This window comes from Coffea arabica, chromosome 2e (assembly GCF_036785885.1).
Source record: "Coffea arabica cultivar ET-39 chromosome 2e, Coffea Arabica ET-39 HiFi, whole genome shotgun sequence".
NCBI lineage: Eukaryota > Viridiplantae > Streptophyta > Magnoliopsida > Gentianales > Rubiaceae > Coffea > Coffea arabica.
Genome location: NC_092313.1, coordinates 67,648,113 through 67,719,854, shown reverse-complemented (window position 1 = coordinate 67,719,854; position 71,742 = coordinate 67,648,113). Strand labels below are relative to the sequence as shown.

The following is a 71,742-nucleotide window of genomic DNA, read 5'->3' as shown; positions in this document are numbered from 1 at the left end:
TCAAACGTGGTATAACCCTAATCCAAACGGGTATGATCAAGGATGGTGGGATAACTCCAGTTATAATTATGGACAAAGGCCAATAGATTTTCAACAGCTAGAGTCTCAAGAACCGTCATCCATGTCAGGTATGTCTCTTGAAGAAATAGTTGAATTAATAGCTACTAACACATATTAAATTCAACAGGAGACATATCAAATTCAACGGGAGACACAAAAGATGAGTAAAGAGATGAAAGAAGGAAGGCGTGAATGGGCATCTAAAATGAGCAAATTGATTTCTCCAGTTTATGAAGAATTGCCCTCACCGACTATTATCGACCATGAGAAAGACGAGAGTGCAATTATTCTGACAAATGATATGGTACTGCAAGAGTCTCAAGAAGAAGAATATAAAGATGCAGTTGAAAAGAAAGTTGAAGCGCAAGAATTGAGACCCCAACATCAAATGGTGCAAATGAATGAATCCAGTGAACAATCTCCAAATGCGGTGACATCTCCTCCATTCCTTGATCAATATTTTCCTGACTCTTATTCTTTAATTCCTGTTAGTGAGATTGATTTTATTATATCATATGATTTTGAATATCATGTCAGGAATAAGTTAAGAGTCATGATGGCAAAATATCTCGAACCAATAAGTGCTCTTGATGGAGGAGTGAGTGAAGATTTAAGGTCATCACTTGTTTGTTTGGCGCCATCTACTGATCCATGGAAGTTCGTAGCTCGTGTGCTCAAGAATTACTCTATTTACGAGGGCTATCAGGATTACATAGAAGATGAAGCACTGAAGTGAGCTATACGATTTTATCCTCCATGAATAAACATGAAAATGTCTAGCCAAAGACATTAAAGAAAGGCGCTGCTTGGGAGGCAACCCAAGGCCTTTATTTTAGTTTTCTTATGTTTTTGAAGTTTTAGTTAAGTGTTAGTAGCATTTAGTAGTTTGTTGTTTGGTGGCAGGAAATTGGCAGTTAGACGTGACCACGCTAAGTGGTCACGTATGAGGAAAAGAGTTGGAAGGCGACGGTCAGAAGACTCTGTAGCAGTTAGGCGTGCTCACGTCGGGTGGTCACGCTAAAGGATCAAAAAAAAAATTTTGACGGATGGTCAAATGACTAGGGGCAGTTAGGCGTGCCCACGCCTAGGCCAGAGGTTCCTTGAGAAAAAAAAGGGGCGAAAAGACGAAATTGCCCTGGTAAAAAAAAAATGAAAAAAAAAATCAAAGGCCCGTAGCCCTATTTGCTCTCTTCTTTTTTTTTTTTCTTTTTCTTTTTCTTTCTTCTTCTTCCTTCTTTTCTCTTTGTCTGCCGCAGCACCTCACCTCACTCACACGCCCACCACCACCATAGCTCCTCCGTCCGCCACTGCCAGGCGATCCCGCAGCAGCACCAGCAGCGGCGGCCCTCCAGCTGAACCAGTCGTGCAGCGCGCGGGCCTCGCGCGCTTTGAACCAGCGACGACCAGGTGCGACCTGCGCAGTCCCAGCAGGAGCAGCCCGCCCCCATCGCGCGCGACTCAGCCCAGCAGTCCGCCGCCACACCCAAAGTAGCTGTGCACTCGCTGCGCGCCTGATCCAGCCTCGCGCGTCCATCGCGCTCGCGAGTCGTTTGACCAGCACCAGGCGGAGCTCAGAACCACCAGCAGGCGCACGACCTCCGCTGCGCGCAGCACCTCCAGCGCGCATTCCAGTCTCTTTCAGTCGCAGCGAAGCCACAGCGCGCCTGTCCAAGCGCGTGAAACGCACGCGCGGTGCCTTCATCCTCTTCCGTTGCTGCCTCCGCTCTTTCACCACCCCCTCTGCTTGCCCAAACACCTCTGGTGATTTCGTTCTTTAATTTTCTGTCAATAAGTAGCTGAGGCCAGATTACTAGTTCTTTACTAGCTGATGCCAGAATTTTACTTGCTTAGCTGAGGCCAGATTTTTTATTTGCTAGCTGAGGACAGAAAATTTGTGCTTGTTTGGGTGCTGTGACATATATGTGGATTGATTGTTGATTATTTGGTTAACGTTGTGCCCAACCAGTGATATTTGAGGAAAGTTTTTACTCTAGTTTTGGGGGGAATTTTGTTATGTTTATCTAATTAATTGATTTTTGGGTTGAATTGGTAGTATTTGGCAAAAATTTTGTCGTTCACAGGTTTAATTAGTTTTTGGGGTGAGTTTATTATCCGTTTCTGCACTTGTTTGTGATTGGGAGCTGTGACTGGGGGTCATTTGCCTTGTTGGTTGTTTGTTGACATATTTTGAACACCATTACTTGGCCTTTGTCTTGTCCACTGATATCCAATGACCAAACCCAAGAACAAAGGCAAGAGCAAACCTTCCACCTCTACCCCACTGCCCACAGTCCCCTCGAGTGGATCTGCCCCCTCGATTTGACCGAGAGGACCCCGGACTGTCCTCTGCGGCACCTCCACCGTCTTCCTCCGCCGATAGCCAGCTTGTAGCCCTTCGGCTCCAGATGCAGCACATGGACACTCGTATGGAGCGGATGGAGCGTCAAATGGGCGGGATGGCCCAGAATTTAACACAGTATCTCCATCACGTGGGTTTTCGCCCGCCTTTCCCTCCCCAGCCGTAGTTCAGTTCTGCCCCCCTCCGTTTTAAGGGAAGTGTCGTTGCCCCAATATCTCTGTTTTGCTCTTTCTTTGCTTACATTGAGGGCAATGCAAGATTTAGGTGTGGGGGGGGTAGTATATTGGCATTTTATTGAAAAAGTGCAAGTGTAGGCATTTTTGTTGGAATTTTTTGTTTGACTTTGTCGAATTTTGTTCAATTTTTGCCTATCTTTGTGCTTATTTGTGATTATTCCTGATAAACGATGGTTAGATGTCTCAAATTTTTCTATTGCTAAGATTTTACACTTTAAGGTGTTGAGTATGACATGGTTGAGTTTAAGGGTATCTCTTTGATGAATATTTGAGATTTTGTGACTTTTGCACTTTTTGGTTAACTTTTCTAAGTATTGTAAATATTTGTCTAGCATTTTTTGTGCAAATTGGTTCAGCTATTAATCTTAGTTCTCCATGTTTAAGAAATGAAGCGGGTTTGTGTGGTATTTAATTTTATTTTTGGTGCTTATTTATGAATAGTATTAGGCTATACTCCGCTAGTATCGTTGCCTAGTAACCGAGAGTTTTCACCACAAGTGTCGACTTTCGCGTCAAAAAGCGACGATAGATATGAGTATGTGGTTTTTAAGCAATGATGGCTGAGTAACCGGGCTCCTTCATTTGGCCAATGTCGGAGTTCGCGTCAAAACGCTTGAATGGCTGAAAACTAAGCATTCCCCCGAGAAAAAAAAAATATCAATCAAGTGGAGATATTAAAAAAAAAAAAAAGTGCTAATAGTGAAAAATATGAATGAATTACTAGCCCGCTGACCCATGAATTTTATTGTTGAGATTTTGCTTAATAGTCGAACCATTTGCTTTTGGATGCGGGTTGAATATTTTATATTTTTAGATTAGTTAGTCATAAATTGAAAGAGTCCTTAATCTTCAAAACTAACTGGAGAGATATTTCTTGAAAAGTGCCACTAATACTTGACATAAGTTTTAATTATATCGTGGCAATAGAAGATTTGAGCTATAGCCATTGTTTGAATTCGATTGCTTGATTTGTTGTTCTCATGCTTGAGGACAAGCATGGTTAGGTGTGGGGGAAATTGATGGGTTATATTTTTGCCATTAATTCTATGATTATTTTCCTCTTTTATTATACCAAATATTATTTTAATTGATTGATTCTACTTATATTTGGTATTTGGTACTAATTGTAGGAAGGTGGAGCAAAAAGAGATAAAAGATGTGATTTTACAAGAGTTTCCCAATTCAAAATGGAGTCTACATGGATTATTGACGGAAGATTAAGAGGAAGTCTATTTGGTTTCAAAAAGCTACAAATTAGGAAATGAGAGGATGGCCGGCCCGCGTAATTAATACTCAAAGGAAACAGCAATTTTTGGTCCTTTGATTTCCTTTGCACGGATTTGAGGGAGTAGTAGAAGCTGAATAGGAAACAAAAGAAAAGAGAAAGCCGGATCCCGCGGGATTGCTACTTGGCCAGGGCTCCTGTTTGACTTCGGGGAGGAAACAATAAGAGACGTGAGGGCACTAGACTTGCTCTCCACTTTTTTCTCCTTTGGCCGACTTTGAAAAGGAGAATTGCTTTGGTTTTTTATTTTTCAGTCTTTTACTTTTCTTCTTTGGACGGAATTTGGGAAACAGCAATTGTAAGCTTCGAATAGGTTGGTTCTCCATTAATGGAGAACTAGCCTCTTATTTCTAGTCAAGGGGCAACTGACGAATTGGTTTAGCAGTTACTGTGAGATCTAAATTATTTTTAATTATTTTCTTCATTTATTGATATTTATATGTTCCCCGCTTTTAATTGTTATAGCTCTTATGTATGATTGATTAGTGCGCAATAATTAATTGTTCATGTAGGCTATTTTGCTAAATAGGGATAACTGAATCCGTAATTGTTCGTTACCTCTATCCCAGTAGCAACTGGCATAATTGGGTTTATGTCAGGGAAACATACGATCTAATTTAAACAAACCCTCTTAGCGTGTTTGTTAGTTAGGATTGGGCCTTTCTAGTTCTTAATGCAATCTAGAAATTAAATCCTACAGTCGTACCTAGGGTTGTTTTTGGGTTAGACAAATAGTTAACGGTCGTACCTTAACTGTCGAGAAAGTAAGGAGAGGTTGGTTGTTTATCGCGTGTATGACAACTATAACCAATCTATTAATAAATGTGGAATTATCTGTGAATCGATGATCAGTGTATGAACCATTTCTGAAGTGTACCCTTGGCTAGAGTTTCCCCAATTATTTCTTTTAATTAATTATTTTCTGCAGTTAATTTATTTAGTTAGCATTTAATCCAAAACCCCCCATACTTTGGACTCTAGAAGAAACGAATTATCCCCAATCCCTATGGATTCGACCCTACTCACTGCTATATACAAAATCTGTATTTTTCTCGAGTAGGTATTTATTATTGCACAGGTTCGGCACCTGTCATTGTTTCATGTAATTTCATAGAAAAAATGAATTTATAGTTAGTTTCATAATCACGAAAGTAGGTATGAATTAACTATAGGTATATTTGGTACATCGACGAAAGCAAGTATCGCATACATTAGAAAATTACACCATAATTAGTCAAGATAATAGCATTCACTTAATTGGTAACTTCATTTGTAAGAGTAGTAAGGAATTCCATACCTCTAGAAGTTTTCTAGTGTTATTTGTATTACTTTTATCTCATGTTTGTAGTGTAGATTTAACTTCTTGCATTTGTGATAGTCTAAATAATAAAAAAATTGAAAAATTACCGGTAATTGACATTCTTTCCGGTGAACTCGACTCTTAATACCATATATTCAATTACGACTCATATACTTGCGAAAAATTATATGTGGAGTATTTAGGAGTTACAAATGTAAAACTTGACTATGGATAAACAAATTGATATATGTATACCCCACGCTCGTCAGACATAAAAGTATATATGTTTGTAAAATTCCGTCTTCTGTTTACCACAAAATTAGAGAGATGAAGCCTATATATATATATATGTGTGTGTGTGTGTGTGTAAAAATTGCTATTTTAATCATATTGTTTCTCACTCCAATGTAGCATACCTAATTAAAGAGAATTAACGGGTTATGGGTCACTTGAGTTTTTACCCATACTGAATCCTATTTGGATTATATTATGTGTTTAAAAATTATCTCTAATTTTAAAATAACTTTAAAAGATAACTAATCTTGTCTTAATGATATCTGCTTTTTATCAAATTATTATAATGATTATATTATATGTTTAAAAATTATCTTTAATTTTAAAATAATTTTAAAAAATAACTATTTTTATCTTAATGATATTTGCTTTCTACCAAATTATTACATAAAAGTATAGTAAAACCTTTTTAAATTGCATTTATTGAAATCTTATATATCCCATAAATTACTTCCTTTCACCACCATATTATTTATTAGTATTCAAATTGTTCATCGTCTCTTTTTAATATAGAATTAATTTAGTGTAAAAAAGAGAATTAGTTGTCACATCAATAGATTTACCAATGTTATTGAAAATTGAATATTTATTGATAAAAAAATGGATTAATGGATCTTTTTCTACTTAATTAAGTATGAATATATAATTCTAGGTTTATGGTCATTATAAAAATTTAAATTATCTAAAAAAGTATTTATAAAAAAGAATATCTACCAAGTTTTGGATATGGGGTACATTATTTGATGCATACTATCATATTATAGTGAAAGTATGTAAACAAATTAATAAATAATTGAACATTTAAAATACATTAATTTTTTAAAATTAATATGAATGAACATGTAGAACTATTGTTAATTTTTATATTTAAATTATTCATATTTGTATAAATTTACAATAAATGAATAAATAAAGATCAAGACACGAGTAAAATTCTAGTATATTTTACTCCTCTATCAGAATTTTATTATTTTGTATCCGTACTGTTTGAACATTTAATTGTTCTTATCGGTATCTTGGTGTTGAAATCGAGTTTGTTTTTTTTTTTAATTCAAATTTTATACTGGAAGTTGAATTATCTTTCTAGTTAGGGCTGGATGTTTTAGGTTAATTAAGTTTTGTATACAAATGCTTCGGTAAACAATAGTTCACACCATATCAATAAGTCTATTAATTAACAATTTCAACGTCCAAACTCTGTTGGCCAATGACACATGCCTACGTCTCTGTCTTTCAGATCTACCTATCTAAAACACCGATTTTGCTTCTTCTGAACAACTAACAGAGCTTCTTCTTATCATCCATTGTTTTTTCTTTTCATCCTTTGATTGTTGGCAAAAAATTTTTGGGATTTACATTCGGCCAAAGTTCAAGAGACATGTGAGCTAAAATCAGGCCTACCACATGTTTGACAAAATGTCCAAGTGAAAAAGAAACTCTTCCTCCGTTATCCGCTCCTGAAGCGTCAACTGCCACAAGTGCTTCTCTATGGCCGGCGCGGCTACGACGCCCGATCCGCCCTTAGGGGTGGCAGGAAAACCTCCTGTGGTGAAGTCTTTTGCTACTGCTTTAACAGGCAACGCAGCTGCTTCGTCATGCAATGACATTATTCCATATTTGGGCCAGCTTTCAACCTTTCGTGGGGAGCCGGCACTTTTGATATCTCGCAAAGAAATTTTAACTCTTTCTGAACCATTTAAGAATTTTCTTGTGGGCAGGTTTGCGTATAGCAGGCCTCCTATGGAGCTTATCAGAAAATTTGTTGTTTCACTTGGATTGAAAGGGGATTGCCCAGTTGGTTTACTAGATAACAATCATGTACTTTTTCGGCCATGTCTGGAAGAGGATTACATGCGTCTTTTTGTCCGAAGATCATGGTTCGTGCAGAATTCTCCCATGACCATCAACAAATGGACTATCGATTTCAAGGCAGATCATGAAGCATCAATTGCTCCTATCTGGGTATCTTTTCCTGAGCTTCCTCTTCCGTTCTTTAATATGAAGTATTTGAATAAGATTGCATCACTCATTGGGAGGCCATTGAAGGTTGATGCTGCAACTTCAGATTTTCGTAGGTCATCCGTAGCTAGAGTGTTAATTGAGTTAGATGTATCGAAGGCGCCTATTCGACGTATTTGGATTGGTGATGACTCTAAGGGTGCATGGTAAAAAATTGATTATGAGTTTTGGCCAGAATTCTGCCATCATTGTGCAAAGATTGGGCATACTCAAGATCAATGTTTTAAAAAAAATCCTACTCTTCATCCTTTGAAGGCTGACAGAACAGTAAACGATCGTGAACCAGTACAGATTTATGCTCCAAAGAAGGTTAAGTAGGGTGTGACAGTCGAGGCTCATGTTCAGACAATTCCGGAGACTGCCATTTTAGGGAATAATTCGCATTTTATTTTGGATACTATTAATCCTGATGATCTCCAACCGAATATTGGGCAAAGCCATAAGGGAGAAGCTGCAAAGTCTGCTATTGTTGTAGATCGGGTTGTGGAGCTGGAGCATAGAGCAGTTGTGGGACTGCAAACTTCGACTTCGAATCCACTTCATGATGGGGAATTCACTGATCCAGAGTCTGAGGATGACCATTCTATTCAACCAGCAAATGGCGTATCCACAGTGGCTGCATCGAAAGAGAAGACGATGGAGATTGGCGACTCCTCACAGCAAAGTACTGGAATTAAGCTTGATGTGGCAAACGGTGCGCTCGCAAAGATAGACCAAATTCATGATCCACGTGATGTTGTGTCAGTTGGAGACGCACCCTTTGTGGGTACAAGTACAAGAACAGAAACGAAATCCTCTATGCCTCAAAAGCCACAGATTAAAGATGTGCCACAATTTAAAGATGTGTTCGAAGAGCTTAAATGGGAGAAAATACATGGTAAGATCCCCTGTGACAGCCCCACCTCCCCTTAAGGCGAATCAAAAGGCTCGGCGGACCGCCTGCCCAACTCTCACCGGGACTCACTACAGTTCTCAAATAAAATACATCACTCATATCCAATAACATAGGGTACAACCTCAAGAATAAACGATATAACATTTTTCAAACTTAGAACGAGATAAGATACATTACAAATCTCAAGTAAGGGTATCATTCCCCGAATAAGACAAAAGTCCTCAGTTCTCAAATAATTACATCAAATACTTATCAAGTGAATCGAATTCAAATTATATATGAGATATCCCTTCAGGCACTAATAACTCAATACAAGCGCTTTCTTTGGCCTCGAGCCCTGTGGGGAAAAATTATTTTTGGGGGTCACTAATTAAGCCTCAGAACTTCCACTTTCAAACCTGTTAAGAAAAACAAATTGGGGTGAGCTAACGCTCAGTGAGGCCAAGGGAAAAACATGCAAGCATGCTAGCAAAGACACAATAAAAAGCAATAACTCGAGTAACAAGTAACTGCGAAACATTAAGCAACTAGGGAATTTAATCACAATAAAGGATACGGGAGCTCTCAGGAGCTAATCCACGCACGATCCAAGCTCAGGTAGTTGACCCTCCGTCAACTTTCACAGTTATCCATGTAGAACTCCACTTACTACCTCCAGCCACCATGACACCCTCTTGGATCCGTAACCAAACAAGCATGTAGGTGGTATCACTTAACAAGTATACCTAGCAAGATCCCTTATTTGGATCAAGCTGTAACACTTCCCAAGGTTCACCAAGTTTCTCGACCAAGCCCTTGCCGGCTCGAGTTACAAGGCTAGCCAATGGGTTGGGGCGTCCCCCCCCATTCACTTTTAGGTCGATGAGACAAAGCTCCAATCGACAAGATTTGGTCATAGCATTGAGACGGGATGAGCGGTACCTCCTACCCTAAAAGGGCATGATACATTCTGCCGCTCAATGCTCACAAAAAATACTTTTATTTGCATTCACATGTAACACGTATCACTTATCAAGCAAGCAATTTCATGAAAGAGAGGACAAGGGCAATAAAGTACGCCCTAGCCTCATTAACTAGCAAGTACAAGAATCATTTCATTTAAACACTTCATATGCACTTGATACTCACCAAGTATCAAAAGTCAAAGTTTGAGAAATTAGCTCTAAGACGCTTCGCCGGGAGTTCCCTCGAAGTCCTCTTGAGATCCTGAAAGTATGCAATAATGCATTGTATCTCAAATTCCAGGCCATACAGTATTCGTGTAAAGAAAAGAAATAGTCAATTTTGACTCCAAAATTCAAGTTTCCAAAGTATATCAGTTCATAAGGAACCGACTTTCAAATGAGGTCTCAAGTGATAGGTGAACTCAAGTTTACCATGAAGATAGGTTTGAAATGCTCTAAGAGTTGTAAAAATGTAACCTAGGCCCTTAAAAGAACATTTAGGTCCAAATTGGAAATTTTCACTTTTCGAGTCATTCGTGGAAAAATTAGTCCGGAAGTTCGGAAAGTCTAAAATAGAAAATTTTACACCGTCATAAACTTCATTCGAAGCATAACAACTTTGTAGAAGGTCACTTTCCAAAAATCAAATCAGAAACAAGTCAATTTCTCCAAGAAAGTTTACTATTCATTGAAGATAGGTCAAAACAATCCAAGTTTTTCCAATAATTTTTGAATTTCGCTAAAAATCATAGAATCAAAACCAGCCTTTGAAATTTGATATGCATGTAAATTTCCAATCCAAGTTTCAAATAAAAAAACGGAACTCGATTCCGATGTTCTTAACTCAAGAAATAAAAAGTTGAAGTTCGCTAAAATTCCTGGACTGTTGGCCTTTCCAGAAATTTTCCAGATTTAATGCACTTCGCTAATTAGGCCGTATCTTACTCGATTCTCAGTGATATTGAAAACGGTTGGTGGTGTTAGAAACTAGGTTCACAAGGATATATTTATGTAGAAGAAATCATTTCCAAAATCCAGACATAAGCGGTTCAAAATCAAGCAACAAAATGGATTTTCTGGACAGTCTCGGATGAACAGTAATAAACAGACAGCCAACTTTCAAAACTCGCCACGAATCGCTCGGGACGAACTAGAAAATGAGCTTGGTACCATTTTAAAGCTCTAGGAGTCTACTTTCAAATGCCATAAATGGCACTCAATTTTGATCAACGAGCAAAACGTTATAGCTACACAAATGTTGCTGGTCAGAAAATTCTGGAGCTTGTTCCAGTTTTGCTTCTTTACTTGTAACTCAAAATTTAACCAACCATTTGGGTTGATTTTTGGTAGACAACCACAATACACATAGCACAACATATCCACACCAATTTGGAAGCTCAATTAGCACCAGAAAATATTCGAAATTACAGGGCAGCAGCAAACAAGAAAGTCGGGCAGCAGGTCAGAAATTTCAGACAATACATTCTCCAAATTTCTAACTTTCTTCCAACTTCATTCCATCAATCATTCTATATACATGTAACATAGCACAATATCAGCAACCACAACATGTTAATTCATCACATCAGCCACCAATAAGCATCCTCAAACCCTCGAGCATGTCATGAAATTGCAAGAACATAATTACTCAACCAATCAACCCAAATTCTACCATAGGTTGCAAACCCATGCTACCTTTGCTCCATTTGAGCTATAATTTTGCAAGATTGAAGTGTGGGTGAGTGAGTTACCTCAAGAACTTAGTTGGACAGCTTTAGGGCAGAAATTTTGACCGAAATTCCTCCAAGAAAACCGATGAACAGCCCCCTCTTCCAAGCTAGGATCAAAGCCCTCTAATGGATGATGAAATTTGAAAGTGGATTGAAGTAATTTTGTAAGGATTTTGGCTAGATTTTTCTTCCCTTTTTTTCTTCCTATTTTTGGCCAAACAGAGAGAGTGAAGAGAGGAGAGAGAGTGAAATCAGAATTTGTAATGAAAGTGGAGAGAATTGGTGACTTAATGATTAAGTCTAAGTGTCAACTCATGCTAGGTCCGTTTAGGGTCTTCGCGTGTCCAATTTTTGCGCTCGTTTGCAACTTTTGTGCACTAAACCTCTGAGGTAATTTCCCTAGTACATTAATAGTACATTACTAGTAGTCTAATATCATGTTCTTAAAATCTCCAATTAATCAAATTAATGTGCCTGTCGGGGCCTTTTCGGCACGCGCGTATATAAAGGTCAAACTTGAGGGTTTTCTCGTTTGAACTTGGAAATTCAACTTATTCGATTCTAAAACTCTAAAATATGATAATCCAAGTATATATATATATAACAATAAAAATCACGATAAGCAATTCATCTTGAATAAATTTGGGCATCAAAATAATATGCGCGTAAAGAACCAATCGGTAAAATTTATTTTCGAGAAATTCATGTACTTTAGTATTTTTTTTTTTGGGTAACTCGAGTACGAAATATTTTTAAAATGACCAATTTAACAATATTTTGAAATAATAAAATTATGGGTCCTCACATCCTCCTCATGTATCGAAAGCCCTTTCATCATTTAAGACCAATATGCAAGGATGACAACAATGAAGAAAAAGAAGATGATTCACAATGCGATAAAAATAGAGATCAAGACCAGAACCTAGTTCAAGAGCATTTTACGTAAGTTATTTCAAAGAAAGCAAGGAAGCAGCTCTCAAAAACAGGTAAAACAATGCAAACACGTCAAGATGTTAAACCAAATTCCCATGCTCACTCAAAATCCCACAATTGTGGGGCACTCTCATGTGGATGATTTCTTTTAATTCATCTGTTATTTGTTTAGAATAGCAGTTTTTTTCCATATGTGCGTATTACCTTAACTGTCTCTTTTATTTTAACAGAGGTCAGGTTTGGCCCCCTTCCAATTCGCTGTACTCTTTCTCGATATAAATAAATTAAAGGATGGCATCCTGACCCCAATTTGGGGCTTTGCCCAAAAAAAAAATAATAATTAAGTTTTGTATACAGAATCGTGTTCTTGGATTAACTATTTCTTGTTAAAAAAATTACGAAAATCATGCTAAAATGGAAAGGGTGCAGGACCGGAATTTTTCATGTGCAACCGAAGGGTACCATTTAAACCTAATGCTTTATGAAGATAGTCTTTTATTTTTTTTTTTTAGGCAAATTACATTTTACCTCCCTGTGATTTAGTATTTTCATACATAACCCCCATATAGTTTTAAAAATTATATATAATCCTTTCATAGTTTGGATTAAAGTATTAAAGCGATGAAAATGATCATCCATAAAGGAACATATAAAAATGTTGAATTTATCTTTGTTTAAAACTCAAATGGCTGAAGTGATCAAAATATATAAACATAATATGTGTGACACTCTAACCCCGTATGATTTTATATTTTACCATACAACCTTCTTATGATTTAATACTTTACAATATAATTCCCTTATGATTTTCAATATATATACATAACCATATGGTTAATAAATACTCCCTCCGTCCCATTTTGATAGTTCTGATTTTTTTCACACAGTTTAAGAAAAAGTAGTTAACTTTGTTGGAACAATCAATTTAGGTAACTATTTTTCTAAAATACCTTTACATTAATTAGAGTACAACTTTATGGAAACTTGAAATTATATTCTTTTGTTGGAGTTTCATTAGAAAAATTGTGGGAATATGGATGGTTTTGAAAATTTTTACTCATGGTTTGTAGCTAATGATGACATAGTTTGTTTCCCTCCTGATATAAATAAGCTTGAAAAATTTAAATGCATTAAATGTGGTAGGTTTATAGTAACAACAACTTACATTGGATAAGGGTATTTTAAGTTTCAGTCCTCTATTTGCCTTAAAGGGATCCTTTCCAGTGTAGCTCAACTAATCTTCACCTTAACTTCATTACTTGAATCATCTTCAACGTCAAACCCTTTGATAAACTAATGTCTTAGTATATGCCCCACACATTATGCTTATAGATTGTCGCAGGTAACGCCTCCAATTCAGGTATACGAACCCTATTCTGGTCACTTGTTTTGTCTACTACCGACCAGAAGCCTGCACCAGTGAACGTAAGTGTTCATGGTAGCCCTTCAGCCGTCGGCTGAGCGGCAAAAACTATCTGGTACAACAAAAAAATCCTTCTCTCAACTCTTTTCACAGCCGGCTACATCTCCAATCCAGATTCGACAGGCTTCAGTTTACAAGGGTGAAGCTGCGGTTGTTTTTTCCAAAGTAGATGCCGACAGACTTGCAGTGCCATTTAGATGGACCTTGGTTGGCAAATTTTCTCACAGACGACCTTCCTTGGAAGATACTCGAAAGTTTTTTGCTTCTTTAAACCTCAAAGACCAAGTTTCCATTTGATTATTGGATTATAGGCATGTTCTTATTAAGTGCTCCGCTGAAGTAGATTTCAACCGAATTTGAACTAGAGAAATTTGGCAATTGGGTAATTATCCAACGCGTGTGTTTCGATGGACCAGGGAATTTCATGTGCAAAGGGAGTCATCTCTAGTACCGGTTTGGGTAACTCTTCCGTCTCTGCCTATTCGTTATTTTGATAAACACTCTTTGTTTTCCATTCTATCTCCAGTAGGAAGACCATTGTTCCTAGATTCGGCAACAGCTGCTGGGACTCGTCCTAGTGTGGCCAGGGTGTGCGTGGAGATAGATGTAGCGAAGCTTGTAGTGCCAGGAGTTTGGATTGCTGTCGAAGGGGAATCTAGTTTCTGGCAACGTATTGTGCCAGAGAACATCCCTCCGTATTGTTCTATTTGTTCGCGATTAGGACATTCTCATGTGGAGTGCAAAAAGAATTTGGATAAGGTTGGGTCTCGGCAACAGCCCATGAAGATGCAGCAAGACTCACAGTTAGCTGGAAATCAGGTTGTTATTCTTCAACCTGTTAGTAACTCAGCTGGTAATGCGAATGAAACAATGGATACTGTGGTTTCTTCTCATGAAAAGCGGATTACTGCTACGCTGGATGGAAGGAAAAATTTCCCAGGTGCAACGGACAAGGTTGCTGGATCTGTTTTGCAAGATGAGGAAGGGGATGTTCAGCAAGATTGCGGTGTTCACACTACTGTAGTGGAAGAAGAAACCCAGCCTAAGTCCTCTAATGTAAATGGATACATGGAGAATGCGGCAATGCTTGGGGGACAAGCGGTAATGGGAAACCAGCTGGAGGAGCACCTTGGTTTTCAAAATGAAAGGACCCAGCCTCTTAAGGAGAAATCTTTGACTCGCGAACAAGAACAGCTGGCCGAAATCAATGCTTTAAACATTGAACAAAATAATCTGACTGACAACAATGATATCGATGGAAATGAATTGCTGGCCGACAACAAAGTTTTGGAGCACCTCTATGTTGAATTACATGGGGTAGAAGACGTAGCTTCCACACAACATGGGGAAAATTTACGTATCTTGACTAATATTGCAAGAAATTTGTCTCCATGAATGGGGGTCCCACAAGAAAAGATGCAGGAATCATCAATGCACGCTCTAAACATTGATCAATCCGAGGAGCTTCATTGTGATTACCGACAAATGCGGAAGAAGGGTGTGCGGGCTCCTTTCCTATCTGACAGACAGTTACGGTCAGATACATCATCCAAAAACTCATTCCAGGTTCTTTCTCATGATTAATGGAATATTTTGGAATATTAGAGGGGTAGCTAAACTTCCTAATCTAAGAAGATTGATTAAATTAATACGGATGCATTATCCTCATTTTGTTGTGATTTGTGAGCCAAAATTAGACGTATCTAAAATTGAGTCCATTCGTTTATGTCTACTTTTTGATTATGTGTTTGTTAATTGCTCAAGTGATATTTGGATATTCTATAGTAGTCCTTTTGTTTGCTCTATCGTTGGTAGTTCGGATCAGCATATTTCTCTAGATATTCAAAGTCCATTGCTTCCTAGTAAAATTGTCATGTCTTTTGTTCATGCAAAGTGTTCAGTGGAGGAGCGCAAAGACTTATGGTGTTCATTATTACATGATAAGCCTAGTTTACTTCCTTGGTGTATTGGGGTGATTTTAATGTAATATTGGCACCATAAAAAATGGGGGGGGGGGGTTGTCTATTTGCTATAGCTGAGGGGGCGGATTTCATGTCTTTCATAGAGGAGGCTGAGGTCTTCGATGTAGGCTTCTCAGGAGCTAGCTTTACATGGTCTAATAATCGGCGGGGTAGAGCTCGAATTTCAAAAAGGTTGGACAGATTTTTAATCAATGGATCTTGTTTGGATCTCTCTAACACAATCTCTGTGCTTCACTTGGCAAGACACCCCTCGGATCATGCACCATTGAAGATTACGTTTGCGACCCGATCAGATAATAAACCTCGGCCATTCCGCTTCTTAAATGTTTGGACTACAAAATCACAATTCTTGGAGGTGATTCGCCAGGCTTGGAATCAAGATGTAGGGGGATCTCCATTGCGCGTTTTGTGCTCCAAATTATTGGCCACGAGGAGGGCTATTCAATCATGGAACAAGCAACACTTTGGGAATGTTATTGATGCTGTTCGTTATGCGGAAATGGCGGTCCATAGAGCAGAGGAGGTTGCGGATCAAGATTATTCAGAAGAGTGTCAGATTGAGCTCAATAAGGCACAGACAGAGTTGCGGCATGCAATGTCAATTGAAGAGCAATTTTGGAGGCAAAAGGCCAGGGTTAAATGGCTTCGTCACGGAGATAGAAATTCAAGGTACTTTCATACGGTAGTAAGGCAGAGACGCGTTCAAGAAATGATACACCGTATAAAAAAATCCAACGGCGTTTGGGTAGAAAAGGATGATGATATATCAACTGAGGCAACAGAATATTTCAATAATCTCTTCACAGGTTCTTTGGAGTCATCTTCTGATATGCTACACCTAATTCCGCCGATGGTTTCGGAAGAGGACAATAAGAGGCTGGAAGCAGTGCCTTCGATCAAGGAAGTGTACGAAGTCGTGAAGTTAATGGATGGAGAAAGTGCTGCTGGTCCAGATGGGTTCACAGGAAAATTTTTTACATTTGCTTGAGAGGTGATCGCCCAAGATGTCTACAATGCGGTACTCAGTTTTTTCTGTGGGGCGGATTTGCCCCGTTTCATCACCTCTACTTCAATTGTTCTAATTCCAAAGAAGCCAAATCCTCAGGAATTTTCTCATTTTAGGCCCATCAGTCTATGTAATTTTTTAATAAATTACTATCCCGGATTTTGGCGGACAGGGTGGCTGTTTTATTGCCCAAAATTATTTCCCCCCAGCAGATAGGTTTTGTGAATGGCCGCAATATAACGGAAAATTTTCTCCTAGCTCAATAGGTGGTATCGAGTATGGGAAAAAAGAATAGAGGTGGGAATGTTTTAATGAAACTAGACATGTCCAAGGCATATGACCGGGTGTCATGGGGTCATATTATTGATGTTCTGAGGAGGTTTGGATTCGGGGAAATATTTATTGACCTAGTATGGCGGTTGCTTTCTAATGTCTGGTTCTCAATCATTATAAATGGCTCCTCCTACGGTTTCTTTAAATCTTCGAGAGGGTTTCGTCAGGGTGACCCATTATCACCTGCATTATTCATTATCAGGGCCGAGATATTGTCTAGAGGATTAAATAATCTTATCATCCAGTCGGGTTTCGTGGGATTCAAAGTTCCATATGGGTGTCCTTCTATAACTCATTTGGCGTTTGCGAATGATGTTCTCATATTTGCAAATGGCTCTTCCTTTTCTCTGAAGGCTATCATGCATAGGGATGGCAATGGGGGCGGGTACCCCGCGGGGGATTAATGGGGAGGGGGTTGGGGCGGGGGAAATATTTTTCCCCCCGCTTAGAAACGGGGCGGGTGGCGGGGGAGTGTACCCCCGCCCCGCCACCCGCTTTATAAAAATAAATATAATATATATATGTATATAATTATATATATAATATATCATTTAATTAGTTACAAACTTATGATAATGATATTATCAGTTATATGTAATATATAATGTATGTTAGTATATGTAATATAATTGATATTATCAATTATACTAATAATTATATATGTGTACTAATACAAATTATTAATTGGTTATACAAAATTTACTAATACATTTATACTAAATCCCTAATTACACTTAATACAATAGTATTTTTTTCTTAAAAAAAATACAAGCACAATAATGAATTAGTGATTGTATTTGTGCCAAAAGTGAAAACTTGACTACTTTAGTTATATTTATTTCATCATGTTGGATTGTATTCAAATATTTTTTGTTTGATTGTTTTTATAAGTTTCAATTGTAAAATTATAATAAATAATAATTTGATGATGTGTTAATATTTTAGTACTTGATTATTTGCTAAAATTTAACCATAATAAAATTATATAACAAATTTTTATTAGCCCAGCGGGGGAAGCGGGGCGGGGCGGGGGACGCGGGGGACGGGGGCGGGGGGAGTTTGTTGACAGTGGGGCGGGGGATGGGGGAGGGGTCCCCCGCCCCGTTGCCATCCCTAATCATGCAGGTATTAGAAGCATATCAAAGGTGTTCGGGGCAGCTGATAAATGTGCAAAAAAGCTGCTACTTGGTACATCCATCGATGCCACTGGCGAGACGAAGGCAAATTGAACATATCACTAGGTTTGCCTGGCACTCATTTCCGATACGTTATTTAGGGTTCCCGCTATACTTTGGAAGATGTAAATCATCATACTATGGAGGAGTTTGTCAGTCTATTCTAGGGAGGATTTTGTCATGGAAATCAAGATTGCTTTCCTTTGGAGGCAAAATAGTTCTAATCAAACATGTATTGGCATCAATGCCAATGCGTCTGATGTCAGCTGCAGTGCTCCCGGGTAAGTTGTTCAAAACTATAGAAAAGACCTGCTCAACCTTCCTGTGGGGTTCCTCACCCGAGGAATCGAAGTACCATTGGATACGATGGTCTCATTTGTGTTATCCGGTTGAAGAGGGAGGAGTCGGATTTCGGAGACTATGGGACATATACAAAGCTTTTTCATTCAAGCTTTGGTGGAATTTCCGAACAGGATCATCGTGGTGGGCAATGTTCTTGAAAGCAAAGTATTGCAAAAGCCTTCATCCTTGTCACGTAGAACTCAAAACAACGGACTTGGCAATCTGGCGGAGGATGGTCAACGTCAGTCGACAAGTGGAGCTCTCAATGTTATGGGACGGGTCGTGTCACTTTTGGTATGACAACTGGTTGGGAAGTGGTGTGTTGTTCCTACAAGCACAAGTTATCCCAAATTTGACTTTCCGCAATTTCATCATCAATGGTCACTGGGATTTGAATCCCTTAGGTCTTACAATACCAAAGGAGAAAATGGCCTCCATTTTGAAGTACATACCACCGGAAGAAGGGAGTGAAGTTGAAGTCATTTGGATGCCCACCACATCTGGTAAATTCTCTCTACAATCGGCTTTCGAAGACATCAGGCAGGCCCGCCACAAGTCGATGGTTTTTGCTTCGATTTGGCATCCTCGAATTCCTTGGAAAGTCTCATTCTTCATGTTGCGACTATTTCTAGGAAGACTACCGCTACCGGATCGGTTATGTAAACTTGGTTTTCATCTATCGTCAAAGTGCTTTTGTTGTTCTTCGGCATCTGTAGAGTCTATCGAGCATTTATTTGCCAATGGACAAATAGCATCGGAAGTTTGGAACTATTTTGGAGGTTTATGTGGATTCAGCTGTTCAGGGTCTTCTTTGCGGTCCCGCATAGTAGGGTGGTGGTTGCGGTTACATGATACTGAGACACGACGGCTTATTGACCGCATTCTACCTAATATAGTTTGCTGGCAGATTTGGAAGGCAAGAAATAAAGCAATGTTTGAAGGTGTTCAGATGCGATCGTCTGTTATTTGTCATCTCATTTTCTCAGAAATTCAGTCCATAGTGGGGATCCACTTCAAACAAGTGTTTCGATTCCAATCTTTTTGTCATTTGTATGATCGATCGAACGTGTCTGTCGGTACGGTGACATACAAATTTGTTCGATGGGAGACAAAGGAGACAAGACGGCTCATACTTAATATAGATGGATGTTCTAAGGGTAATCCAGGAGTGGGTGGAGGTGGAGGAGTTCTTCGGGATCCAACTGGTTTACCACTGATTGCCTTTTCGGCTTATTTTGGAGAAACTACATCTCTCCGTGCAGAAGCTTGGGCCCTCCTTATCGGTCTTCAAAAGTGTAAACATAGGGTATTTGAAAATATAAGTGTGCAATCAAATTCATTGCTCTTAGTTGCGATCATTCAACGTCGTACTCAATGTCCGTGGCAGATTCGAAGGGAGATCAGGCAGATTTGGAAGCTCTTGCAGGAGCCTGTTCATTTTTCACACTGCTATCGAGAGGCTAACACAGTTGCTGATGCGTTGTCTAATGTGGGTGAGAATCACCCTCACCCACATCAACAAGTCAAGGTATATGACAGCTTTACTATGTTCCCAAGGGAAGCTCGTGGGGCAATTCGCCTTGACAAATTAGGGTTACCGTCAATTCGGAAAATAAGATGTATGTAACACGGGTTTATGTTTTGTAATTCTTCTCATCAATAAAATAAAAAGTTGTTCTAAAAAAAATAAGGGTATTTCAGAAAAATTAAAATACAACTACATTTTTCAATTGAAAAGTGGACTACAATTTGGGACAGACGAAAAAGAAAAATAAGACTACCAAAGTGGGACGGAGGGAATAACTTTCAACTTTACATAGGGCTATTTTTAACATTTTATAGCATTTTAATTGGCCATATTTCCGCAGCAGAGGTCTATGAGGGTACCATTAATTTTCGAACCATATAAAAGTGGAATCTCCATTGGCAATCACTGGTACGATATAATCTGGTGTTAAATATGTTTTAGTTTCACCATGTTTTCTCCAAAATCAAGAATAGTCAATAGGACTAGATATTGCCAGGCCAGAGCTTGGTCCCCCAAGTAGACCTGTCAACGGGTCGGGTCCGGGCCGGAATTCATTATTCAGGACCCAGACCCGGCATAACATACCGGACTTGGACTCGACCCGTTTATTTGACGGGTCTTCTACTTTATGTTCCGGATTTGACGGGTCTCGGATCCGTGTCGGGTCTACCCGAAAAAATCTATCAAAATTTACAATTTCTAATAAAAATGAGAAAAAAATATATTTGTAAAATAATTTCTAACTAATACAAAAAAAAACCAAATAAGAAAAGAAATCAAATTGACTTTACTCAAATACATCACCCTAATCAAATTATATTGATAAATATATATATTTTAAAATACTAATCCATTTATATCCGGATCCGGATCTAATACGGGTCGGAATACTATATTCTGTATCCGACTCGTTTTTGTTTGACAAAATGGATTCGGATCCGGGTAACGGAATTAAATCCCTACCTGTACCCGTAATAATTTGACGGATCCGGTCCGGATCCGGGTCTAGACCCGGACCGTTGACAGGCCTACCCCCAGGTTTTAGAAGTTTAATGGGAAGTTGTATCCTCACATAGAAAGTCAGCGCATACCCTTTCGTGCTAATTAAATTTTTTATCATACAAGGAACACATTGCAGAACCATCTTTAATCAACCAATGCATTTTTTGAGTGTGTTTTTTTTTTCACTAATTCTGACGAAGGTTTCAAAATCCCCACTCGTTGAAAATCTTTTAAAAATTATCTAATCCATTTAACTCGAACATGTTGAGTATCTAATCCTTTATCCCAAATGGTATGTGTTATAACAGATGCAGCGGAACAGAAAAACAAACAAGAACAAACAAGAACAACTTGAGGGAAATCAGATTTTATTAGGGTTGAAATCGAAATAGTTTACAGACTAAAATAAGGTGTATATATATACAACCAAACGGACTGGACCCAAAAATAGACATCTCAAGGCATCTCAACGAAGGTCGAAAATCTAATTCAAGGCATCTCAACAGTATGCCATAAGGAATTGCAATTAATATGTTACTGAATGCACTGGTAAGTGATATAGAGAAACAGTTTTGGCATCCATATGCATCCATATACACAATCATGACTCTTTTCTTTTCTTTATGCCCTTGTGACTGCTATCCATCTTAGTTCTAGATGCAAAAGCTATGGGTTTGGGAAACTTCCCTACACTTCAGTGTAAAGAGCAGTATTCCATATATGCTATTTACTAACCGCCATTAATGAGTCCATGGATGCAATTCTTTCTTTAAGAGCTCTCAAACAAGGAAGTAAAATCTATTTAACTTAAATTCTTTACTACACCTCCTTCTTGGGAATGTGCGAAAGGGTTGAAAGAGACTCTAGGTCTCTCTGTTTTTTCCCCGTTTCTTTAGCTTCTTATACCATCCTTCTTGAATGAGAAATGAACATATGAAAACAGATAATAATTTTAGTGAAACATATGATACATGGATGGGAAAATTGCTTCTTCGCTTAATTTATCAACAACATGAAATACTTTACAAGCTTCTGAAAGTTAAAGTTCTTGTAGAACGGCGAAATGCAGCTCGAAAAGTGCAATTCTTGTAACAATTCCGCGTGATCATGTAACAGGGTCACGCATCATTGTAAATTCTAACTAAATTTCGTCAAAACATCCATATATGTTTTGCCTTCTCTCTAGAATTAAGAAAGACTACAATCCCATGTGGGATTTTCTATCTTTAACATATAAGTTTATATTAAGCATGATCAGCTAAAACATTCAAGAGTAAATCAGCTTCAAATTCAGCATGACGACTGCCAAAGTCCCAAACCATTTGTAGACCTTCCCATAGCCAATATTGTAAGCAACCACAAAACTAAACTCTTTGGTGGTCGTTTCAGATAAGACCATTACAGTCCTCGGGGCAAGATTAGTACCCATTGAAGAACCATTTTCAACTTGGTCCAGCCCATCCTGAGTAAATTCAAAAACTTTTTTGATGTTGAAGTATATTGAGCGTTGCCCTACACATTGATGCCAATTTTACAAGTTGGTTGAGATTGTAAGAAGACAAACTTAACTAGTTAAGGCCCAACCTTCCTAGCTACAATTTTTTTTTTTTTTTTGTGGGTAGCGACATTGGTTTAATCATATAATAATAGGATTATTCATTTGATGCATAATACTCAAAACAACTTATTATAATGGCCATTGTTTTCGCATTTTCTAACTCACAACTGAAGTGGTCTGGTGGGATCTCATGCGAGGCTATACCAAAAAGATATCTAGGGGTGGCAATTTTCGACACGACCTGAAAACACGACACCAACCTAACACGAAATTAATGGGTTTGGGTTGAGGTTTCGGGAATTCGGGTCAGAATCGGGTTGGACCCGATTAACCCGAAAAGAAAACAGGTCGATTTCGGGTTAACCCATGATGACCTGATATGACCTGATATGACCCGTTTACGAATTAAAAATAATTTAATAAACATAAAAATAATTTTATCTAACTAAACTAAGTTATTCTTTTTTTCAAAGGCATTAATTACTTAATCCTAAATGAATTTATTTAATTTGTGTGAAGTTGAAATTATTATATTTGGACAAATAATATATTATATTATTTTTTACTTTTATACTGTTTTAATTTATTTTATATTTTGTTTGGGATAAAACACTTTTACGGTGTTTAATTTATTTTAGATTTGGTTTGGAATTATTTATTTAAATTTTTATTACTTGATTATGTAATTAGTTTTGTGAGAAATTGATTTTATTAGAAATTACAGTGATAAATTAATAAATTAAAATTAATTTCGGGTCATTTCGGGTCGACCCGTCAACCCGTCAACCTGAAATTTTCGGGTTCGGGTCAGCATACCTGACCCGTCACGGGTTGACGGGTCGGGTTCGGGTCAACAGATTTTCTGACGGGTTGACCCGAACCCGACCCGCCAACCTGATTTGGACCCGAATTGCCACCCCTAAAGATATCTTCTGTAAATCATATTATATACTAGTTCCACTGTACATTTAGTTAATGCAAAATGATTTTTTTAAGCAATGCATGTTTTCAAATACAGGTTCAAAAAGGCAAAAATGTTCAAATTGGCCTTAAAGTGTATAATAGATTTAAAGTGTATCATAGATTTAACTTTGGCCTTGACAGTGACAAAGAAAAGGTTATAGACAACGACAGTCCTTCTATAGACGAATTTACCACTATCATCGAATGAACAAATTAAATTAACTAGTTAAGTTAACTACCCCTCAAGAAATTCACGTTCCACCCACTGTACTCCTAGTAGTGCCACGACCAACTCAAGCTTCTTGGTCCCACAAGCAAAAGAAAAAAGGAAGAAACATGTTTAAGCGTGCAAAATATATAACTCTAATAAAGATTGTCATGAAAGAGAACTATGCAAATGCAGTTTTTCCTCCGGATGCCTTTCAAATGACAGCTAAGAAAATGAACTTAAAATTGGGCACATACAAATAGATTGCCAGAACAAGCTTTTAGAGACTAGAAAAAAAAAACTTTGGCATCTTAATAATATATTATTGATATATCAGCATACTTAGGATGGATAATATAACTTATTTTGCTTCATGTTTCAAATCTTGGCATCATCCTGCAACAAAAGACATTGGAAAAATTATTTGAGTGGAGCAAACTTGATCAGTTGGATTAAGTAAAAGAACGTACTTTCATGCCAAAATATTCAGAAAATACTCAATTTGACGTTTTATCTTTTGAAGTGCAGCCACAACATCCTTCATATTAGTCCGATCTCGTGGGCATTCAGCACAGCAACTCAAACCCAATTTGAAGATCATTGAAACACATTCCAATTTCTCGCTGAAATGCTCATCTTGTTGCCCAAGTAAGTTTGCGTCTACAACTTGAGTTGTTGCATTAGGTAGAGATTCTTCAATCCAACTCTTCAAGCTGAAATCATCTTTGAACATTTCATCACTAGGCTTCAATCTTGAAAAGGTTTCCATCAAAACTATGCCAAAACTATACACATCAACCCTTGTTGACAACTGCCCTTCAAGTCCATACTCTGTGATATGAAAGGCAATCCATCACGCTGAAAGTGAAAAAAAAAATAGAAAACTTGGAAGATTGACATATTATTCATGAAAAAAACAGATAAAAAAAGCAACTAAAAAGAAGTCAAATATGCCAAACCTGGTGCCAAGTATCCAAGCGTTGCAAGTGTCTTGGTATGCAGAACACTATTTTCTTCATCCAAAAACTTTGCCATACCAAAATCACTCACATGAGCAACCATACTTTCATCGAGTAATATGTTGCTAGGTTTCAGATCGCAGTGAACCACTGGTGTTGTATAACCAAAATGGAGATATTCCAATGCGGAAGCAACATCCATCATTATGCTTATCCTTTGCAGCAGATCCAGGCAATGGTTGTGGGAGTACAACCATTTCTCAAGGCTCCCATTAGACTTATAATCAAACACTAAGGCCTTGAAGTCCAGGTTAGAGCAACTACCAATCACTTTGGTAAGGTTTCTATGGCGAAGGTTGCGTAGAACTTCACACTCTGTATCAAAACTCCCGGAAGTGACTTCTGCTAGTAAAGTGAAAACTTTCACAGCTACAACTGTCCCATCCGTCAAAATACCCTTATATACAGATCCAAAACTCCCTTTGCCAAGCAAATTGCTTTCATCATAACCATTGGTTGCTTGCACAAGTTCATAGTATGAAATCATTTTTGGCAATCCCATGGGCAACAAATCAGTGTTTCTTGAAATCCCATCCTTTCTTCGGCATCTTAAAAGTAAAATTGCAGCAGTTGTAAGAGCAATTATTGTTGCTGCAATACCTGATAGAATGCCTAGCATATGAAATACTTTCTTCTGACTGGATTTGTGAATCCGAGGAGAATGACATGGAGAAACATGAAATCTTTGAGCGCCACACAAGTCATCATTCGACATGAATGATTCATATGTGAAGTTCTTGAAAGGACCACTGGAGGGAATTTCTCCTCTTAAGTGGTTGAAAGAAAGATTAATGTATTTGAGATATAAAAGTGTCTCCAAGGAATTTGGTATTGGACCTGATAGATTATTATTGGATAGATCCAAAAATTCCAAGCTTAACATTTGATTGAGAGAGTCTGGAACAGGTCCCTGAAGTTTATTTTGTGCTAATGATAGCGTTGCTAAATTTTGCAAGCCTCCCAAGGAACTTGGAATATTCCCAATAAACTGATTTCCTGACAAATCAAATAGTGTTACTACCTTCAAATTTCCAGTTTCATAAGGTAGTGAGCCACTCAAGGAATTATATGACAGGTTCAACGTCAAGAGATCAGTGAGGTTCCACAAGCTAGCAGGTATGCTTGAGTTTAATAAGTTCCCAGCAAAGAAAATTCCTCTCAGGGAACTAATATTATTTAAGCATGATGGTATTGACCCGCAAAACTGGTTTTGCCCCAGATCGATTTGGTACAATCTCTTTAACCTGCAAATGCAATCTGGGATTGAACCACTTAATTGATTATCATCCAAATCCAAAACTTGAAGATTTTGCAAATATTTCATTGCGCTGGGAATGGGTCCACTCAGGTGATTTCCATGTAGATTCAAAATGAATAATCTGCTCAAATTCCCAATTGTATCGGGAATGCTTCCCTTGATTCCGCAACCATATCCATAGAAGCCCTCCATAGAAGTTGAGAGATTCCCAACTGATATCGGAAGAAAACCGTGCAGCGGATTTTCAGCAAAACCTAATATTTTCAGGTACTTGCAATTTGTTAAGTAACTAATAAAGCTCAATTCTCTCGATGAAGGTTCAGATGTCAAATGATTTTCAACAAGGCCCAAATGTCTTAGAAGTCTTAGGTTTCCAAGAGAGTTTGGAACTGGACCGCTGAATCTATTTCGAGTCAAGTCTAAAATAGTAAGCTTGGACGCATTTGAGATTGAGGCTGGTATTACTCCATCAAACTCATTCAAAAAGAGAACAAGCACTTCAAGGTTGATTAATCCATAACCTGTGGATGACGGAAGTCTTCCAGAAAGCTTATTGTTCGTTAGGTCCAGTCCTTGCAATGTCGAGATGTTGAATATTTGGGCTGGTATGGATCCAGTTAGGCTATTGTTGGCAAAAGCAAGTTCTTCAAGATGCTTTAGGCGGCCAAGCTCTTGGGGAATACCACCTAGAGAGTTACCACGTTTAGAAATGCTAATGCATGACATGGATTAATTAAGACACTAGCAGACTTCAGGCTGTGCTAAGCACAGGTTATGCCCTCTAAATTTCACGGACAATAAGGTGAAAACCTTTCTTTCGCATAAAATCAATAGAAGGAGCAAAAGTAGAATATATGGCCACTTATGTACATTACTAAATATAAGAGCAAATCTTAATCCTATCACTAAATAATTACTAATTAGCTAACTTAACTATAAATATACTTGGAAGTAAAATTTTAATGGAAGTTGATACGTTGGAGTTTAGCTTAACAATTAAATTTAAAGTTCTTGTTTATTTCAATGTTGTTTAAGAATTGAGATTATGAGTTAGGACTTAGGATTATGAACCTCTTTTTTTGGCATAGGCATATCATGTTTGTTTTTAAATTAAGTTGATTTAATTTTATTACAAAAACATATGGGATATTATTTTATTACAACAATTTTTTTAGAGAAAAATAAAGTATTTTAACTAACTATTGATATTTTAGATTATGGTTATTACCGAATTATCGGTTCTCTAATCCAATTTATCAGTCTAAGGTTTGGACGGTAATCAGATATTATCTTAAAAGGTCAATTTTCAAATTATAAAAATTTTCTTTACCAAATTCTCAAATATCAACCGATGGATACCCATAAACATAAGGGGCACACTTGTTTGATTTGGCATGAACAAAAGGCAAAAAAAAAAAAAATGATATGCAATGGCAAGAATAGTAATGTGTAAGAAATATTAGCAAGTCACTTGTCAAATTATTAGAAAGTCACGTGGCAAGTAAGGGGGCAAAGGAGAAAAGCCCATCTGCTTCTTATATACATGGTAGATTATAAACTCTAGTAAAATGTTTCATCAAAGTTTAAATTAAAGGGAGACGATATCCTAAGGTTTGTTAAATTCCCAATATCTTGGGGGATCATATCTACAAAATTGTCTTCATCTAGTAACTAGCGAAAAATGATTGGCCAGTAAATTTAAGTTTTACCACGTGAGATTTTATATTCAAACACTAATGACAATCTCTATCTATAGTCTATAATATATACTGTTAACCATTTTAACTCTTCTAGAAGGTTTGTAATGTTCTTAGAGCTTGACTTGTGTTTAACAAATAATTAATACTACTGCTAAACCTGTTGACACTTTGTTAGTTTTAAAATTACAAAGATATTAGTCAGTTATTTGTACAAATCTCAAACAAACACTACTTACATTTAATTGCTTATATAGTTATCATTTATTGTACAATTTTAAAAGACTCATATTCAGTGTAATCTCTTTAGTTATCCAAACTTTTAATATTATGCTACTTATTTTAAGTTGGTTAATTATCACTTATCTGTACAATTTTTACAGTTTATTATTCCAACTCCTCAGCGTACAACTCATTCACTAGATCCTCAATTGGTGCAACATGTTCTCAAAACATCTTTCGAGGAGAATCAGAAATTTGGATAATAATTAATTTTTGCATATCTTTCCAAACCTCATAGTCTATTTCATATGGAACTATATTTGATTCTATGGATTTTAGATAGCTTTTATTATGAAAATAATGTTGAATAATTTATTCTAAGATTTTAATTATTTTTTAATAAAAAAATGTAAGTCCTGTGCATAGCACGGGGATTAATGCTAGTTGGAAATTCTATTCAAATTGTGATCCAAGTGATTTTTTTTCTCATGTTAAAATGTTTTAAAGAATTTACTTAAAACCTTCTTCCTTATAACATGGAATTGCTTTTTTTTTCAGATAAAATACTTTCACAACAACCAAGAGATATGTATATATATATATATATATATATATATATATATATGTATATATTTCAGCTCAAATGCAATAGTTAGGAAGGTACCGTGTAAATTGTTCCCACTAAGGTATAGTCCCTTGAGCGCCGTCAAGTTCCCAAATCTTTCCGGTATCATTCCACTAAAGTGGTTGTCAAACAACGACAGTAGTTGAAGCTTTGAACATTCCGTCAACGATGACGGTATAATACCACTTAAGTCGTTGTAGGAAAGGTCAAGGCTTGTGAGCCCTTGAAGACGGGAACATATGCCAACGGGAAGACTGTCAGATAGGCTATTACCTTGTAAACCAATAACTTCCAGCGAGGAAATATTGAACATCCCCATTGGCAGAGAACCGGAAAGCTGATTGTTGTTGATTTCCAATATCTTCAATTTGTTTAGATTCCCAATCTCCATTGGAATTGTCCCTTGCAAAGAATTAAATGACAGTTTATATACTCTTAATGTCTCTAGCTTTGGTGACATGAGATTTTACATTCAAGAACCCAGTAATTAATTAGCCTTAATAACGCATACAAATCGCGAGATCCAGTAATTATTTTACTTTTGCTTAAAAATTCTAAAATATTTATTCATGTCAAAAGACGATTTCAATGAGAGAAAAAAAAAAAAAAAAGAGTTATGCTTGCTAGCATGTGTAAAAGAGCCAGCCATGGGGTAACGCAAGTATTTATCTTAATTACTTTTGTTAATCTGTTTTTAAAATATTTCATCAAAAACTTTCTTTCTCATTACTGACAAGAAAATAAAATTAAAGTTATGCACGTTAACGTGTATTAAACAACATAAAACGAGCTCATGAATTTTTGTAAGATCTGCTTGGGGTACTTACTTCTAGGGATTTTTGCCCTACCAATTTCTGTGTGCCTCCGGATTCCCTTCATAGTTCTTACAAGCCTTTAAATTACTAATCAGTATAATATTTAATTTTTTGAGAATATACATATACTCCCTCCGTCCCACTTTGATAGTCATGTTTCTTTTTTCACATAGTTTAAGAAAAAGTAGTTAACTTTATTGGAAAAGTAAATTTAGATTGTTATTTTTCTAAAATACCCCTACATTAAATATGGTACAACTTTATGGGAACTTGAATTGATGGTAAAAAAAGAATCAACTCTCATTAAATGGAGTAGGTTTATAGTTACAACTACTTACATTGAATAAGGGTATTTTAGAAAAATTAAAATACAACTACATTTTTCAATTGAAAAGTGGACTATAATTTGAGACAGATAAAAAAGGAATACAGGACTATCAAAGTGGGACGGAGGGAGTATATATATATATATATATATATATATATATATATATATATATAAAGATCTATGTAACTCTTTTCTTTGGTGATTTCAACTAAAAATGCAAAAAGAGTTAGGACGGTACCATCTAAATTGTCGTGACTGAGATATAGTTCCTCGAGTGCCGTCAAGTTCCCAACTTCTTCTGGCATCACCCCACTAAAGTTGTTGTATGACAACTGCAGCACACGAAGCTTTGAACATTTGGATAAGGATGCTGGTATCATGCCACTTAATTCGTTGTAGGAAAGGTCGAGCCGTGAGAGTCCTCGAAGACGGGAACATATGCTGGATGGAAGACTACCAGACAGGCTATTACCTTGAAAAGCAATAATTTCCGATGTAGAAATATTGAACATCTCCGGTGGCAAAGAACCTGAAAGCTGATTCCGGCTCATCTCTATATACTTCAATGTATTTAGGTTCCCAATCTCCATTGGTATTGCTCCTTGTAGAGAATTAAACTGCAGATTTAGTGTCTCTAGCTTTGACATGTTGGAGATAGAAGGTGGGATAAAGCCTGTAAAGCTGTTGTTCTCTAGAGAAAAGTGTTGGAGTTGTCGGAAGGAACCAACCCAAGAGGGAATACTTCCGCTAAGCATGTTAATGCCTAAACCAAGGACTCGTAACCTGCGCAAACAAATCAGTTCATGGGGAAGTTCTCCGTAGAAGTTGTTCCTGCTCATTTCGAGGGACATGAGAAAGGACAGGTTCCCCATTTGTGGAGGAATTGTGCCATTAAGGCCCAAGTTGGAGATGTTCAGGGCAGTGACTCTGCGGTGGCGAGAGCCGCAAGTGACTCCTCTCCAATCACAAACTGAGGAAGTAGCCGACCAGTTGCTTGCCAAGATTTCGTGAGGATCCCAAGTGATTTTGGCTTTCAATGAGAGAAGGGCTGATTGATCCGTGGTAATGTTGGGGGTGGTCATGGCTAAGCAAGATAAGAAAGAACCTAGCAAGAAGAGTCCAAGGGGAAAATACAAGTGAGATAATTTCTTCATGATTATACTCTCAGTTTTACTAACGTTTAAGACAACAGACACGGGCTAATAATTTCTATTACAGGTACTTATATATGTATATATATACCAAACACTTGGAACATCTGATGCACGTATGCCAGGACAGAGATAGAGACAATGATAGCATCAATTCTGACCGGATGAAATTTGGTTATGGAATTATCTTCCAGATTAAAACACACTTACTTATGTATGGCAAGTAAGCGCTGGTTCTTTTCTATCTTTTTCCTTCTATTTCATAGTTTTTGCAAAATCTTGTGATTATTTTTTAGAAAAAGAACTAAAAAAAAGGCTACTTTAACTTCAATAATTCTCAAAATGTGGTCAACTTATTTTCCTTTTTTTTTTGTCGAAGGAATTTTTTTCCCAAGAAATTGTTACAAGTCTTTAACATTTTTTTCCCATGAATTTTTTTTTTTTTTTGGTCCAAGACTCTCAGAGTTCAACTAGGACTATAAAAGTTTCGTATCATGCAATTTGCATGTTCGTGTTAGAACGAGCACAAAGTCATACACTACACATTAAGGTTTGTGCATGCTCGTGTCGCAATCTATTCACACGTAGGGATGGCCTACAAATTCCCCCCGCCCCATCCCCGCCCCGTCCCCCGGCCCCCATTCCCCCCGGGCCCGTTCCCGCCCCACCTGATTTCTCCTGCGGAGTTAATAAAAATTTGTTATATAATTTTATTATAGTTAAATTTTAGTAAATAATTAAGTGCTAAAATATCAACACATCACCAAATTATAATTCATTGTAATTTCACAATTGAAACTTATAAAAACAATTAAACAAAAGTTATTTGAATACAATCCAACATGATGAAATAAATACAACTAAAGTAGTCAGTACTTTTGGCACAAATACAATCACTAATTCATTATTGTGCTTGTGCTTTTTGTTGAGAAAAAAAAAATATTATTGTATTAAGTGTAATTAGGAATTTAGTATAAATGTATTCGTAAATTTAGCATAACCAATTAATAATTTGTATTAGTACACATATATAATTATTAGTATAATTGATAATATCAATTATATTACATATACTAACATACATTATATAATACATATAACTAATAATAATATCATTATCATAAGTTTGTAACTAATTAAATGATATATTATATATATAATTATATACATATATACATATATATTTATTTTTTAAAATGGGGACGGGGGCCCCGTTTCTAAGCGTGGTTTTTTCCCCCGCCCCTGCCCCAACCCCCACCCACATTGCCATCCCTATTCACACGGAATCTTCAGTGCCACTACTTCAGTGGCAATTCAGTGTCACTTTTATATTTATGTCAAGTATCTTGTTTATTTAATTTGTCATGTGCTGTTTATTTAAATTTTTTCTACCATCACGTGATAAGTGGGATTGACACTGAATTTGGCACCGAGTAGTGGCATAGAAGATCTCAACTGCAATTTATTGATGATAGTGTCTTATTGTGTTTTAACGTGCTTGACCCTTCAAACTTTTAGGTAAAAATTACTAATGAAATGTCACAAATTTTTGAGAATGTAAAGAACAAGGAAATAAAATGAAGACAATAAGTCATAGTCCAAAATAATAAAATATTATAAATTAGCAATCATTTATGCCAACAACCATAGGGCAAAACTAATTTCCATCTGTCAATACCAAAAAAAAAAGTATCCATCTGTCAACAAATGTGAATTGACGAATGAAGGATTATACCACGACTGGTTAGTAGTTAGTAGAGGTGGCAAATCAACCCACTTAACTAAATTTACTCATACCCGTCCATGAATAGATGGGTATGGGTATCTTAAATTTTTGTATATGGGTATAAATGGGTTACCCAATAATATCCATTTAATAAATGAGTATTATTGGGTAACCCATCAAACCCAATTAACCCATTTAAAATTCTCTTCCCCTAAATCTCTTCTTTTCCCCCATCCATTTTTTTTTTCAAATTTTTCATTTTGTCATGATGTTAACTACTTTTGTTTCATTATTATTATTATTTGTTGGTTTTATTTTATTATTTTGTTTTCTCTTAGTTTGTTAACTTGCTCATTTTTCAGCATTACCAATTTATGATAAATTTGAGCCTCTTTTCTTATCTTTCTAAAATGAAATTTTAAATTTATATATGGAAAAAATGTTAGGGGTTAAAATTTTTTGGATTAAATTTTTATATTAACTTTTATAGTACTTAGTTCAAAATTTTATATTCTTATTATTCAATTATTAAATAATATGTAATTTTGTGAAATAGAGTATAAATGAAAAAAATTTGGTAATTAGGCTTATTGAACATTATAAGTAAATATTTAAAACTAATGATGGGTACAAAGAGCGGTATAAATTGATAACTTAGTTTGCAAAAATGAATTTAAATGAATTTACAAAAAATTAAAATAAATGGGTTATAAATGGGTAATTGGGTTACCCAATTCATTTTTTGACTTACACATTTATACCCATCTAATTAAATGGGTATAAATGGGTTGACTCACTTATACCCATTACCCATTTTACCCAACCCAAACCCGCCCAAGTCACCCATTTTGACACCTCTAGTAGTTAGTACCCTGTCGGCTTTATCTTTTTTGACACAAGTTCGCTTTTATTCTTTTGAGTTTTAACTCTTATGCAGCATTTTCCTAGACATTTTGGCACCAATACTCTCTTTCTCCTTTTGCTTTTTTTTTTTGGTGTCCGGCAGGGAGTAGATTCCGCAGACTATTCCCCACCCTCCACAACAAATTGGGAGGGAATTAAACTACTTTCACTAAATTTCAGTGACATCTAAATTTTGGTGCAAATAATTGGAGGGATCTCGAGCAGTGCTTTTCTCTCAAAAAAGAATTTATTTTGTGTTTGAAAATTTTTGAATGAATTTTTAAAAGGCTTTCACCTTTAACAATTAGCTCCAGTATTCAATTTTAGGTGGGAAATAAACCGCTTTCACGGTAAAATTTAGGAAGAAATCGAATTTGGTATAAAAAAAAATGTAAGACCTTTGCCAATCTGGCTGCAATACTATATTTAGGATAGAAGAAAAACAATTTTCACTAGTAATTTAAGGTGGCAACCGAAAAAGTTCGTAAACGTAAATATAGGAGGGAAATCAATTTCTTTTTTCCCCAAAAATGCTTAGTTTTGTTTGAAAATTTTGGTGTAAACTCTTAAAGTGCCTTTGCCTTTAAACTTTGACTCCAATACTGTAATTATGAGGGAATAAACCATTCACAGTAGATTTAAGAAGGATTCTACAAAACCAAACTTTTTTCCCTCAAGAACTGTTCTGAGGCAATAAAATCCAAGCAATTTGGCTTTAAAAAAAAAAAAAAAAAAAAAACTATAAGGCTTTTGACTCTACACTACTTACCCTAGGAAGGAAGTTTCTAAACTATTTTCATGATACATTTAGGAGAAACTAATACAGATAAATATGCAAGGGAATCCAACTAGCTTTTTCTTTGGCCAAAAATATATTAATTCTGTCTAAAATTTTGGTTGAATTCTTCATTCTTAAAGGACCTCTGACTTAAATTTTGGCTGTGATACTATATTAGAAGAGAAGTAGGGTGTTAGACTTTCTTTAACCATAAATTTAGGAAGGAATCTAAAGAAATTTGGCGTTAATATAAGAAAAACCATTTAGTACTTTCTTTAGTTATATAATAGAAAAATTCCACAAAATTATGAAGAAATAATTAGTGATTCGGGTTATAAGCATATCGTGTTACAAGCTCAGGTCGACGTGTCAACCCTCAACTTTAATAGATTACTAACAAGTCAATGATGTCAACCCATGGATTGAGGAGATACATCCCATGGGTTTCGATAATATGATCCATCTGATACACGTGTCATAATTATGTCGACGGATTTGTCAGTCATAACCATTCAAAAACACGTCACCGTTAACTTAAGCTTCCCAATCAATGTTCTCAATGGAGACCACATACAGACGTTGTAAACCAGAATCCACTTTGGAGTGACATTATGATATTGATGAGAAGAAAATACATTATCAGCTTTTATTAATGTCCATTCAATTGTGTAAACCAGAATTATTTCCTCTAATAGAATTTTAATTGTTCGTATTAAAGGAGAAAATATTGAACCAAGGTTACAAGAGAAATCTAAAAGTTTAAACATGAGAGGGAAGAAAAAATTTTGTCCACGAATGGAATCAAGGAATTATACCTGGAAGGCAAGAATATTGTGGAAATCTGAAAGAAAAGCTATAATCACGGCAATCTGGATCCGATTGAAAACAAAAACGTTGGTTTATTAGGTGAAACAAGAACTCATCATATGGAATTTAAGATCATCTTTAATCGTAATGCTCACCATTTTAGGGTGATTCTAGGCCTTAAATTTGCTAAAATCCTAGGCCTTAAAAATAAGAAAATTAAGCTTAAATCCAGATTTGGGGATGAATATATTTGAATGTTAATAGCATCCTTGTTTGAATTTCAATTAGAATCTAGGAGTTGATGCACTAAGAAAAATAAACAACAAAATTAATATTTTCCTTTGTAAATTGGGCAATAATGATTAATAAACTACTAGAAAACCCCCATATTTCACCAATAGGTCAACCACAAGAAGAGAAGAGAAAGTGTTGAGGAAAAAAAAGGATACAAAACTAGCACTCACAACTTCGACATTCTCAATTTGGATAACATTGAGAAAAAAATTAATTTTTAGGAGAAAAAAGGAACAAAATATGTCATAAAAGTAAGAACGATATTGAATTTGTTGTGATTTGCGCACCACAAAACTAGGATATGGTATAAATCAAGGGAAAATGGCATAAATCATCCCTCATATATTACTTATGTTATAATTCAGTCCCTCAAAATGAAAACAAGCGATTTTAATCCCTTATACATAAAAAGCGATTGATTTTGGTTCTCAAACGCCTTTTCTGGTCAATTATGGCCGGAATTAGCTAAGGGCCCACCACATGCTCCAAATTTTTAAGGGTAAATTTGGCAATTCAGTTGCTACATTAATTGGAAATGTGAAGGACCAATTTTATTTCATCCCTATTCCCCAAATTGGAACAAAAACACTTAAAATTTTTTCTTCTCCCAAACCCTAAACAAAACCCCACCAATTAAAGGAACTCTTCAAGAAATGGGTACCCAATGGCGCCATCTACTATTGTGCCCAAGAGTGATACTGACGAATCAAGTACCTATAAATCCATGGAGCTCAGGAAGAAGAAAAGAATGAAAAGGTTAGCATATATCGTTGCATTTGCTATATTTCAAACAATAATCTTCCTTCTTCTTTTTTTTTGTTTTTGGCTGCCCTGGTGGTGATGCGTGTAAAATCACCTAAAGTAAGATTGGAGGATATCAATGTCATCAACAAGAAGAATAGGAGCATTAGGCACACGGCACAAGTCAGGATAAAGAACAATAATTTTGCGCGTTACAAATTTGATAGCAACATAACTACTTTGACCTCAGGAGGTGTATTGGTGCAAGAATTTGTGATCCCTAATGGACGGGCAAGATTGAAATCCACCAAGACATTCTATGTTATTGTGGATGTTACTAATCCTTCAAACTCCGACACTGAAGGTTTTCATCCTGGGTTGCTGCAACTGACTGCTAAGGTTGAGTTGACTGGAAAAGTCAAATTCACTATGGTTTTGAAGAAGAAGAAATCTGCAGAAATAAACTGCACCATCTCCATTAATTTGTCAACAAATTTTGTCCAGGACCTCATATGCCAGTGAGGGCTTTGCTCAAGAGCATTCATTTTGTAAAATGCATTTTTAGATTGTCTGTTGCCCATGAAAATGGGTTTTTTTAATTTACTTATGAAAATGATTATTGATTCTTCTTTTTTTTTAGTGTTTCTACTATGATATTCACATTTTAGTTTAGTTTTTTTTTCAGTTATTTAAACTTCACAGTTTGTGGTTGCCATGGAGATTTGAAGTTAGAAGCCCCAATTTGGACAATATATATATATATATATATATAATAAAATAGGTTCTTTACATTTCCAGTCAATGCAGCAACTTAATTGCCGAATTTACCCTTGATATTTGAAGGCGATGGTGGACTCGCGGCTAATTCTGGTTAGAATTGATCAGCAGAGGTATCAGAGGACCAAAATCAATCGCTTTTTATGTATGAGGGACTAAAATCAGTCATTTTCATTTTGAGGAACTGAATTTTAACATCAATAATATGTAAGGGACGATTTATACATTTTTCCCTAAAATCAATTATTGGTCCAAGGAATTGATAGGCAGAATTGACACGAGTGAAATCAGTGATTCAGAAAAAATACGCATGCAAATGAAAAATAGAAAGAAAAAATTAATTAATCTCCATATTTTAGGACTCGAAATAAAACATATACAATTATAACAGGTTGCAAATTTAGAAAGAAGAAGAAGAATAGATATATAAAAATCTACGGACTAGGACTCAATACAATTGTGTTTTGTGCTATTTCGTCTCGTCATTGTACATGTTGAAATTTTTTGTATACAAATACATCATAATGTTCTATTGAATATATTTCAAATATTTTATTCATGTACACCTTTTTTACTCTAAATATAATAATATAATGTAATTGTACATCAACTAATGTAAAAATATAACAATAGGACCAAATTGTACCGGACCCCAACGAGGCTGGCCCCACGCCCCAAATGTCCACATTTAATATTGAAGAACGTCATAGTACTATGTGCTAAATGTTTATTTTGATAACTCTGATTGACTAAATTTTTGAGAACCTAAACACTAGGCCTATTATTTGATCGCATTTTTATCTTAGGCATACTCTTGGTATCTATTTCCAATTAGGCCTTGTTTTGGTGTTAAATTTAAAAAGTTGAATTCCCAAGAGTCGTAGATCTCGCGATTTAGAATTCAATCTCACAATGTGTTAGTTTTCGTCCCATTTCTTTGAGGTTAATTATATTCTTCTGGTCTGTAATTTGACAATATGTTAAATTTGTCCTACCAATTTGGGTTAATGTTACAGGAGAATGTCTTGGTATAAGTTGTTCTATCGTTGCTGATATAACGTGCACAAAGGATGAGAAATTAAAACTTTCTCGCAAACTTTTCGCACAAATCTTGAAGTGAAGCGAATTGATTTACACAATAGTTTAATTAAGAAAAAATTTGATGAGTAAAGATCACTTTATAGAAGTAAACGGTACATTTCTTTATTATTAGATTCAAAAAAGACTTCACACCTTATAAGGGAAGGATAAGGGGGAAAGTTTGAGAATCCAACCATGAACCTCTTAGTAATCAGGCTAATGTCCCTTCAAACTAAACTCGATCTTCTTTAAACTTAGAAACATGCTTAGAAAATGGATCAAAAACACAGAAAGCTGGTTGAACTTGTTGGACCAAAAAGTTTTTTTTTTTTAACTGAGACCAAAAAGTTATTTGTTTGAGCAAATAGACTATGAAATGAACGTATCAAAAATGACAGTGCCTGAACCCAACAAGCGACAAATGAAGTATCAAAGAATTAAATTACCAAAATTGGAAGAAAGTGCCTAAAAAAATTGGAAGAAACTATCGAAAAAGAAACCCCCGTTAGATAATCTTTCAAAGATTAAAACCATGGAAACATATGAAAAGATGCATATTACACTTGAAACAAATAGTTGGATTACTTTTTCTTTCACATTTTGATCTTTAAGAAAACATATATGAGTCACAACATTGAGTTACATTATATGTATCTCGTGTCCTCCCATACAGGCATTTTCGAAATGAACAACCAACCGTTCATTACTCCTAGTTTTGTGGCTATATTGAGCACTCGCTCTCAACTCAATTTCGGTCGCACTCAATCTCTCAACTCATTTTCTGTTCATCTGTTTTTTCTCCATGACATTGGTACAAGTCTTCAACGTATATTTTGGACTAATGGGCTAGGACAAACCAAGTTAACCAAGACTTTGGGATGTACAACGACAATACAATACCATTTTTCTACATAATCGGAACATTATCTTCCCATTCAACACAGAACACTATTTTGTATTTTATACTTATCTTCCCAATCAAGCCGAAAGATGTACAAACAAAGTTTGCTGATCTTAGACGTAAAACTATGAAATTGTATTGCTTAAATTCATCATTCAATCGTTTTCCTCAGTTGCAGTCTTCATTGCAGACGGTGCCATAGTCAAGGTTGTTTGGTGACTACAAATACAAAAGGGTACTTTGCCAGGGTTACCATTCACATTTACTGATACAAATTTATCTCTCTTTTTTTTGTTCCCACTCATTCAAATATAGTCCTGTAAGAAACAAAGTAAAAAAGTGAGTAAAAAATCTTTGCTTGCTATCTTTTAACTTCATTTGATGACATGTGGGAGTATTTTGAAGAGATTTTTTTTTTTTTTTTTTTGCCGCAATGACAACATTTTGAAGCTAATCTTCTTATTCTATAGGAAGAGAAGTCTAAAGAAACTATACAATGGACTAACAAGTATACAGATCGGACTAGACTAAAAGAATATTCTGATACCTCCTTTGAATTTTTTTCACCATAGGCCAAAAAGAGATTTAATTCCTTTTTTATGGCTATTGATCCAAAACTCGGTGGTTATGTTGACGTGAAGATATCTTTGAATTTACACAAAATTAACAAAAGAAAACAAGAAAGAAGAAAATTCCTGTCATCACAAGATGACTTCAAATAAAGCAAGAGATACAAACACTTTATATAACTATAAATGAGTTGCTCTATACTCTCTAATTTTGGAAAATAAGTGGATCTTAGATCTTAAATAGAAAGTATGGAGTAAATGATCTTCATATATATCCTATAGACTTTCAAGCCAATGATTTCCAATCATTTGTAATTTCAATTATTTGAGATAATTTGTACAAAAAAGGAAGACCAACTATTAATAGATCTAGCTGCTATATTAAAATGCAATACTTTATCCAAGAGAATTCACAAACTAAATCAATTAAAGAGCATTGTCCAAAATGAGGAACGAAAGTTATAGAAAGTGGACCAACTATAGCCAAATGCAAAATCTAAGATCATTTGACGAGTAAATTTTAAGAGCTTTTGTTAAAGCAAAAGCTTGGGGAGGGGGGCGAAGCGGAAGTCAATGGGGCTTTCTCCCAAAATTATAGGGCAGCGAGAGAAGGACTTCAAAAGTATTTCTCAAAATTTATAGGGGATCAAAGTTCAAAACTACAACCCCTGCCACCCCCTCTCTTGCAATTTCTAATTTACCCTAACTCCACTCTGTATCCTCAATGTTTTTATCAATTCACTTTTTACCTTTCTATTTTTTTGGTGCAACTTCACACGCAATAGTATTATTATACTCTTACTTTGCAAATTATATTTGCGCACGTACGTCTTCATGACCTAACTCAATTTGGTGGCAATATTAATTTGGTAGTTGTCTAGTTTTTAGTTTGACTCTCAAATTCTCCTTTTAAATCTTTTCTCCTTGTAAGGTATAGAGTTTTCCTTGAGCCAAAATACTGATAATAAAAATAAAATCAAATAACACAAAATTGAATGCTAACTAATTCACAATCTAAAGTTACTGACGCATCCCAATCTTTCACACTATTAAGAGAGGTACGAAAACTTAGGATTACGCACATCCCAATTGCTCTCCTTTATCATTAAAAAATGGGGTGAGTCGATCTTACTAGGAAAAAAAAAAAAAAGTAAAGCTACTCTCCTTTGTCAATGAAGAAAAATATTGTACACCCACGTATTAATTTCACCTATTTCTATCAAGAGTGCCAAGAAATGAGGTAACATGGGACGTTTTGCCAACTCAAGGATGCAAATTAAGTCTTTAACGCGCAAAATGAGAATGGATGTTCATTACTTAGAATAAAGTAGTTCTTGATTAGATTGTTCAATCAAAGGAGACAAGAATATGAAGCATGCAAAGTCTGAGATAGTGATAGCATTCACCCATTGGGGGCCGAATGGGGCTGGGAAAGAAGGGGACGGGCAGGGCATGGTATCCTTGCTTAAGAAAACATGAGTGACGGAGATTGAACTTCTAGAACAAAGATATTTGAACTAATTTAACCCAAAAAAAAGAAGAAGATATTGTACAATGTCCATCTATTCTTTATCACATTCATGTCGATAATATATATATGCTAGCTTATTGAAAAGTCCGATTCCAAGTCCAAGTCTGCACAACGATTACACTTCATGTATTCAATAATTGGAGTCCCAAGTCTTCTTTGAAAGTGAAATTGCGGACATTATCTCAGCCACAATGTAGCAGATAATGGAAATTAGCTTGATTTCTACGGCAACTTCCTGGGACAACTCAGAGTGACTTGATTGCGAGGCAATGTGTCGATATGGAACAAAAGGCCAAGACTTGAGAGAAAGTTCTAATTCCACAAACTTAGACCAAAAAAAAAAAAAAAAACACACACACACACACACAACAAAAAGTACTATCTGTGTCGATAAAACTCAATTTCTGTAGCTCAAAGAAAGACCTCAAATTCTATCGAATACCTGTCGACATGTTTATTACGTTGAGCAAAATGTAGTTCTTATATGAATATATGAATTTTGTACTCTTGTTCGCAGTTTATGACTCTTGTCTTTGTTGGATTATATTACTATGTGAATGCGGTTGAGTGTTCAAAGGAACCACACAATTAGTTATTAACTAACAAATAGCTGAATAAGAGCTTTGAAGAAATCAATGGTTAACGTATTCATGGCAACCGTTACACAGCGGATCAGCAATGACGCCCCACCTTATCAACCTGTCTTTAGTATCCAATCGATATTTCTACACATAACTCAGATGATAAAGGCAGCTTATAACAATTTCAAGGCTGGCTTAACCAAAAAAAAAAAGACACAATCTTATTCCTTTCTTCTTCCCATTGGCAGTTTAATTCCATTGAACTTCACTAAAAATTGAAGAGGACTTGGCCTGTAAAATACTTCCAAACTGCCTCACAATATTATGGCTATATTTCTGCAGCAGAGGGAACCATTAACTTTCGAACCATATAAAGGTTTGTGCCTCACAATCTATTGCCAGACCAGAGTTTTTTCCCTCAAGTTTTAGAAGTTTGATGGCAAGTTGTATCCACACAGAGAAACTCAGAGTATACCCTTTCGTGTTAATTAAATTTTTTATGATACGAGGAACACATTGCAGAACCATCTTTAATCAACCAATCATTTTTTGAGGGTGTTTCTTTTTTTCACTAATTCTGACGAAGGTTTCAAAAACCTCACTCATTGAAAATCTTTTAAAAATTATCTAATCCTTTTAACTCGAATATGTTGAGGATCTAATCCTTTTATCCCAATTGGAATGCCATATGGAATTGAAATTAATATGTTACTGAATGCAGTGGTAAGTAATATAGTGAAACTGTTTTGGCATCCATATACACAATCATGACTCTTTTCTTTTCTTTTCTTTATGCCCTTGTGACTGCTATCCATCTTAGTTCTACACAATCATGACTCTTTTCTTTATGCCCATCTTGAGTAAATTCAAAAACTTTTTTGATGTTGTAGTATATTTAGCCTAGCCCTACACATTGATGTCAATTTCACAAGTTGGTTGAGATTGTAAGAAGACAAACTCAACTAGTTAAGGCCCAACCTTCCTAGCTACAATTTTTTTTTTTTTTTTGTGGGTAGCGACATAAGTTTAATCATATTATAGTAGGATTATTCATTTGATGCATAATATTCAAAACAACTTATTATAATGGCCTTTGTTTTCGCATTTTCTAACTCGCAACTGAAGTGGTCTGGAGGGATCTCTTTTTTTTTTTTTCGAAACGATAATTGATTGTATTTCTTGTCAAAAGATGTACAAGTGCAAGCAAAAACTCGATTTAACTTTACAAGCGGCATTTTTACCACTAAAGAAACCAAAGTTCCTCATCTAAGGTGATGCCCAAGGCATAGGTGCTAAGCTTGGAGTTTAGTTGATTCTTATCATTTTTCCTCGTCTGGCGGGATCTCATGCGAGGCCATAACAAAGACATACTTTCTGTAAATCATATTATATACTTAGTTCCACTATACATTTAGTTAATGCAAAACAATTTTTTTTTTAAGTACTGCTTGTTTTCAAATACAGGTTCAAAAAGGCAAAAATGTTCAAATTGGCCTTACCTGACCATAGCTTAGAGTATAAAAGTGTATCATAGATTTAACTTCGGCCTTGACAGTGACAAAGAATATACTAGGCCAAACTGTGAGCTTCTATAATTGAAAGGATTCGAGCTTTCCAGAGTCCTATTAGAAAAGGTTAAATGATTTCTTGCTTTGGTTGGTGTGATTAATGAACCCCTAACAGATTACGCATTTCATAAATAACGATTATGTGATAATGGTTGCAACCCAAAGCGGAATGAATTAACAAACGGGACGCTAACTAGTTATTCAACAGGCGAAATTTGGGAAGGATACTATTTGAAGGACAGAATTGAGAAAAGAACTAAAGATTGTCATGAAACAGAACTATGCAAATGCAGTTTTCCTCTGGATGCCTTTCAAATGACAGCTAAGAAAATGAACTTAAAATTGGGCACATACAAATAGATTGACAGAACAAGATTTTTAGAGACTAGAAAAAAAAAACTTTGGCATCTTAATAATATATTATTGATATATCAGCATACTTAAGGTGGATAATATAACTTATTTTGCTTCATGTTTCAAATCTTGGCATCATCCTGCAACAAAAGACAATGGAAAGATTATTTGAGTGGAGCAAACTTGATCAGTTGGATCAAGTAAAAGAACGTACTTTCATGCCGAGATATTCGGAAAAGACTCAAGTTGACGTTTTATCTTTTGAAGTGCCGCCACAACATCCTTCATATTTGTCCGATCTCGCGGGCAATCAGCACAGCAACTCAAAGCCAATTTGAAGATCACTGAAATACACTCCAATTTCTCATTGAAATGCTCATCTTGTCGCCCAGTAAGTTTGCATCTATAACCTGAGTTGTTGCATTGGGCAGAGATTCTTCAATCCAACTCTTCAGGCTCAAATCATCTTTGAACATTTCATCACTAGGCTTCATTCTTGAAAAGGTTTCCATCAAAACTATACCAAAACTATACACATCAACTCTCGTTGACACCTGCCCTTCAAGTCCATACTCTGTGATATGAAAGGCAATACACACTACAAGAAATATATTTTTCAGTGACAAAAATTTATGTGACAACAAAAATCTTGTCACAGATAACCTAATTCAATGACGACATTAGGTGTCATCACAGATGAGTACAGCACAAGCATAATCAGTGACAACATTGGAAGTTGTCATTCTCAACTCGTCACGAAATAGTTGGCGCGCATCTCATTTGATGCCGCGGGAAATGAATTTATGACAACTCAAGTAAAGTCATCACAAACGCTCTCTCTACAGTGACAACATAACTTGTTGTCATTGAAAGTCTACCCGATTCCAATTTTGTGACAACTTTTTGCATCACTGTATACTACAGTATTTTCATCAACTTTCACTAATTCTACTATGACACCCTAATTTTATTTTTTAGCCCCCAATTCTTTTATATTAGCAAAAGCACCGAAGATATGACACCCTAATTTTATAATTTAGCCCCTATTCATTACGTATTAGCAAAATGCAAATGATATAATAACAAACTATTTTTAGATATTTGTAATTTTTGCTAAGTTGACATAATAGACATGTCTGAGCATAAAAAAATTTTCACGAATTGTTTATTATTCCTTATAACAACCCCCAAAAATCAATAACTGAAATAATTTGAAAAAGTGTAATTGAATATAATTTGTAGTCTAATGTTAGCACTGTGAAAAATTAGTATAACGTGTAATACATCATAAGTAATAATTATTTTCATATGGAATGGGTATATACGAAATTAAAATTATTCAGTAAAATATCTGTCGTGCAATAAGATTGAGAGTTGTAACACATTTAACAGAATATTTGATTACATGTTTCTTTTAATTTATTATAAAAACTAAGTAATAGACAAAGAGTAGGATAAGCATGAGTAAGAAGTGCTATACTGTATATAAGCAATTCTATAGTATTTTCATCAAATTTCACTAATTCTACTATGGCACCCTAATTTTATTATTTAGCCCCCAATTCTTTTATATGAGCAAAAGCACCGAAGATATGACACCCTAATTTTATAATTTAGCCTCTATTCATTACGTATTAGCAAAATGCAAATGATATAATAACAAACTATTTTTAGATATTTGTAATTTTTGCTAAGTTGACATAATAGACATGTCTGAGCATAAAAATGTTTTCACGAATTGTTTATTATTCCTTATAACAACACCCAAAAATCAATAACTGAAATAATTTGAAAAAGTGTAATTGAATATAATTTGTAGTCTAATGTTAGCACTGTGAAAGATTAGTATAACGTGTAATACATCATAAGTAATAATTATTTTCATATGGAATGGGTATATACGAAATTAAAATTATTCAGTAAAATATCTGTCGTGCAATAAGATTGAGAGTTGTAACACATTTAACAGAATATTTGATTACATGTTTCTTTTAATTTATTATAAAAACTAAGTAATAGACAAAGAGTAGGATAAGCATGAGTAAGAAGTGCTATACTGTATATAAGCGATTCTATGCATGTTAAATTTTTGAAACATGTTTTATTGTGTAAGTTTTATTGTAATGTAATTTCTTAAATAATTTGTATATTGAGTTGTCCAAACCCAAAAAGATGTATATAGACACAAACAAGCACACATATATATACATGCACAAAAAAGAAACCAATATCAAATAATTTATTTGATATTTATAGATGAGATTAAGGAAAAAAAAAAAGAGATTAAGTATGAAAAAAGAAACCTGAAAAAAAAAAATTTGGCTAAAAAAAAAAGAAAAAAGATGTATGAAGCTAAAGGCGTGAATCCTGGAATCTCAAAGACGTGCTTAGATGCCAAAAAAAAAAAGAGAGCCAGTCTGAAATCTGAAAGAGGCACCAGGCGGGTGGCTGAAATCTCTACAAAACAACGTCGTTTTGGTTGTTCACACACAAAACAAAAGTCTCGCCGCTTCTCTCTTCCAACACTTAGACAAATTTCATTCTCAGTCTTTCCTTCCTATGGTGAACTAACCCTTCCTTCCCGTAGATTCGAAATGCCGCTCGCCACCGTTAGCCGCTGAAGTCCGCCGCAATCCACCACCATCAGCCGCTGAAGTCCGAGCTATCCAGCACCATAATTTATTCTTCAGCATTTCCTTCACCACTGACGATTGCCCTTTCTCCCCTCTATTGACCCGCAACCGCGTCGAGCTCTTTAGCACCAGCTCAGGTGAAGGAAAATAGAGGAGGGCTTTGGCAGTAGAACAAAACAGAGGGAAAGAACAAAACAAGAAAAAAAGAACAAAATAGAGGAGAAAAAAAGGGCGGCGCACAAGTGAGCAAGAAAAGCTGAGGGGGAAGCCTGAGAAAGGGCGGCTAGGTTTTAGAGGAGAAAAAGAGAAACAGAAGAGCAGAGAAGCAGCTAGGGTTCTTGGAAGGGAGGCCTTGAGCGTGAAAAGAAAAAAAACAGAGTGAAGGAAGAGTGGCAGCTGACGGGAAGATCAGGAGAGAAAGACGCGGCAACGGACAGAGGAGGAAGAACCAGGTCACCACCAGTCCGCGTCCGCTCTGCTGCTGTCTGCCATCGCCAACACCGCGCACAACCTCCTGGGCTGCTGCCGTTCTCTGTAACACTAGATGAAGGCTCTCGGACGAAGTCAGACCTAGTCATCTTCCAATTCCAACTCACCGTCTTCGGCTTCGTCATAATCGCCGTCGCCACCGCTCAAGTAAGAGCACTATAAGTCGCCCCTTTTTCTTTGAATTTCAGTTCCTTCCCAAGTCCTCTAAGCATGTCTGCCATGGCTTCGTTTATTGCAATTGCCCCGTTGATTGTTCAAATTTTAGCATGCGCATGTTATATCATGATTGAATTTGAAATCCCTTGTACTTCTGATGATTTTGGGGCCAACCGTGGCTTCATTTGAGCAAAGAATTGCTGGAATTTTTCATGTTCGTTTACTGTTTGTTGAAATGCCCAAGTGGTCTAACAGCAGGCCGTAACAGGGCATTCGTTCAATGCTCATTGCTGCATTTTATCTTTCCCTATCCCTGTCTCAAGTTTTGGTTGATGAACTTGTAAATCTGATTAGCATATCAGGACTGCCTCTGAATTTCATAGCTTTCTTTCTAATAACTACACATTGTGAGATTTTTTTTTCCCCCGAAGGGTATGACATGCTCTGCCCTACAAAATGGGAGAAAGTATCAACTTTAAGGCCACTTTTGAAGCGAACATATATATAGTTGTAATAATTTCAAGCCGGTTGCTTGCAGTTTAACATGATCACGGTATAGATTTTTGGCAACCCAAACGCCAGATTTCAAGTCGAACCACTCCACAGGCGGTTTGGGCCGGCCACAAAAGGATTATTTTAAAGTTGGGCAGTCGTAGTGAAGGGTGCATACACTTTTCAGCCAACTCATTAGTTCTGCAGCTCAATCAGTCAACCTCCAAAGACTGGCTAACTTCATTTTAAACTGTAGATAGGGTAGGTCAGTTTAAGGGTAAAAAAAAAAAAAAAACTGAATTTAGATACTTATAATACTACTGTACTCTAACATGGCCAGATTGCTGAGTTCATTACCAATTACTTCACAGTCACTACTGAGTTCGAACAGGTGCCAAAACTAGAATGTCGTCCCAGGGCATTCGTTCAATGCTCATTGCTGCATTTTATCTTTCCCTATCCCTGTCTCAAGTTTACGCATTTGAGTCTGGTTGATGAACTTGTAAATCTGATTAGCATATCAGGACTGCCTCTGAGTTTCGTGATGTTTCTGCTTCTTGGTTTTGTCTCATTGCCTGGTTTGATATTCAATCTGATAGGGAATCCGCAATTGAAAATGAAAATTGCAGCTAGTGTTGTCGAAACCTTCAGTTTGCCGAAATCTTCTTCCATTTCTTTTGCATGAAAGTCTCATAAAAAACTTGTATTCTCTTTAGTTTGATATTACAAAAGTATTTTGTACTAAAGGCTGATGTGTCTATATCTAGGACATGGATAAAACTTGGATGAAGATTAGCAATAGGAAGGACAAGGCTTATGAACTCGGAGTCAAAAATTTCCTCAAGTTTGCATATTCTCAAAAAGTTGAAAATCAGAAAATCCCATGCCCATGTACACAATGCAATAATTTTTGTAACCAAACTAAAACAGTTGTGGAGGATCACTTATTGACTCAAGGCATTCGTAAAAGCTACACAAGATGGATACACCATGGGGAACAATTTCGACACCAAAATTGTGGGGATAGTACTAAACATGGGGATGGAGAGGAGGATAGTGATACTGAAGATTTAAATGACATGTTGCACGACATTGGGACAGCACAATGGGGGGACAATTGGGCTGGTAGGGAAGAATCAACGGATGATAGTCTAAATGCGAATCATAGTGACACAAATAACTTTCTTAAATTGTTAGAAGATGCAAAAAAGGAGCTGTATCCAGGGAATCATTTTTACTCAAAGTTATCCTTTGTAGTCACTTTGCTCCATTTGAAAACAATGAGCGGGTGGACCATAAAGTCCTTCAATGCATTGCTGGAAATTTTTAGCCATGCACTACCTCCTGAAGCCACAGTTCCCAAGTCTTTTGCTGATGCTAAGAAGCTCATTCGAGACTTAGGTTTTAAATCTGAAAAAATCCATGCTTGTGTCAATGATTGTGTTCTCTTCCGCAAGGAAAATGAAAATTTTGACACTTGTCCAAATCTAAATTGTAAAGAACCTCGCTACAAGATGGCAGGTTCAAGAGTTCCACGCAAAGTTTTGCGTTACTTTCCTTTGAAGCCTAGGCTGCAACGATTATATACCCACAAAGAAATAGCTTCAGATATGAGATGGCATAAAGAAAAGTGTGTGCATGATGATAACATCATGCGGCATCCAGCAGACAGTGAAGCATGGAAACACTTTGATAGGTTGCATCCGGACTTCGCCGTTGATCCTAGAAATGTGAGGTTAGGTCTTGCAACTGATGGTTTCAATCCTTTTGGGACCATGAGTAGTGCTTATAGCATCTGGCCTATTTATCTAGTGCCATACAATCTGCCCCCTTGGAAGTGTATGAGAGATCCTTTCTTTTTCCTATCAATGCTAATTCCTGGGCCTAAATCCCCGGGAAATGAGATTGATGTTTACATGGAGCCTCTAATAGATGAACTGAATGAAATGTGGCTTGGTGTTGAAACATATGATGCATATAGTGGCAAGAAATTTGACCTCCGGGCAGCTTTACTATGGACTATAAATGATTTTCCAGCTTATGCAATGCTGTCCGGATGGAGTACGAAAGGGTATCAAGCATGTCCTATTTGCATGGTTGAGACAACTTGCGTACATTTACCACACCGAAAAAAGTTGTGTTACACAGGTCATCGCCGCTTCTTACCCATTGACCATTCTTGGCGGCGAGAAAAAAAACCTTTCGATGGCAATGTGGACTTTAGGAATCCTGTTGCACCTTTATCTGGAAATGAAATTTTGGATCAGGTACAAAATATGGAGGTAAATTTTGGGAAGACCAAGGCGCAATCCAATGCAAAGAAACGCAAGCGTTCTGAGAGTGGTTTGAACTGGACAAAGAAAAGTTGTTTCTTTGAGTTACCATATTGGGCAGACCTCCTTCTTAGGCATAATTTGGATTTAATGCATGTGTCAAAAAATGTCTCAGAGGCTGTCATTGCCACAATTATGGATATTGAAAACAAAACCAAAGACCACTGGTTGTGTCGTCAAGATTTGAAGGATTTGGGTTTGAAAAAAGAGCTACATTTGATTCCAAATGGCGACTCTTATATCATGCCACATGCCTGTTACAGCCTAACCAAGGAGGAGAAAAAAAAAGTATGTGAGTTCTTGAATTCTGTCAAATATCCAGATGGGTTTGCCTCAAACATTTGCCGATGTATAAAGAATGGCCAGTTTCAAATTTCTGGAATGAAAAGTCATGACTTCCACATTTTTATACAAAGGCTACTCCCACTTGCAATCCGTGGAAGTTTAACAAAAGAAGTTCGGCAAGTGCTATTCGAGTTAAGTGAATTCTTCAAAAAATTATGTGCTAGAACATTACATAGAGAGGTTCTGGAGGAGTTAGGCCAAAAAATTGCAGTCATCTTATGTAAATTAGAGAGGTTGTTCCCTCCAGCTTTCTTCGATATAATGATGCACTTGATGGTTCACTTGCCTGCTGAAGCTATCCTTGGCGGTCCAGCTCAATATCGTTGGATGTTCCCATTTGAGAGGTAGAGAGTTGAACATATAGCCTTGTAAGTTTTTTTTTTATTAAAGACCACTGCAATCTTCTAATTTCTTTTATTTTCCTTTGAGAAAGACATATGGCAGTGCTGAAAAGTTATGTTGGGAATAAGGCCCGGCCAGAGGGATGCATTGCTGAGCGGTACATAGATAAAGAATGCTTGACATTCTGCTCTATGTACCTAGACAATATTGATACGATATTCAACAAGCCTGAACGAAACAATGATAGGGGATATAATACTGGTGAATTGTCCATTTTTTCATGCCCTGGTCGTCCATTTGGAGGTCCCAAAAGGGGCAATTTCCTTGACTCAGAGCTGGAAAAAATTCATACATTTATATTGAACAATTGTGATGAGCTTGAGGACTATATAAAGTAAGCTTTTAATGTTAATTAAAGCTTGTACCTTTGTTCTATATTTTGATATGTTCAAAGGCAAATTTATACAAGGTGATTGTTTTTGTCTATAGTGCGCATAAAATGGAGTTGGAGGCAGAGAGTGCTGAAAATGTGGACCAAAGGCACGATAGAGAATTTGCAAAATGGGTTAAACAACGTGTATGTTTGTAGTGTCATTTGGACAGCCTACTTTTTTTTTATCTCTAATACAATAAATTACTGATTTAGGTGAAATTGTCCTTACTAGGTTATGTATGGCAGCGAGGCTTCCAATGGTGAGCTTAGAGCATTAGCATTTGGGCTAGACAACCGAGTTTGCATGTATACGGGTTGCATGGTTAATGGGTATAGGTTTCACACGGAAAATCGGGAAAGGCAAAGAAAGACTCAAAACAGTGGTATTGTAGTTAGAGGTGAGCATGGTAACAAAATGATCGATTTTTATGGTGTGATACAACAAATTATTGAAGTAAGATACTGGCTCGGGAAAAAAAAGGTTATAGTATTCAAGTGTGACTGGTGGAAGACCGATGATAGTGCTGGGATGCAAGTGGACAAAGAATGGGGTATCACAAGTGTCAATTCGTCTAGAAAATGGTATGAAGACCAACCATATGTCCTCCCTCAACATGTCCAACAAGTCTTTTATCTTGAAGACTTGAAACTAGGCAAAAACTGGTTTGTCGTCGAGAGGTTCAGTCCAAGGCACTTGTATGATGTTCCTGAAGATTTAGAAAAAGAACCAATGGTTGAGGAAATATATCAAGAAGAAGCAACTGGGGATTTCACTATTATAATAGACCTCGACAATCCACCATTACTTTCAAGAGAAGACAATGAGATACCGAAGGCTGTACCTTCATCCATTGTACATGCTGAGAAGTCAAAAAATAGCTCAAATGGCACCTTTGAAGACTTCATTAATGATGATGATGAAGTGAATGAACATGAGTCTAACAATGAGGAAGACGAAGAGGAGATTCTTAGTGATAATGACATCGATTCGGAATAGGTGAAATTGATGAGGACTACATGACACTAAATTTAATCTCTTTAACTCCGGCTAACTAGTTTTTATTCCTAAATTATACTATGCTGTAACACTAACTTCTTGTTACTTTTAGATGGCTGGACCAGGAAAGCGAGGCCAAATGCTGCAGAGAAAAGCTCAAGGTGCACAACAGCCTGCAATACCTAATTCAGTTGGAAGCAATCAACCAAGAAGTGCATCCAAGAGTGTATCCTCAGAGGATGCAATATATGTCACTCCAACTTCTTCACCTAGAGAAATTGCTAGTGAGAGTAGGATGATACACCCTCAGACATCTGAGTCTCGTGCATCCGGAGAAAATGAGACAAATCCAGTTTCGGATGAGCAAGAAAATGGTAAGTTAGACTTCATTTTCACGGCTGAAATTAAAAATCAAGTTTCTATTTCATGACTGACTTTGTTAATGTGGTCAAAGTAATGTATGGACTGATATTTGTTAATAGCTATGCTGCTGTCAGCAAGAAGAAGAGGACGTACACGAAATCTATCATTATCAAAAAAAAGGGAGGCTAATGAGACGCTCACCATTGAAATTGATGATTGTATTCGGCGGATTGTTGGGAAGGATTCTCAATACTTCATCACAGAAGGGGGTTGTGTTGTTAGGAAGGCTGCTAGGCTTAATGTTCCAAAGTGGTCCCATCTCAATCCCGGTGACCGAGAAGGCATATACAGCACGGTTACGGTATTTGTTGTCCTGCTAATACTCTAATTTCATCCAGAAAGTATGAGAGATTTTACTGCTTTAGATTTGCTTGGTTTTAAGTAGATTGCACTGTTATTGTAGGATGACTTTCGATTTCCAGAGCACATCACCTCAAAAACTGCTATTAATAGGCAGTTAAACACACAATATCGAAACCATCGATATCGGCTTCACAAGTATTTCCAGAGTTTTGAATCAAGGCAAGAAGCATTGAGGCAAGTTCCTGAAGGTGTGAGTGAAGAAGATTGGAAGTGGCTGGTCAGCTACTTTGAAAATGATGAATTTAAGGTTAGCTTGTCAAAATAACCTATCCTTTTATTAAATTTCAGATTTCACTTCACAAATTTGCTAATCTTTGTCAGTTAAAATTTTCACTAATTTGTGGCAGAAAATTAGTGAACGTAACAAGCAAAATCGTGCCAAAAATGACTGCTACACTACTGTTGGCACAAAATCGCTTGCAAGAGTTGTTGAGGAAAAGGTAATCTGAAACCCAGCCAACAGTTGTACATGTACATCCTTTTTGTCATATGACTGAAAATGAAAAAATTGAAAATTTGGACAGAAAAGGAAAGAAGATGTCGAGCTTTCAGAGATAGACATGTTTGAGTTAAGTCGAAAGTCAAAGAAGTCAGGGGGGCTGGTAAATGACAAAGCAAAAGAGACCTTGGTGAGCTGTTTCACTTGGATAATGGATTTTTAAATTATTGACATCCATTCCAGCTACATAATGATCATATTTTTTACTTGCCTAGGACAAAATGAGGGAATTGCAGGCTACAACTTCAATGACTAGCAAGGAAATATGCGAGCAAGAACTTGGTTACGTACCTGGACACATCCGCGGTCGTAGTGCAACCAAGAAGCAAGCTGCTGAGGTAGAACGCTGGAGGCATGAGATTGAGGACAGCCGAAAAAGAGCAGATGAAGCAGAAAAACGAGCTGCAGAAGTAACTCAACAATTCACTGCTCAGCAAGAGTTGATTAAGACCTTGCAACAGCAACAAACAGAAACAAGAAGCCTGTATGATGAGTTAGCTAACCAGCTGAAAGACTTGCGCAAATAAGCAACTTCTGTGTCAGGTATAAATAAATTGTTTGCTCTTCATAGTTATTACAATTGAGGCACTTGAATTCTGGTTCTACAAAATAGAGATTCATTTTTAATACAATTGGGTTGCTTGATGTCAATTTAGTTGCTTGATGGCACTTGAAATCTGGTTCCACCAAATCTGATTCCTGTTTAATGCAATTGAGTTGCTTGAGGCTGATTTAGGTGCTTGAAATCTTGTTCATGTTTAATTACAGCCATTGAGGTGCTGGATGTTGCAACCAAAACTTAGTGTTTTTAAAGCAAATGTGTTTGAACGTTGGGATGTATTCCACTTTTTTCTTTGTCGAACTCATCTAAATTTTTCTGTATCAGAATTTTTTTTTTGTGCTAAGGAAAAAGAGGCACCTGTGATTGTGTGTGTGTGTGTGTGTTTTTTTTCTTGATATACTGTGTGGTTCACGATCATCTAGGCTCTCAATGATTTTCAAGCGGATAGACCAGCTATGATTGTAAACCTGTAAAGCAAGCAGGCTACTAGTCCTGTTGGAGTGTCTAACCTGGATAGTGAACATGTTCTTGTTAATAGAGATTAAGGAGTTTTGATGTGCACATAATATCCAATGTAAACTAGAAAGTTCTCTTAGAACTCTTGAACGTGGTTCAGTTGTACTCCACCACATTGGAGCTTTCTTGAAACAAAAAATATGGCGGATTGGGCTAAATGAATATATGCATTTGCTTAGTTGATCCTTTCTTTTGGTGGCGTTTTTGGTGTTTTGTGTGTTTTTTTGGGGGGGGGGGGCAATGTAGATTTACATAGTAAAGCAAAGCCTATACTAGATACAAATAGATCAGCAAAAACACTTCTGGGACAGGTCCCGTTCCAGAGCTAATTTCCAAGGTTACTGTGTTAGTGGAATCTTCCACCAAGCTACTACCACATGTTGTATCTCATCCACAATTAATGGACCTCATAATACTGACAGCTGAAGTTGCCTAAGCTCTGAAGAAAATCTTTCAATAAATAATAAACTTTGCACCCCTAAATCAATTGTCATTCCATTTTTTAAGTGATCCACCCTAAAAAAAAGTTGGTTTTTTAGCTTCCTGTTTCATCTGTGATCAAGAATAGTTAAAAGTTTGAGGTTCGGACATCATTAGCTTATTGCTTTTTACAAAAAATAAATGACAATAAAAAAGTTGTCACTGCCAACAAGTTTTACTAGTGACACTAGAAAGTCGTCACTTTTTATGGATGGAAAACAATGACAACAAAAGTCGTCACTGAACGGAAGCATAATGTGACAACTCCAAGGGTTGACTATGACAAGAATTTAGCCAGCTTAGTGACAATAAAAGTCGTCACACAATGTACAACAATGAGTGACGACAAGAGTCATCACAAAAGCGAAATCGTTTGTGACGACTTTCAACAGTCGTCACATGGACCCCCTTTTGTGACATAGAACTAGTGACAGCTCTGTGACAGCAGTAAAAGTCGTCACTGACTTTTTTTGTGATGACTTATGAATTTTTAGTGACGACTTTCGCCTGTCACAGAAACGCAATTTTCTTGTAGTGACATCACGCTTAAAGTGAAAAAAAATAGAAAACTTGGAAGATTGACATATAATTCAAGTAAAAAATGGATAAAAAAGCAACTAAAAAGAAGTCAAATATGCCAAACCAGTGCCAAGTATCCAAGCATTGCAAGTGTCTTGGTATGCAGAACACTATTTTCTTCATCCAAAAACTTTGCCATACCAAAATCACTCACATGAGCAACCATACTTTCATCGAGTAATATGTTGCTAGGTTTCAGATCGCAGTGAACCACTGGTGTTGTATAACCAAAATGGAGATATTCCAATGCGGAAGCAACATCCATCATTATGCTTATCCTTTGCAGCAGATCCAGGCAATGGTTGTGGGAGTACAACCATTTCTCAAGGCTCCCATTGGACTTATAATCAAGCACCAAGGCTTTAAAGTCCAAGTTAGAGCAGCTACCAATCACTTTGGTTAGGTTTCTATGGCGAAGGTTGCGTAGAACTACACACTCTGTATCAAAACTCCCGGAAGTGACTTCTGCTAGTAAAGTGAAAACTTTCACGGCTACAACTGTCCCATCCGTCAAAATACCCTTATATACAGATCCAAAACTCCCTTTGCCAAGCAAATTGCTTTCATCATAACCATTGGTTGCTTGCACAAGTTCATAGTATGAAATCATTTTTGGCAATCCCATGGGCAACAAATCAGTATTTCTTGAAGCCTCATCCTTCCTTTGGCATCTTAAAAGTAAAATTGCAGCAGTTGTAAGAGCAATTATTGTTGCTGCAATACCTGATAGAATGCCTAGCATATGAAATACTTTCTTCTGACTGGATTTGTGAATCCGAGGAGAACCACATGGAGGAACATGAAATCTCTGAGCGCCACACAAGTCATCATTAGACATGAATGATTCATATGTGAAGTTCTTGAAAGGACCACTGGAGGGAATTTCTCCTCTTAAGTGGTTGAAAGAAAGATTAATGTATTTGAGATATAAAAGTGTCTCCAAGGACTTTGGTATTGGACCTGATAGATTATTATTGGATAGATCTAAAAATTCCAAGCTTAACATCTGATTGAGAGAGTCTGGAACAGGTCCCTGAAGTTTATTTTGTGCTAATGAAAGCGTTGCTAAACTTTGCAAGCCTCTTAAGGAACTTGGAATATTCCCATTAAGGTGATTTCCTGACAAATCTAATAGCGTTACTACCTTCAAATTTCCAGTTTCATAAGGTAGTGAGCCACTCAAGAAATTTATATGACAGGTTCAACGTCAAGAGATCAGCGAGGTTCCACAAGCTACCGGCAAAGTCAATTACTCTCAGGGAACTAATATTATTTAAGCATGATGGCATTGACCCACGAAACTGGTTTTGCCCCAGATAGATTTGGGACAATCTCTTTAACTTGCAAATGGAATCTGGAATTGAACCACTTAATTGATTAGCACTCAAATCCAAACCTTGAAGATTTTGCAAGTATTCCATTGTGCTCGGAACGGTCCCACTCAGGTGATTTCCATCTAGACTCAAAATCATTAGGCTGCTCAAATTCCCAATTGCATCGGGAATGCTTCCCTTGATTCCGCAACCATATGCATAGAATCTCTCCATAGAAGTTGAGAGATTCCCAATTGACATCGGAAGAAAACCATGCAGCGGATTTTCAGAAAAGTCTAAAATTTTCAGATACTTACAATTTGTTAAGTAACTGATAAAGCTCAATTCTCTCGATGAAGGTTCAGTTGTCAAATGATTATCAACGAGACCTAATACTCTTAGAAGTCTTAGGTTTCCAAGAGAGTTTGGAACTGGACCGCTGAATCTATTTCCAATCGACCCTAAAATAGTCAGCTTAGACGCATTTGAGATTGAGGCTGGTATCACTCCATCCAACTCATTCGAATCGAGAACAAGCCATTCAAGGTTGATCAATCCATGACCCATGGATGACGGACGCCTTCCAGAAAGCGTATTGTCCGATAGGTCCAGTACTCGCAGTGTCAAGATGTTGAATATTTGGGCTGGTATGGATCGAGTTAGGCCATTGGAGCCCAAACTAAGTTCGTCAAGATGCTTTAGGCGGCCGAGCTCTTGTGGAACGCTACCTAGAGAGTAACCTTCGTCTTCATGCATGCTACGGATTAATTTACTCATATTAGAATGTTTTAAATAATTTACTTAAAACCTTCGTCTTCATTACAAGGAATTGCTTTTTTTTTCGGATAAAATACTTTCACAACAACCAAGAGATATTTAAGTCAATAGGGTTTGAAGCCAATAGAATAGTTTTTTCTTTCAGATAAATGCATATATTTTTGCAGATTAATATGCTTAATAATTACAAACATGATAAAATCTAGAAAAAACCATATAAAAAGATTCAAGCTTATATATATATATATATATATATATATATATATATATATATATATATATATATATATATAACTTCACAAAAAATTTAAAAAAAAGGGAAGCCTAAGCTTTGGTAGTTTGTTGAGGTGATTGTGTCATTCATATTTTGATTATTACGTCTGGAAATGTTATACGGTCTTTTTTACCACCACATATGTTTAATAAGAAAATTCTTTGTATTCTTCTTTAGTTACCGAAAGTGTTACCAACTATTTTTTCAGGTTTGATAAGTAATTACCTTTATGTTATTCTATAATTTGTGTACCTCCGGATTTCCTTCATACAAGCCTTCAAACTACTAATCAATATATTATTTAATTGTTTGAGAATATACAACTAGGAATATGTAGCTCTCTTGTTTTTTTCTAATTTCAGCTAAAATGCAAAAAGAGTTGGGCTATTACCAGCAAAAGTAATAGTCTCCAATGACGAAATATTGAACACCCCCAATGGCAAAGGACAAGAAATCTGATTGTTAATTTGTTGATGTTCACTCTCTTCAATTTGTTTAGATTCCGAATCTCTATTAGAATTGTCCCTCGTAGAGAATTGATGTTTCTAGCTTTGGTGACATGAGATTTTACATTCAAGCACCGTGATTAATTAGCTTTGAAATATTTATTCTAAAATATAAAACAAAGTTACATTAGATTACGAACTTTGTAATGCATACCTAAATGCAAATTGTTAATCAAATTTCCCTAAATGACAATTAAAACATGGAGCCTTTTAAATTATTAATCAAATAGTTATATGTACATTTATCTGATATCTGCTAAAATTCAAGAGCTAGGATGGTACCAATCAAATTGTTCTGCCAAGACGTAGATCCACTAGCGCCGTCAAGTTCCCAAATCCTTCGGGTATCACTCCAATCAAATTGTTGCCCCCAAGACGTAGTTCCACAAGCACCGTCAAGTTCCCAAATCCTTCCGGTATCACTGCACTAAAGTTGTTGTAAAACAACCTCAGTACCTGAAGCTTCGAACACTCCGATAACGATGTGGGTATCACACCACTTAATTTGTTGCGGCCAAGGTCAAGCCATGTGAGTCCTTGAAGACGGAGACATATGCTGGATGGAAGACTGCCAGATAAGCTATTACTTCGAAGAGCAATAGCTTCGAGTGAGGAAATATTGAACAGCCCAGTTGGCAGAAAACCGGAAAGCTGATTAAAGTCGAGGACAATTTACTTCAAATTTTTTAATTTCCCAATCTCCATTGGTATTGCTCCTTGTAGAGAATTAAACTGCAGATTGAATGTCTCTAGCTTTGACATGTTGGAGATAGAAGGTGGGATAAAGCCTGTAAAGCTATTGTTCTTTAGAGAAAATTGTCGGAGTTGTTGGAAGGAACCAACCCAAGAGGGAATATTTCCGCTAAGCATGTTAATGCCTAAACTAAGGACTCGTAACCTTGACAGACGAATCAATTCATGGGGAAGTTCTCCGTAAAAGTTGTTCCTGCTCATATCGAGGGACATGAGAAAGGAGAGATTGTCCAGTTGTGGAGGAATGGTGCCGGTAAGGCCCAAGTTGGAGATATTCAAGGCAGTGACTCTACGGTGGTGAAAGCCGCAAGTGACTCCTTTCCAGTCACAAACTGAGGAAGTAGCCGACCAGTTGCTTGCCAAGATTTCGTGAGGATCCCCAGTGATTTTGGCTTTCAATGAGAGAAGGGCTGATTGATCAGAGGTAATGTTGGGGGCGGCCATGGCTAAGCAAGATAAGAGAGAACCTAGCAAGAAGAGTCCAGGGGGAAAATACAAGTGAGATAATTTCTTCATGATTATACTCTCAGTTTTGCTAGCATTTAAGGGATACCTTTATGATAGGAACCTGCCTATGGTAGGAATGCCGGCAGAGAGCGACACGTGTTGGGTTGCAAACAGTACAAACGGAGACGTTAAAATGTTGGAGAGCGCATGGAGAGGAAATCAAGCAGAACTGTGTGTAGATGGAAGCAAACAGCACACTGACTTCCGTACTATCTCGTAGGTTAGGACAGGAAGTGTTATTACATGTTAGAACCAGAGGCATTTATGTATTTGCAAATGTACCCATTACCAATGGAAAAATGCTGCAAATGCCTTGGACAAAAAAATGTGTGTAAAGATGGTACAGAAATTTGAAGAAATAATAAAGGATTATCGCACACGCATGGGGGATAATCATTTGGAAGAAGGAAAAGTGGAGGTAAACGAAAGGATTCAAGCCTTCATTATAGTTATATACATATATAAATTTAGTACCAAGTGTTGAGCTTAAGCATGTGGAAAAATGGAGTAGTAACTATCGTTATGGTAAAAAAAACAGTTTTAGACATGATATAATAGGTTATAATAATTTTAGTAACCATTTGATTACGTGTTGGACTTATCCACTTGAATAGGATTATGCGTAAAAATAAGGTAGTAAGTTTCTCATCTAAAATAGTAAGTTAACGTAATACATTAGTAACTTTTGCAGCCCAAAAAGTGAATTGAAAGTATTATGAAACATACTTTTTAAAGAAATAAATTACAATTTTTATCCTCAATATACTTTTGAGGGAGTAAGTTTATTCGAAGTAATAGTATGTTTTTATACATAAATAATCATTTTTACTTATAATATAGTAAATTTGATTAATGACAAAAACATGCTAAGTTATGGTAAAAATATTCTATTATGCCTAAAAAACTTATGCCAAGCCCATATTTTATTGTTATTTGAAATAACAGTAAAATGTTTTATTAATGATTAAAACTGAGTACCTTACTTAGTAATTACTGTTAATATACTTGTATAAATACTTGATTGTATGTGAATAAATTAGTATTTTTGAAATTATACATAATTAAATTTTTTCTGTGGCAGTTTTTTTTTAAAAAAAGTAAGCGAAATTTTTTTGGCGCACGACACAAAAATCCACAAGTCAAAATAGTTGGTCTGAAAGGGAAAGATACAGCTGAAGATCATTGTTTAAAGCACTAAATAAATAGATGTAAAATGTTGGTTAAAAGCTGGTACTTTGACATATAATAAAGGAAAGTCATAAAAAGCAGGCCATTTATGGAAAACGTTTTCATTAACAAAAATACCAGCTCTTCACGGCTTTCTTACCAGTCCTCCAAAGTATGACCAAAGTGCCAATACTTAAAATAGTAATTTTTTCGATTTATACAGAATTAGTTTGTTTTGTGCATTTTAAAAAAAATAATGAAAATTTTTTATCAGAAAGCATATAAGTCAAAAGGATTGGTGTAAAAGGGAAAGGAATAGCAGATATGTACAGTACTTGTATTTCACATTCGAAGGACTACAGTGCTGTTTTTGAAAAATAGCCCGAAAAATATGTAATCCAATCGGAACCGATTCTTCATTATTTAAAATACCAAATCTGTGATTTTCTCTTTTAACTGTTATCCATTGATATCTTAAAGTGTCATTTTTTCATCAAATACCACCACTTTAACACCCATTTTTCCTTAAAAAATTTATTGATTGGATAAAATAAAAATAAACCGGTTTTGCAATAAAACACTGGCTCTTTATAGCTTTTCTCCATTATAAGAACAGAGTACCCATTTTTTCATAGAAAAATTTATTTGTCGGATTAAATAAAAATAAACCCGTTTTTCAATACAACACTAGCTCTTTATGGCTTTCCTCCATTATAAGAACAGAGTACCCATTTTTCTATAGAAAAATTTATTTATCGGATAAAATAAAAATAAATCCGTTTTTCAATAAAACACTAACTCTTTATGGCTTTCCTCCATTATAAGAATAGAGTGCCCATTTTTTCATAAAAAAATTTATGGATAAAATAAAATAAAAATAAACCCATTTTTCAATAAAATACTAACTCTTATGACTTTCCTCTATTATAAGAACAGAGTACCCATTTTATCATAAAAAATTTTGTTTATCGGATAAAATAAAAATAAATCCGTTTTTCAATAAGACACTAGTTCTTCATGACTTTTCTCCATTATAAGAACAAAGTACCCATTTTCTCATAAAAAATTTATTTATCGGATAAAATAAAAATAAACCCGTTTTTCAATAAAACACTACCTCTTTATGATTTTTCTCTATTATAAGAACAAAGTACCCACTTTCTGATAAAAAAAAATTATTTATGGGATAAAATAAAAATAAACTCATTTTTCAATATAACACTAGCTCTTTATGGTTTTCCTCCTTTATAAGAACAGAGTACCCATTTTTCATAAAAAATTTTGTTTATCGGATAAAATAAAAATAAATTCGTTTTTCAATAAAGCACCAGCTATTTATGGCTTTCCTTCATAAATTATCTAGTTTTCCATTTTTTCATAAGTTAATTTATTAGTTGGATAAAATCAGAATAAAATTGGGTTGAACAGTAAATTACCCTTTAGCATAAAATTGAAATACAGGAAAGTAACCTATAGCAAGTTTTAACTCCATTTCCAATACAAAAATATGCTAGAAATTCTTTTTGCAAACGCAAGACACCTAATTCATAAAGTCTCAAGAAACCTTTACAACCGTTATGCAAAAGCAACTTATTCATTCTAAATTTTTAGCATTAATTTGATTATCTGTTGGACGTATCCACCTGAATAGGATAATAAGTATTTTCTGGGACATGAGCCATAATAAGAATTAAACTTGTATTAATGTAGACATAAAAAAATGAGAGAAATAGCGTAACAATTAATACAATAATAAGAATAACAGAGTTGGTATACCAAAATTAGTATAGTCTAGAATTTTATTTTTTTCTGTAAATAGTTCACGAATATGAGATTCAACCACTAAAAAAAAGACATCTATATGTATTGCAGAGGGAATTTTGGATAAGGAGCTTTCCAAATTGTCAAAAGTCTGAATACTATTTTATTAGAATTTTACATTTCTAAAATTAAGAAATGTTTATCTCACAACTAAATCTATAATTGCTTGTACAAATCCTATAATCATGCTCATGTTTTTCCCACATTTCCCTCACGTTTTCCCCACTAACCCATAAAATTAAAACTCCTAAATTTTAACTAACAGATAATAGCCAACCATGTAAAATGATATCTGCAAATTCCAATTACTGTCTCACATTTACTGTTGACTTTACTGATAGTAATAACTAACAGTTATTACTGACATTCACATCTCACACTTACCACATTACTCATAGTAATAACTAACTGTTAATTTAAAAAATTCGCAACTACGAAAGTCACATATCCAAAATTTAGGAGCATGTTTAAATTATAATTTTCACAATTCAACGTATTTTATTGTCATAATATAGTTTACTCTCATAATCATTCACAAAACTGATGCTCACCAATCCAATTGACCCATTTCATTTGTCATCATATAAATTCAATACAGTGAAAAAATTATGCATCATACATTCACTATGGATAAATCTCAGTTACAAACATTTCAATCAGTGACAAAGCCAAGATTTTTTTTCTAGAGAAGCTAAAATTTTTCTAGAGGGGCTAAAATGGGTACTCTGTTTTTATAATGGAGGAAAGCCATAAAGAGTTAGTGTTTTATTGAAAAATGGATTTATTTTTATTTCATCCGATAAATAAATTTATTTATGAAAAAAAGGGTACTCTGTTCTTATAATGGAGAAAAGCCATAAAGAACTAGTGTTTTATTGAAAAACGAATTTTTATGTATTTTATTCGATAAATAAATTTGTTTATGGGAAAATTGGTGTTAAAGAGGTGGTATTTGATGGGAAAATGATACTTTAGGATACCAATGGATAACAGTTAAAACATAATCACAGATTTGACATTTTAAATAGTGAAAAATCGGTTCCGTTTGGATTAGATATTTTTTGGGATATTTTTCAAAAACAGCACTATAGTCCTTCGAACATGAACTACAAGTACTGTAAGTATCTGCTATTCTTTTCCCTTTTAGACCATTCTTTTTTACTTATGTGCATTCTCATAAAACATTTTCGTTCATTTTTTTAAATTCAAAAAACATTAATGAAATATGTATAAATTGAAAAAAAAATACTATTTTAATTATTGCCACTTTGGTCATACGTTGCAAGACTGATAAGAAAATTGTGAAGCGTTGCTATTTTTATGAATGATAACTTTTCCCGTAAATGGCCCGCTCTTTATGGCTTTCCTTTAATATATGTCAACGCACCTGCTTTTAACGAGCATTTTACATCTAATTTATTTAGTACTGTAAACAATGATATTCAGAATGTTTCTTTCCCTTTTAGACCAACTACTTTGACTTGTGGATTTTTGTGCTCTGAGAAAAAAGATTTTCGCTTACTTTTTTTTGAAACTGCAAAAGAAAAAATTAATTTGCCTATAAATTTCAAAAATACTTATTTATTCACATACGATCAAGTATGTATACAAGTATATTAACAGTACTTACTAAGTAACGTACTCAATTTTAATCATTAATAATACATTTTAGTGTTATTTCAAATAACACTAAAATATGAGATTCGTATAAGTTCTTTAAGCATCATACAATATTTTGGCCATAAATTAGCATGTTTTTGTCATTAATCAAATTTACTATATTATAAGTAAAAATCACTATTTATGTATAAAAATATACTTTTACTTCAAATAAACTTACTCCCTCAAAAGTATATTTGGGATATACTATTGTAATTTATCTCTTTAAAAAGTATGTTTCATATTACTTACAATTTACCTTTTGGACTGCAAAAGTTACTAATTTATTACGTTAACTTACTATTTTAGATGAGAAATTTGCTTCCTTATTTTTACCTATAATCCTATTCAAGTGGATAGGTTTAACAGGTGATCAAATGGTCGCTAAAATTTTTAGAACCTATTATATCATGTCTAAAACTGTTTTGTTTACCGTAACGATAGTTATGGGACCATTTTTCCGGATGCTTAAGCTGAACACTTGGGTACTAAATTTATATATGTATATAAATATAATGAAGGCTTCAATCTCTTTGTGTTTCGCGTTGCCGTGGAACTACTACGTTTACCTCTGCTCCACTTTTCCTTCTTTCAAGTTATTATTCCCGACACGTGTGACATTTACATTTATTATTTGTTAAAACTTCAGTACCTTCTTTACGCATATTTTTTTGTCGAAGGCATTTGCAGTATTTTTCCGTTGCTAACGGGTACATTTGCAAATGCATAAATGCCGGTGGTTCTGACCTACAATTACCCTTCCCTGGCCCAAACTACTACATTGGAAAACGGAAGTCCGAACGTGTGCTTTTTTGCTTGTAGCCGCAGACTAAAATTTAATGTTTGCTCTTCATGCGTTCTTCCACAGCTTAACGTCTCCGTTTGCACTCCATCCAACTCCAACACGTGTCATGCTCTGAGAAGCCGCCTATGGTAGGAATGGTCAAAGGCTTCCTACCATAAAGGTATCCAGCATTTAAGACAATAGACACGGGCTAATAATGTCTATTATATGTACTTATATATATATACCAGACACTTGGTACATCTAATGCACGTATGACAGGACAAAGATAGAGACAATAATAGCATGAATTCTGACCGGATGAAATTTATTAAATCTACCCAAAATTATTAAGCCTTAATCATGCCCTAAAACCAGAAATAATTTACTCAAAAACATGCTTAAAATATACAAAAGAGGATTAAAGCTTGAAAAAGAGAATCTTTTTAAAAATTTTTCCAAGCTTTGGGTCATAGTATAATTATGCAAAAATTGAGGGGTTAAGTCACAATTTTCAAAACTTCCATGCAATCTTTTTCAAAGCTTTCTTCCGCATGCTATTCTTATTTCATCAGGATGCAAAATACCACCAACAATCATCAAAATTTGGACCAAAACAAGATTGTACAGCCCAGAAACTCAACCAAATCTCATCACTTGAATATCATATTTAATCACATGCAAACATGGTAGAAATCTCAAGCCAAGAGTTCACAAAAGACATAGCGGAAGGAAAGACAAGGCCAAGAACAAAATGGGGTAAAGTTGTTGTAGATTTGAGCTTATACGGAGGGAGAAGGTTGAACGGGTTACATTTGATGTTTAAAGACACCAAATAAACGTGGGGGATCCAAGAAAAGTTAGCTTTAAGACTGGAATCTGACAGCCGAAATTTTGCTGCAGGATGTTCACGGGCTGATGAAGCAACAGATTCGAGCCTGAATTTCACGTACTTGGAGGGTTTTTTCTAGGAGTTTTTTGAACAGAAGTTGCACTTCTACAAATGTAGATAGTGCAGATTTGGAAAAAACGTTGAAGTGACTGAGATTGAGGTCGAATTTTGCTCAAGAAGGAGGCAGGATGCTCAACCCTAGCTCAAGGTTTTCACAAAATTTTTCTGTTCTTTTTTTCTTCTTTTTCTATTTTTTGGCCGCCTTCCCTTTCTCACCTCTTCCTAATGGCTGCGTTCACAAGCCTTTCTCTTGCTTTTATATCGAATAAAATGGCCAAAAACCTACTTTCAAGGGTATGGATGAAACCCTTATTTTGCCGGGATTTTTTGAGCCATTAGATGGTTTTTTTCCAAAATATTCTTGATGAATTGTATGAAGGTGATGTGGTTCCTTGTAGTAACAATGTATTAGGGGGAAAACAAAGGAAAAATGCCAATCAAAATTGCTCCAAATGCTAGCTGCAACTCTCTGTACTACATACTGGTTTCGGTACCAGCTTACGAAGAGGAAGATGCACACGTGGAGAAAAAAAAATTTTTTTTTACAAAAATCTGATGAATCTGTTTTTTCTCTTCTTTTCTTCTATCTTTCCTTTCCTTTTCTTTCTAATTTCCTTCTAATTTTCTATGAATGAATTGAAATGATTTTCTTTAGAAAAAGTAAGAAATAGGAATAAAATAAAATGAATAAATGAAATAAGAATAAAAATAAATAATATAAAATTTTTTGGTGCCTACAACTTGCCTCTCTTTGTCCGAGTCTCGCAGAAATTCAAGACAAAGACGTAGACACCAAATTACTTACCTGTTTGCTCCAACTGTAATAGAATCAAAACAAACAAAGTGAGTTTCAAATAAAATCAGCAAGCATTTAAATCGATCAGTAGGATCTAATACCAGTCGAAACAACTAGTAAAATCTAATGGATTGGAAAATCCAGACCTAAAGAAATGAAAGATTGGTGGGACAAAATCCGAACCCAACAAAGTAAAAGGTTGGTGGGATAAAATTCAAATCCAACAAAATAAACAGTCAATAGGATAAAATCTAAACCCAATAAAATAACAACTGGTTGGATAAAAGTCCAAATTCAACAAAATAAAAGTTGGTAGGAAAAAATCTAAATCCATCAAAATAACGATTGGTGGGATAAAACCCAAACCCAACAAAATAAAGGTTAGTGGAATAAAATTCAAATCCAACAAAAATAACGGTTGGTAAGATAAAATCCAAATTCAACAAAAATAACGGTTTGTGGGACAAAATCCAAATCCAACAAAATAACCATCCCAAGCCCAACAAAAATAATGGTTGGTGGAATAAAACCCAAACCCAATAAAATAACGGTTTGTGAGATAAAATCCAAATCCAACAAAATAACGGTTGGTAGGATAAAATCCAAACCCAATAAAAAAGTAAAAATGCATTGCAAAAAGGTGTGAAGCAATTTTTGCTATCTTTCTGAGCAAATATTAAACTTGCTTATGGGATCAAATATCACCTTTCTAAAAAAATTTGTTCCAGTGTAGATCAGACGTAGCTAAATAAGTATTGTTTTCTTCTTCCTACAAGAAGATATGCGTAATCCAATCTTACAAAAGGAAATAAAAACAATCGCGATGAATATAATATCACCACCGTGCGGTTCTCGAGCCTTGAGGACCCTATAAACGTGAGCTTTTTGATGTCGAGAAACTGTCCGATTTAGAAGACTTATGCAACCTTCTCTTGATCTGCTAGTATCTGTACTCAGCCAACCATACTTATACTATGAGATATACATTTATGCACCAATTATGATAAATTACGGGGATTGTCTTTTGGTTGAGTTTAATGAAAAACACGTAAAAGTTTTAAAATTATTTCATGCAACGACACAAAATACTGTAAAATAATTTTCAATGAGAAAAATGACTTTTATTAAGTTTACGAAAGTTGATTTAGAGACTCGGATACAAATTCGAGTGGCTTGTCTATGATGAAAGAAACGTCACATTTGACCCCTTCTGATATCACCTTCCTGAAATTCAGTGTTGCCTAGTGGCTGTCAAACTATCAAAAATAAAATTTATATTAGACCTACTACCAAAACTGAATAAATATAGTGGTAAGTAAGGTCATCTCCATAGGGAACCGGTAGACTTATTACACACAGGTAATTGGGGGATTTTTGGAAAGGAGATAAAAGAAACAAATTACAGATATAAGTGATGGGTTGCAATTTTATCATATATTTTATTATTAATTTCCCCTATTACCTGACCTGATGTGGATTAATTATTAGATTCTACTCACTTTTGACAATTTACATTTATTTCAGGGAGTAGAACGAAAATATTCTAACAAGTGCCAATTTGGCAATCATCAAGAAAGAGTTCAAGTAGCAGGGGCATTTTTGGAATATCAAGCCGCGACCCTTCTTGGTAATTTGGCCGAAGACAGCATTAAAAAGAAGAGTGCTGGAGTCTTCTTCGGCTGGGCGGCGGCAGCCGCAGAGTAGGATGAATAGAGGCATTAGATAGAAATTAGAATGAAATGCAGAGAACTGGTACTACTTGGGAGGTGTAGCCTCTGACTTTTCTTTGGGAGAGTTTTTCCTTCTTCGTATGAGAGACCTCTAGCTTAGCTTTTTCTATTGACTTTTCCTTCGTAGCTTTTGGTAGTGGAGTTCTCCTACGGATGTCAGGAGCAATTAGGAAGACATTGAGTCATACTCTGCAACTTTGCTTTACTTTATTCCTTTCACCGAATTGAATTTGCCCATTTTTCAATTGATGGCCGCGAGGCCCGCGACTCTCTCTCCAATTTTGTATGGGTTTTTCGTATCAAATATGAACTAGTTTCTTCACTCCAGTCAAGGAACGACGGAGGCTTTGGTTCGCCTAAAAATTGTGAGATTGATTTAATTTTATCTTTTTCTTTTATTTATTGGTATTCGCATATCCCTTGATTGCAGCATTTATGATTATTTAATTGATTGATTGTCTTGAATCCGGATAATTAGTTAACTTGACAATCTATTGTCAATTAGGGCATTAAATCCGTAATTCTTTAATTGCCTTGAATTAGTGGCAACTGGCATGATTAGGTTTATGTCAGGGGAATACGCGGGCTAATTTGAAATAACCCTGGTAGTGTGTTATTTGGTTAGAATAGGGCTCCTTTAATACATAAGGCAATTGGAAAATTAAATCTTACGGGCGTACCTAAAATTATTTCTCAATTAGGATAGTGATTAACGGGCGTACCTTAATCACCGACACAGTAAGGAGGGGTTGACTGTCATCGCTTGTTTAGCAGTTATAACCTATTTATTAGTAAATAATTGGAATTGCATTTACATCGATGATCAATTAGGTGAACCATTGTTGAAGTTATTTCTTGACTAGACTTTTAATTGTCATTTTATTTGATTGGCACTTTCCACACAAAAACACCCCCTGATTACTGTGAATTTGAAAAGAAGCAGATACACCCAATCCCTGTGGATTCGACCCTGCTTACCACTATCTATAAAAATTAACTTTAGTTGAGCAGGTTTATATTATTGCACAGGCTGACAACCTGTCAATTTTTGGTTCCGTTGTCGGGGACTGGTACCTGATTAATTTGTTTCTTTTTTAGTTCATCTTGTTTTTCTTTCTTTTTTTTCATCTTTTTTTTATATATAGTTTATAGCTGCTAACATTCCGTATTTTGGTGATAGACTGAATTTTATTTCTAGAAGGGGTTATGAGACTCATGCTTTTTATAATGATCAATTGGCTGTTGCAAATTGTGAAAGTTATTTTGCTTCAAATCATTCAACCGACATATACCCCGTATTTCAAGATGGTCTAAGTGCTCCAATCGATACCTTTGGAGATTTTTCATCTCAATATCAAACGTGGCATGACTCTTATTCAAACGGGTATGATCAAAGATGGTGGGATGATTCCAATTTTAATTATGCGACCAGGCCAATGGGTTTTCAACAGCAAGAGTCTCAACAACCATCATCCGTGTCAGGTATGTCTCTTGAAGAAATGATTGAATTACTAATTGCTAATATATATTGATTTCAACAGGAGACACAAGCGATGGTGGATCAAGTGCAACTATTGACATCCAAGATGACGGATCAAATGCATCTATTGACATCCAGAATAACGCAATTAGCTTCTCACATGTGTGAAGAATTGCCCTCACAGACCAACATCAACCTTGAAGAAGATGAGAGCGCAATTATCCGGCCAAATGACATGAAATTGCAAGAGTTTCACGAAAACGGATCTAAAGATGCAGTTGAAAAGGAAACTAAAGTGCAAGAAATGAGACCACGGTATCAACTCGTTCAAGTGAATGGATCCAGTGAACAATCTCCAAATGCGGTGACATCTCCTCCAGTCTTTAATCAATATTCTTCTGACTCTTATTCTTCAATTCCTGTTAGTGAGATTGACTTTATTATACCAGAAAATTTTGAATTTCATAACAGAAATAAATTAAGAGTAGCGATGGCAAGATATCTTGGATCAATAAATGCATGTGAGGGAGGAGTGAATGGAGAATTCAAATTATCGTTGACTTGTTTGGCGCCATTTACTAGTCCATGGAAGACCATAGCTCGTGTGCTCAAGAATTACTCTATTTACGAGGGTTATCAGGACTATATAGAGGATGAATCATTAAAATGAGTTACACGATTTTATCCTCCGTGGCGATGTCTAGCAAAAAACATTAAAGAAAGGCGCTCATTGGGAGGCAATCCAATTTCTTTTAGTTGTTTGTTTAGTTTTGTTTGATAGCCTAAATATGTTTTCATTGAGTTTGACTGATTTTTTGCTTCAATTTTCGTTTTTGATTATTCGTAGGTATCTCTCTGACATGACGCGCCCGCGTCAAGTCGTATGGAGAGCTCATAGTCAGAAGGGTTCTTGCTTTCTTGACATGCCCACGTCACATTCGCGGGAAAGGTAAGTATTCAAAACTTGATAACAGCTTTCGATTTCCTGTTAATCTCTAATTTTGAATTTCGAAAATAAGTTTTGTTAATAATAATATTAAAAAAATAATATAAAAAATTTAAAAATTTAAAAAAAAATAAAATAATTAATAATTAATAAAAAAAATTTTAAAAATTTCCTTTTAGCTATGACCTTTGTTTCCAAAATTAAATTTAAAAAAAAAAATTTTTTTTTCTTTCTTTTTCTTTCTTCCTCTTTTTTTTCTTTCTTCTCCTCTATTTCTTCTTTTCTGTCGATCGAAAGCCTTTGCCCGCCGCCATATCTCTCCACCTCGCTCGCCCACCATCTCTCTTTCTCTCTCGTTGATCCTCCACCGCACGCCACAACTCCCCTCCTCGTGACCATCACTTCGTGTGCCTCACACCCACGGGTAGCGCCGCTGTCATCTCCGTCTGAGCGCCGCGTGACTGGCCCGCTGCCACCGTCGAGCACCTCCACCAGCTCTCTCACCACCACAGAGTGCCACCGACGCCTCCGCCGTCGCGCGCCATGCGCCACCATCTCTGTCTCTTTCTCTTCATCGCCATCATTCTTTCCCAGAGATATTGTTTGGCCACTGTCTACGGTGGAAAATTTTGCATTCCCTGGTTGGATTGGCCACTGTGACGCTTGAATTGTGTTGCATTTGCTGGTTGAATTGAGTTAAGATGTTTCAGAACTTGGCCGCGTACTTCCACCACATCGGTTTTCTTGCACCATTCTCACCTGCCCCTTAGCCACTCGCAAGGGAAGTTTCGTTGTCCTCTTCACTTTACTTGCTTTATAATCTCCATTGGGGACAATGTCCGATTTAAGTGTAGGGGGGATTGGACAGCTGTGATCCTAGTATTTCTAGTTTTTAGTTTTTAGATGTTTTTCCTTTATTTTTAGGTTGTTATTTGTCTATCTTTCGTTTATTTTCTTTCTTTTTAGTGATCATCTCTCATGTGAATACCAAGATTTGATGTTGGATTGTTGACTCTAATTCTGCTATTACCAAGTTTTAATAATAAAATTGTATTTAGTTAATGTGGTTGAACCCAAGAACATCTCTTTGGTGAATATCGGTGATTATTTGACTCTTCTAATTTTTGGTTAATTTTTCTAGGTATAGGGAATGATTGTTGGCATTTTCATGTGAATTGGTCCAGTTATTAACTTTAGTTCTCCATGTTTGAAAAATGAGGCTAGCTGCTGCTATTTTTTTTGTGATATTTTGAGTTATTGTGTTATCTGGCTGTGAAATAAATTTGATTGTACTCCACTATTTGTTACTACTGAGTAACCGGGGATCTTTACCTA

At 35.8% G+C, this 71,742-nt stretch overlaps 5 protein-coding genes and 1 long non-coding RNA gene across 8 annotated transcripts; 3 read left to right on the top strand and 3 right to left on the bottom strand.

Annotated features, from left to right (window-relative positions):
• Positions 1-23,706: 23,706 nt before the first annotated feature.
• LOC113732736 (uncharacterized) lies at positions 23,707-30,745 on the bottom strand. 3 transcript variants are annotated; one of them, XM_027258675.2, is made up of 5 exons: positions 29,778-30,744; positions 28,436-28,798; positions 24,535-26,538; positions 24,046-24,406; positions 23,707-23,971 (listed from the first exon to the last, which is right to left on the bottom strand). In XM_027258675.2, the coding sequence occupies exons 1-4, from the start codon at positions 30,691-30,693 to the stop codon at positions 24,048-24,050; spliced, it is 3,642 nt and encodes a 1,213-aa protein (XP_027114476.2). In that variant the 5' UTR covers positions 30,694-30,744; the 3' UTR covers positions 23,707-23,971; positions 24,046-24,047. The 3 variants fall into 3 exon arrangements, with proteins under 3 accessions (XP_027114476.2, XP_071936860.1, XP_027114477.2); XM_072080759.1 differs by having other exon boundaries at positions 24,073-24,406; XM_027258676.2 differs by lacking the exon at positions 23,707-23,971 and having other exon boundaries at positions 24,300-24,433; positions 29,778-30,745.
• A 5,117-nt stretch (positions 30,746-35,862) lies between these two features.
• Positions 35,863-36,461, top strand: LOC113729361 (late embryogenesis abundant protein At1g64065-like). The gene is made up of 2 exons (XM_072077834.1): positions 35,863-35,954; positions 36,065-36,461. Exons 1-2 carry the CDS (start codon positions 35,863-35,865, stop codon positions 36,459-36,461), a joined length of 489 nt encoding a protein of 162 aa, XP_071933935.1.
• A 6,885-nt stretch (positions 36,462-43,346) lies between these two features.
• On the bottom strand, positions 43,347-43,595 carry LOC140037355 (uncharacterized). Its single transcript, XR_011841284.1, has 2 exons — positions 43,515-43,595; positions 43,347-43,440 (listed from the first exon to the last, which is right to left on the bottom strand). It is a non-coding gene; the product is annotated as an uncharacterized lncRNA (long non-coding RNA).
• A 4,218-nt stretch (positions 43,596-47,813) lies between these two features.
• Positions 47,814-51,769, top strand: LOC113729360 (uncharacterized). The gene is made up of 5 exons (XM_027253665.2): positions 47,814-50,092; positions 50,182-50,484; positions 50,580-50,667; positions 50,756-51,520; positions 51,633-51,769. Exons 1-4 carry the CDS (start codon positions 47,841-47,843, stop codon positions 51,518-51,520), a joined length of 3,408 nt encoding a protein of 1,135 aa, XP_027109466.2. The 5' UTR covers positions 47,814-47,840; the 3' UTR covers positions 51,633-51,769.
• Positions 51,770-52,272: 503 nt separating this feature from the next.
• Positions 52,273-53,603, top strand: LOC113729359 (uncharacterized). The gene is made up of 5 exons (XM_072080758.1): positions 52,273-52,284; positions 52,366-52,553; positions 52,654-52,746; positions 52,831-52,935; positions 53,021-53,603. The coding sequence occupies exons 4-5, from the start codon at positions 52,867-52,869 to the stop codon at positions 53,330-53,332; spliced, it is 381 nt and encodes a 126-aa protein (XP_071936859.1). The 5' UTR covers positions 52,273-52,284; positions 52,366-52,553; positions 52,654-52,746; positions 52,831-52,866; the 3' UTR covers positions 53,333-53,603.
• A 1,388-nt stretch (positions 53,604-54,991) lies between these two features.
• LOC113729358 (uncharacterized) lies at positions 54,992-57,011 on the bottom strand. The gene is made up of 2 exons (XM_027253662.2): positions 56,196-57,011; positions 54,992-56,086 (listed from the first exon to the last, which is right to left on the bottom strand). The coding sequence occupies exons 1-2, from the start codon at positions 57,009-57,011 to the stop codon at positions 54,992-54,994; spliced, it is 1,911 nt and encodes a 636-aa protein (XP_027109463.1).
• Between the last annotated feature and the right edge of the window lie 14,731 nt (positions 57,012-71,742).

What these genes read in the sequence shown, in the direction of transcription:
- LOC113732736 (XM_027258675.2), bottom strand. Translation starts at nt 30,693, where the DNA reads ATGAAGAAATTATCTCACTTGTATTTTCCCCTTGGACTCTTCTTGCTA. An exon ending in TAGTGGGAACAATTTACACG is followed by an intron (nt 26,539 to 28,435) that starts GTACCTTCCTAA and finishes GTAACTCTCTAG; the next exon opens with GTGGTATTCCCCAAGAGCTT. An exon ending in GCTTGGATACTTGGCACCAG is followed by an intron (nt 24,407 to 24,534) that starts GTTTGGCATATT and finishes TTCATATCACAG; the next exon opens with AGTATGGACTTGAAGGGCAG.
- LOC113729361 (XM_072077834.1), top strand. Translation starts at nt 35,863, where the DNA reads ATGGCGCCATCTACTATTGTGCCCAAGAGTGATACTGACGAATCAAGT. An exon ending in AAGAAGAAAAGAATGAAAAG is followed by an intron (nt 35,955 to 36,064) that starts GTTAGCATATAT and finishes ACCTAAAGTAAG; the next exon opens with ATTGGAGGATATCAATGTCA.
- LOC113729360 (XM_027253665.2), top strand. Translation starts at nt 47,841, where the DNA reads ATGGATAAAACTTGGATGAAGATTAGCAATAGGAAGGACAAGGCTTAT. An exon ending in GAGCTTGAGGACTATATAAA is followed by an intron (nt 50,485 to 50,579) that starts GTAAGCTTTTAA and finishes TTTTGTCTATAG; the next exon opens with TGCGCATAAAATGGAGTTGG. An exon ending in CAAAATGGGTTAAACAACGT is followed by an intron (nt 50,668 to 50,755) that starts GTATGTTTGTAG and finishes TGTCCTTACTAG; the next exon opens with GTTATGTATGGCAGCGAGGC.
- LOC113729359 (XM_072080758.1), top strand. Translation starts at nt 52,867, where the DNA reads ATGTTTGAGTTAAGTCGAAAGTCAAAGAAGTCAGGGGGGCTGGTAAAT. An exon ending in ACAAAGCAAAAGAGACCTTG is followed by an intron (nt 52,936 to 53,020) that starts GTGAGCTGTTTC and finishes TTACTTGCCTAG; the next exon opens with GACAAAATGAGGGAATTGCA.
- LOC113729358 (XM_027253662.2), bottom strand. Translation starts at nt 57,011, where the DNA reads ATGCATGAAGACGAAGGTTACTCTCTAGGTAGCGTTCCACAAGAGCTC. An exon ending in ATAATATTAGTTCCCTGAGA is followed by an intron (nt 56,087 to 56,195) that starts GTAATTGACTTT and finishes GGAAATTTGAAG; the next exon opens with GTAGTAACGCTATTAGATTT.